Source organism: Eubalaena glacialis, chromosome 2 (genome assembly GCF_028564815.1).
Source record: "Eubalaena glacialis isolate mEubGla1 chromosome 2, mEubGla1.1.hap2.+ XY, whole genome shotgun sequence".
In the NCBI taxonomy this organism is placed as follows: Eukaryota; Metazoa; Chordata; class Mammalia; order Artiodactyla; family Balaenidae; genus Eubalaena; species Eubalaena glacialis.
In genome coordinates, this window is record NC_083717.1 from 86,638,764 (window position 1) to 86,710,852 (window position 72,089).

Here is a 72,089-nt window from a genome sequence, read left to right on the forward strand (position 1 = left end):
CTTTCCGATTCTGGTGGTCTTAGGTTATAGGCCCAAAAGGTGCCCTGCCGCATCATATGGTAGCTCAATTTTTACCTTTTAAAGCAGCTCCATTCAGTTTTCATTAGTGCTGTTACCCATTACATCCCACCAGCAGCTAGAAGGTACAGAGTTCTCTAAAACCACTTCAGCATTTATAGTTTGTAGACTTTTTGCTGATGGTCATTTCACTGGTGTGAGCTGAAATCTTTTTGGAGGTTGGATTTGCATGTGGCTAATAATTCCTTATACTGAGCTTTAGGCATGCCCTTTTTTGTTCTTCTCCTTTTTTTTAAAGATTGAGTACAACTTCCCTCTTCATATTGCCGTCTTCAAAAATTTGTCATGTGTTGAATTTCCTTGCCTATTCCCTACCCCAGGGCATTTTTTGTGGGCAGCTGTCATTTACAGCCCTGCAGTCCTTGTGACTATTAAGCAACCATTAGCACTGGGTTTAAAGCTGCTGTTGTGGGAAACAGCCACAAGGCGGCAGCATTATTACATTCTCACCTCTTGTTACTAGGGTAACAAAATCTTCCTGGAAGTAGTGTTCCGAGGCTGTAAATTAGAGGGGAATGTGCTGGGACAAGCCCCCAGAAGTTTATGTCTCCTTAGTAATGTTTGTTTTTTTAAATTTAATTTATATTTCTTATCAGAGTAATTTTGATTAGAGTGTTGTGATTGTCTGGCTGTACAGAATGTGCTCAATCATTCATATATATGTCTGTTCATCTTCGGATCCTGTTACCATGTATGATATTCAGAATGTTGAGTAGACCTCCCTCGGTATTTGGTAGGTGTTTTCTCATTATATACTTTATATGTATTGGTGATTATATAATTCATAGAGTTTATATATTATATGTTTATATACATTTAACATACATTAGTATATGTATGTTAGCCCCCTAATCCTAATTTATCCATCCTCCCACCTTTCATTTTGGTTAACCATTAGTTTGTTGTATAAGTGTGTGTTGTCTTTTTTTGTGGAAATGTGTTCATTGGTAGCAGTCTTAGGATAACATGTATAAATGATATCATAGGATATTTGTCATTCCCTTTTGACTTACTTAACCTAATATGTCATTTCTAGGCTCATCTGTATTCCTCAAAATGGCATTGTTCATTTTTTTACCGAGGTTACTATTCCATTCTGTCCGTATACCACTTTTCCTTTGTCCATTCATTTGTTTTTGGACCGTTTTTTGCTTCCATATCTTGGCTATTTCAATATTGCTGCAGTGCACATTTGCCTGCCTCTGTCTTTCCGATTCTGGTGGTCTTAGGTTATAGGCCCAAAAGGTGCCCTGCCGCATCATATGGTGACTCAATTTTTACCTTTAAACGCACTGCCATTCTGTTCCTATTATTGGCTGTTACCAGTTTACATCCCACTTAGACCGAGAGGTTACGCTATTCTCCACAACTTCTTCAACATCTATTGTTTGTTGACTTTTTGCTAATGGTCATTCTGACTGGTGTGAGGTGATACCTTTGTGTAGATTGGATTTGCCTGCGTCTAGTAATTCCTGATGTTTTGCGTTTATCAATGTCCTTTTCATGTTTTTTTAAGATTGAGCTAAACTCACAACTTCAAATTGGCTTCTTGAAAAATTTGCCCCGTTTGGATTTTTATGGCCATTCCCTACCCCAGGATATTTTTTGAGGGCATGATTCATTTACAGCCCTGCAGTCCTTGTGAATATTATTGACCATGAGCAGTAGATTTAAAGCTGTCGTTTGAGGAAACGGCCTTAGGGTGGCAGCATTTCTACATTGCCAACTCTGCTTGCTAGGGAAACAGAACCTTGCTGCAAGTTGTGCTTTGAGGTTGCAGATTAGAGTGGAATGTGCCAGGACAAACCCCCATAAGTTTTAGCCTCCTTAATTCTTGTTTGTGTCTTCAAGTTGTAGTTTTTGTCAAGCAAATTTGATTGAAAAATGTCTTTTGTTCTAGGTGTACAGAACCTTGTGCATTTACACATATACATACATCTATTGCTCTTTGGGTCCTTTTCCATGTCAGTTATTACAGAGTGTTGAGTAGACCACACTTGCTATTCCATAGGTCTTTGGGGATTATATATTTTATATGTAGTAGTATATGTGTGTTAACCCCAGTATCCTAATTTATCCATTCCTCACACCTTTTCTTTGGCTTAACCATAAGTTTGTCTTCTCAATCTGAGATTGTCTTTCTCTATGGAAATATGTTCATTTTTATGAATTTTCAGATAACATAAGTGATATCATAGGACATTTGTCTTTTGCATTCTGACTTAGTTCACGTTGTGTGATTATCTCTAGGCTCATCTGTGGTGCTGCATATGCCATTCTTTTATTTTTTTCGTGACTGATATTCCATTCTGTCCATATACCACTTCTTCTTTGTCCATTCATCTGTTTATGGACCTTATTTTTGCTTCCATGTCTTGGCTATTTCAATATTGCTGCAGTGCACATTTGCCTGCCTCTGTCTTTCCGATTCTGGTGGTCTTAGGTTATAGGCCCAAAAGGTGCCCTGCCGCATCATATGGTAGCTCAATTTTTACCTTTTAAAGCAGCTCCATTCAGTTTTCATTAGTGCTGTTACCCATTACATCCCACCAGCAGCTAGAAGGTACAGAGTTCTCTAAAACCACTTCAGCATTTATAGTTTGTAGACTTTTTGCTGATGGTCATTTCACTGGTGTGAGCTGAAATCTTTTTGGAGGTTGGATTTGCATGTGGCTAATAATTCCTTATACTGAGCTTTAGGCATGCCCTTTTTTGTTCTTCTCCTTTTTTTTAAAGGTTGAGTACAACTTCCCTCTTCATATTGCCGTCTTCAAAAATTTGTCATGTGTTGAATTTCCTTGCCTATTCCCTACCCCAGGGCATTTTTTGTGGGCAGCTGTCATTTACAGCCCTGCAGTCCTTGTGACTATTAAGCAACCATTAGCACTGGGTTTAAAGCTGCTGTTGTGGGAAACAGCCACAAGGCGGCAGCATTATTACATTCTCACCTCTTGTTACTAGGGTAACAAAATCTTCCTGGAAGTAGTGTTCCGAGGCTGTAAATTAGAGGGGAATGTGCTGGGACAAGCCCCCAGAAGTTTATGTCTCCTTAGTAATGTTTGTTTTTTTAAATTTAATTTATATTTCTTATCAGAGTAATTTTGATTAGAGTGTTGTGATTGTCTGGCTGTACAGAATGTGCTCAATCATTCATATATATGTCTGTTCATCTTCGGATCCTGTTACCATGTATGATATTCAGAATGTTGAGTAGACCTCCCTCGGTATTTGGTAGGTGTTTTCTCATTATATACTTTATATGTATTGGTGATTATATAATTCATAGAGTTTATATATTATATGTTTATATACATTTAACATACATTAGTATATGTATGTTAGCCCCGTAATCCTAATTTATCCATCCTCCCACCTTTCATTTTGGTTAACCATTAGTTTGTTGTATAAGTGTGTGTTGTCTTTTTTTGTGGAAATGTGTTCATTGGTAGCAGTCTTAGGATAACATGTATAAATGATATCATAGGATATTTGTCATTCCCTTTTGACTTACTTAACCTAATATGTCATTTCTAGGCTCATCTGTATTCCTCAAAATGGCATTGTTCATTTTTTTACCGAGGTTACTATTCCATTCTGTCCGTATACCACTTTTCCTTTGTCCATTCATTTGTTTTTGGACCGTTTTTTGCTTCCATATCTTGGCTATTTCAATATTGCTGCAGTGCACATTTGCCTGCCTCTGTCTTTCCGATTCTGGTGGTCTTAGGTTATAGGCCCAAAAGGTGCCCTGCCGCATCATATGGTAGCTCAATTTTTACCTTTTAAAGTAGCTCCATTCAGTTTTCGTTAGTGCTGTTACCCATTACATCCCACCAGCAGCTAGATGGTACACAGTTCTCTAAATCCCCTTCAGCATGTATAGTCTGTAGACTTTCTGCTGATGGTCATTTGACTGGTGTGAGCTGAAACCTTTTTGGAGGTTGGCTTTGCATGTGGCTAATAATTCCTTATACTGAGCTTTAGGCGTGTCCATTTTTTTCTTTTCCTTTTTTTTAAAGAGTGAGTACAACTTCCCTCTTCATATTGACTTCTTGAAAAATTTGTCATGTGTTGAATTTTCTTGCCTATTCCCTCCACCAGGGCATTTTTTGAGGGCAGGTGTCATTTTCAGCCCTGCAATCCTTGTGACTATTAAGCAACCACTAGCACTGGGTTTAAAGCTGCTGTTGTGGGAAACAGCCACAAGGCGGCAGCATTATTACGTTCTCAACTTTTGGTTTTAGGGCAACAGAGTCTTCCTGGACGTAGTGTTCCGAGGTTGTAAATTAGAGGGGAATGTGCTGGGACAAGCCCCCAAAAGTTTATGTCTCCTTACTTTTGTTTGTTTTTTAAATTTAATTTCTATTTCTTATTGGAGTAAATTTGATTAGAGTGTTGTGATTGTGTGGCTGTACAGAATCTGCTCAATAATTCCTACATATGTCTGTTCATCTTTGGATCCTGTTACCATGTATGTTTTACAGAATGTTGAGTAGACCTCCCTTGGTATTTGGTAGGTGTTTTGTCATTATATATTTTATATGTATTGGTGATTCTATAATTCATATAGTTTATATGGTTTATGTTTATATACGTTTAACATACATTAGTATATGTATGTTAGCCCCATAGTCCTAATTTATCCATCCTCCCAACTTTCATTTTGGCTAACCATTCGTTTGTTTTATAAGTCTGTGAGTGTCTTTTTCTGTGGAAATATGTTCATTGGTAGCAATCTTAGGATAACATGTATAAATGATATCATAGGATATTTGTCATTCCCTTTTGACTTACTTAACCTAATATGATTATTTCTAGGCTCATCTGTAGTCCTGAAAACGGCACTGTTCATTTTTTTTTCCTGAGTCTAGTATTCCATTCGGTACGTATACCACTTCTTCTTTGTCCATTTATCTGTTGATGGACATTTTGTTTGCTTCCATGTTTTGGCTGTTGTAAATACTGCTGCAGTACACGATTCTCCATCCCGTGTCTTTTTGATTCTGGCTTTTACAGGTGACAGGACCAATAGTGGGCCTTGCGGATCATATGGTGACTCAATTTTTACCTTTAAAGGCACTGCCATTCTGTTCCTATTATTGGCTGTTACCAGTTTACATCCCACTTAGACCGAGAGGTTACGCTATTCTCCACAACTTCTTCAACATCTATTGTTTGTTGACTTTTTGCTGATGGTCATTCTGACTGGTGTGAGGTGATACCTTTGTGTAGATTGGATTTGCCTGCGTCTAGTAATTCCTGATGTTTTGCGTTTATCAATGTCCTTTTCATGTTTTTTTAAGATTGAGCTAAACTCAAAACTTCAAATTGGCTTCTTGAAAAATTTGCCCCGTTTGGATTTTTATGGCCATTCCCTACCCCAGGATATTTTTTGAGGGCATGATTCCTTGTAAATATTATTGACCATTAGCAGTAGATTTAAAGCTGTCGTTTGAGGAAACGGCCTTAGGGTGGCAGCATTTCTACATTGCCAACTCTGCTTGCTAGGGAAACAGAACCTTGCTGCAAGTTGTGCTTTGAGGTTGCAGATTAGAGTGGAATGTGCCAGGACAAACCCCCATAAGTTTTAGCCTCCTTAATTCTTGTTTGTGTCTTCAAGTTGTAGTTTTTGTCAAGCAAATTTGATTGAAAAATGTCTTTTGTTCTAGGTGTACAGAACCTTGTGCATTTACACATATACATACATCTATTGCTCTTTGGGTCCTTTTCCATGTCAGTTATTACAGAGTGTTGAGTAGACCACACTTGCTATTCCATAGGTCTTTGGGGATTATATATTTTATATGTAGTAGTATATGTGTGTTAACCCCAGTATCCTAATTTATCCATTCCTCACACCTTTTCTTTGGCTTAACCATAAGTTTGTCTTCTCAATCTGAGATTGTCTTTCTCTATGGAAATATGTTCATTTTTATGAATTTTCAGATAACATAAGTGATATCATAGGACATTTGTCTTTTGCATTCTGACTTAGTTCACGTTGTGTGATTATCTCTAGGCTCATCTGTGGTGCTGCATATGCCATTCTTTTATTTTTTTCGTGACTGATATTCCATTCTGTCCATATACCACTTCTTCTTTGTCCATTCATCTGTTTATGGACCTTATTTTTGCTTCCATGTCTTGGCTATTTCAATATTGCTGCAGTGCACATTTGCCTGCCTCTGTCTTTCCGATTCTGGTGGTCTTAGGTTATAGGCCCAAAAGGTGCCCTGCCGCATCATATGGTAGCTCAATTTTTACCTTTTAAAGCAGCTCCATTCAGTTTTCATTAGTGCTGTTACCCATTACATCCCACCAGCAGCTAGAAGGTACAGAGTTCTCTAAAACCACTTCAGCATTTATAGTTTGTAGACTTTTTGCTGATGGTCATTTCACTGGTGTGAGCTGAAATCTTTTTGGAGGTTGGATTTGCATGTGGCTAATAATTCCTTATACTGAGCTTTAGGCATGCCCTTTTTTGTTCTTCTCCTTTTTTTTAAAGGTTGAGTACAACTTCCCTCTTCATATTGCCGTCTTCAAAAATTTGTCATGTGTTGAATTTCCTTGCCTATTCCCTACCCCAGGGCATTTTTTGTGGGCAGCTGTCATTTACAGCCCTGCAGTCCTTGTGACTATTAAGCAACCATTAGCACTGGGTTTAAAGCTGCTGTTGTGGGAAACAGCCACAAGGCGGCAGCATTATTACATTCTCACCTCTTGTTACTAGGGTAACAAAATCTTCCTGGAAGTAGTGTTCCGAGGCTGTAAATTAGAGGGGAATGTGCTGGGACAAGCCCCCAGAAGTTTATGTCTCCTTAGTAATGTTTGTTTTTTTAAATTTAATTTATATTTCTTATCAGAGTAATTTTGATTAGAGTGTTGTGATTGTCTGGCTGTACAGAATGTGCTCAATCATTCATATATATGTCTGTTCATCTTCGGATCCTGTTACCATGTATGATATTCAGAATGTTGAGTAGACCTCCCTCGGTATTTGGTAGGTGTTTTCTCATTATATACTTTATATGTATTGGTGATTATATAATTCATAGAGTTTATATATTATATGTTTATATACATTTAACATACATTAGTATATGTATGTTAGCCCCGTAATCCTAATTTATCCATCCTCCCACCTTTCATTTTGGTTAACCATTAGTTTGTTGTATAAGTGTGTGTTGTCTTTTTTTGTGGAAATGTGTTCATTGGTAGCAGTCTTAGGATAACATGTATAAATGATATCATAGGATATTTGTCATTCCCTTTTGACTTACTTAACCTAATATGTCATTTCTAGGCTCATCTGTATTCCTCAAAATGGCATTGTTCATTTTTTTACCGAGGTTACTATTCCATTCTGTCCGTATACCACTTTTCCTTTGTCCATTCATTTGTTTTTGGACCGTTTTTTGCTTCCATATCTTGGCTATTTCAATATTGCTGCAGTGCACATTTGCCTGCCTCTGTCTTTCCGATTCTGGTGGTCTTAGGTTATAGGCCCAAAAGGTGCCCTGCCGCATCATATGGTAGCTCAATTTTTACCTTTTAAAGTAGCTCCATTCAGTTTTCGTTAGTGCTGTTACCCATTACATCCCACCAGCAGCTAGATGGTACACAGTTCTCTAAATCCCCTTCAGCATGTATAGTCTGTAGACTTTCTGCTGATGGTCATTTGACTGGTGTGAGCTGAAACCTTTTTGGAGGTTGGCTTTGCATGTGGCTAATAATTCCTTATACTGAGCTTTAGGCGTGTCCATTTTTTTCTTTTCCTTTTTTTTAAAGAGTGAGTACAACTTCCCTCTTCATATTGACTTCTTGAAAAATTTGTCATGTGTTGAATTTTCTTGCCTATTCCCTCCACCAGGGCATTTTTTGAGGGCAGGTGTCATTTTCAGCCCTGCAATCCTTGTGACTATTAAGCAACCACTAGCACTGGGTTTAAAGCTGCTGTTGTGGGAAACAGCCACAAGGCGGCAGCATTATTACGTTCTCAACTTTTGGTTTTAGGGCAACAGAGTCTTCCTGGACGTAGTGTTCCGAGGTTGTAAATTAGAGGGGAATGTGCTGGGACAAGCCCCCAAAAGTTTATGTCTCCTTACTTTTGTTTGTTTTTTAAATTTAATTTCTATTTCTTATTGGAGTAAATTTGATTAGAGTGTTGTGATTGTGTGGCTGTACAGAATCTGCTCAATAATTCCTACATATGTCTGTTCATCTTTGGATCCTGTTACCATGTATGTTTTACAGAATGTTGAGTAGACCTCCCTTGGTATTTGGTAGGTGTTTTGTCATTATATATTTTATATGTATTGGTGATTCTATAATTCATATAGTTTATATGGTTTATGTTTATATACGTTTAACATACATTAGTATATGTATGTTAGCCCCATAGTCCTAATTTATCCATCCTCCCAACTTTCATTTTGGCTAACCATTCGTTTGTTTTATAAGTCTGTGAGTGTCTTTTTTTGTGGAAATGTGTTCATTGGTAGCAATCTTAGGATAACATGTATAAATGATATCATAGGATATTTGTCATTCCCTTTTGACTTACTTAACCTAATATGATTATTTCTAGGCTCATCTGTAGTCCTGAAAACGGCACTGTTCATTTTTTTTTCCTGAGTCTAGTATTCCATTCGGTACGTATACCACTTCTTCTTTGTCCATTTATCTGTTGATGGACATTTTGTTTGCTTCCATGTTTTGGCTGTTGTAAATACTGCTGCAGTACACGATTCTCCATCCCGTGTCTTTTTGATTCTGGCTTTTACAGGTGACAGGACCAATAGTGGGCCTTGCGGATCATATGGTGACTCAATTTTTACCTTTAAACGCACTGCCATTCTGTTCCTATTATTGGCTGTTACCAGTTTACATCCCACTTAGACCGAGAGGTTACGCTATTCTCCACAACTTCTTCAACATCTATTGTTTGTTGACTTTTTGCTGATGGTCATTCTGACTGGTGTGAGGTGATACCTTTGTGTAGATTGGATTTGCCTGCGTCTAGTAATTCCTGATGTTTTGTGTTTATCAATGTCCTTTTCATGTTTTTTTAAGATTGAGCTAAACTCACAACTTCAAATTGGCTTCTTGAAAAATTTGCCCCGTTTGGATTTTTATGGCCATTCCCTACCCCAGGATATTTTTTGAGGGCATGATTCATTTACAGCCCTGCAGTCCTTGTGAATATTATTGACCATGAGCAGTAGATTTAAAGCTGTTGTTTGAGGAAACGGCCTTAGGGTGGCAGCATTTCTACATTGCCAACTCTGCTTGCTAGGGAAACAGAACCTTGCTGCAAGTTGTGCTTTGAGGTTGCAGATTAGAGTGGAATGTGCCAGGACAAACCCCCATAAGTTTTAGCCTCCTTAATTCTTGTTTGTGTCTTCAAGTTGTAGTTTTTGTCAAGCAAATTTGATTGAAAAATGTCTTTTGTTCTAGGTGTACAGAACCTTGTTCATTTACACATATACATACATCTATTGATCTTTGGGTCCTTTTCCATGTCAGTTATTACAGAGTGTTGAGTAGACCACACTTGCTATTCCATAGGTCTTTGGGGATTATATATTTTATATGTAGTAGTATATGTGTGTTAACCCCAGTATCCTAATTTATCCATTCCTCACACCTTTTCTTTGGCTTAACCATAAGTTTGTCTTCTCAATCTGAGATTGTCTTTCTCTATGGAAATATGTTCATTTTTATGAATTTTCAGATAACATAAGTGATATCATAGGACATTTGTCTTTTGCATTCTGACTTAGTTCACGTTGTGTGATTATCTCTAGGCTCATCTGTGGTGCTGCATATGCCATTCTTTTATTTTTTTCGTGACTGATATTCCATTCTGTCCATATACCACTTCTTCTTTGTCCATTCATCTGTTTATGGACCTTATTTTTGCTTCCATGTCTTGGCTATTTCAATATTGCTGCAGTGCACATTTGCCTGCCTCTGTCTTTCCGATTCTGGTGGTCTTAGGTTATAGGCCCAAAAGGTGCCCTGCCGCATCATATGGTAGCTCAATTTTTACCTTTTAAAGCAGCTCCATTCAGTTTTCATTAGTGCTGTTACCCATTACATCCCACCAGCAGCTAGAAGGTACAGAGTTCTCTAAAACCACTTCAGCATTTATAGTTTGTAGACTTTTTGCTGATGGTCATTTCACTGGTGTGAGCTGAAATCTTTTTGGAGGTTGGATTTGCATGTGGCTAATAATTCCTTATACTGAGCTTTAGGCATGCCCTTTTTTGTTCTTCTCCTTTTTTTTAAAGATTGAGTACAACTTCCCTCTTCATATTGCCGTCTTCAAAAATTTGTCATGTGTTGAATTTCCTTGCCTATTCCCTACCCCAGGGCATTTTTTGTGGGCAGCTGTCATTTACAGCCCTGCAGTCCTTGTGACTATTAAGCAACCATTAGCACTGGGTTTAAAGCTGCTGTTGTGGGAAACAGCCACAAGGCGGCAGCATTATTACATTCTCACCTCTTGTTACTAGGGTAACAAAATCTTCCTGGAAGTAGTGTTCCGAGGCTGTAAATTAGAGGGGAATGTGCTGGGACAAGCCCCCAGAGGTTTATGTCTCCTTAGTAATGTTTGTTTTTTTAAATTTAATTTATATTTCTTATCAGAGTAATTTTGATTAGAGTGTTGTGATTGTCTGGCTGTACAGAATGTGCTCAATCATTCATATATATGTCTGTTCATCTTCGGATCCTGTTACCATGTATGATATTCAGAATGTTGAGTAGACCTCCCTCGGTATTTGGTAGGTGTTTTCTCATTATATACTTTATATGTATTGGTGATTATATAATTCATAGAGTTTATATATTATATGTTTATATACATTTAACATACATTAGTATATGTATGTTAGCCCCCTAATCCTAATTTATCCATCCTCCCACCTTTCATTTTGGTTAACCATTAGTTTGTTGTATAAGTGTGTGTTGTCTTTTTTTGTGGAAATGTGTTCATTGGTAGCAGTCTTAGGATAACATGTATAAATGATATCATAGGATATTTGTCATTCCCTTTTGACTTACTTAACCTAATATGTCATTTCTAGGCTCATCTGTATTCCTCAAAATGGCATTGTTCATTTTTTTACCGAGGTTACTATTCCATTCTGTCCGTATACCACTTTTCCTTTGTCCATTCATTTGTTTTTGGACCGTTTTTTGCTTCCATATCTTGGCTATTTCAATATTGCTGCAGTGCACATTTGCCTGCCTCTGTCTTTCCGATTCTGGTGGTCTTAGGTTATAGGCCCAAAAGGTGCCCTGCCGCATCATATGGTAGCTCAATTTTTACCTTTTAAAGTAGCTCCATTCAGTTTTCGTTAGTGCTGTTACCCATTACATCCCACCAGCAGCTAGATGGTACACAGTTCTCTAAATCCCCTTCAGCATGTATAGTCTGTAGACTTTCTGCTGATTGTCATTTGACTGGTGTGAGCTGAAACCTTTTTGGAGGTTGGCTTTGCATGTGGCTAATAATTCCTTATACTGAGCTTTAGGCGTGTCCATTTTTTTCTTTTCCTTTTTTTTAAAGAGTGAGTACAACTTCCCTCTTCATATTGACTTCTTGAAAAATTTGTCATGTGTTGAATTTTCTTGCCTATTCCCTCCACCAGGGCATTTTTTGAGGGCAGGTGTCATTTTCAGCCCTGCAATCCTTGTGACTATTAAGCAACCACTAGCACTGGGTTTAAAGCTGCTGTTGTGGGAAACAGCCACAAGGCGGCAGCATTATTACGTTCTCAACTTTTGGTTTTAGGGCAACAGAGTCTTCCTGGACGTAGTGTTCCGAGGTTGTAAATTAGAGGGGAATGTGCTGGGACAAGCCCCCAAAAGTTTATGTCTCCTTACTTTTGTTTGTTTTTTAAATTTAATTTCTATTTCTTATTGGAGTAAATTTGATTAGAGTGTTGTGATTGTGTGGCTGTACAGAATCTGCTCAATAATTCCTACATATGTCTGTTCATCTTTGGATCCTGTTACCATGTATGTTTTACAGAATGTTGAGTAGACCTCCCTTGGTATTTGGTAGGTGTTTTGTCATTATATATTTTATATGTATTGGTGATTCTATAATTCATATATTTTATATGTTTTATGTTTATATACGTTTAACATACATTAGTATATGTATGTTAGCCCCATAGTCCTAATTTATCCATCCTCCCAACTTTCATTTTGGCTAACCATTCGTTTGTTTTATAAGTCTGTGAGTGTCTTTTTCTGTGGAAATATGTTCATTGGTAGCAATCTTAGGATAACATGTATAAATGATATCATAGGATATTTGTCATTCCCTTTTGACTTACTTAACCTAATATGATTATTTCTAGGCTCATCTGTAGTCCTGAAAACGGCACTGTTCATTTTTTTTTCCTGAGTCTAGTATTCCATTCGGTACGTATACCACTTCTTCTTTGTCCATTTATCTGTTGATGGACATTTTGTTTGCTTCCATGTTTTGGCTGTTGTAAATACTGCTGCAGTACACGATTCTCCATCCCGTGTCTTTTTGATTCTGGCTTTTACAGGTGACAGGACCAATAGTGGGCCTTGCGGATCATATGGTGACTCAATTTTTACCTTTAAACGCACTGCCATTCTGTTCCTATTATTGGCTGTTACCAGTTTACATCCCACTTAGACCGAGAGGTTACGCTATTCTCCACAACTTCTTCAACATCTATTGTTTGTTGACTTTTTGCTGATGGTCATTCTGACTGGTGTGAGGTGATACCTTTGTGTAGATTGGATTTGCCTGCGTCTAGTAATTCCTGATGTTTTGTGTTTATCAATGTCCTTTTCATGTTTTTTTAAGATTGAGCTAAACTCACAACTTCAAATTGGCTTCTTGAAAAATTTGCCCCGTTTGGATTTTTATGGCCATTCCCTACCCCAGGATATTTTTTGAGGGCATGATTCATTTACAGCCCTGCAGTCCTTGTGAATATTATTGACCATGAGCAGTAGATTTAAAGCTGTTGTTTGAGGAAACGGCCTTAGGGTGGCAGCATTTCTACATTGCCAACTCTGCTTGCTAGGGAAACAGAACCTTGCTGCAAGTTGTGCTTTGAGGTTGCAGATTAGAGTGGAATGTGCCAGGACAAACCCCCATAAGTTTTAGCCTCCTTAATTCTTGTTTGTGTCTTCAAGTTGTAGTTTTTGTCAAGCAAATTTGATTGAAAAATGTCTTTTGTTCTAGGTGTACAGAACCTTGTTCATTTACACATATACATACATCTATTGATCTTTGGGTCCTTTTCCATGTCAGTTATTACAGAGTGTTGAGTAGACCACACTTGCTATTCCATAGGTCTTTGGGGATTATATATTTTATATGTAGTAGTATATGTGTGTTAACCCCAGTATCCTAATTTATCCATTCCTCACACCTTTTCTTTGGCTTAACCATAAGTTTGTCTTCTCAATCTGAGATTGTCTTTCTCTATGGAAATATGTTCATTTTTATGAATTTTCAGATAACATAAGTGATATCATAGGACATTTGTCTTTTGCATTCTGACTTAGTTCACGTTGTGTGATTATCTCTAGGCTCATCTGTGGTGCTGCATATGCCATTCTTTTATTTTTTTCGTGACTGATATTCCATTCTGTCCATATACCACTTCTTCTTTGTCCATTCATCTGTTTATGGACCTTATTTTTGCTTCCATGTCTTGGCTATTTCAATATTGCTGCAGTGCACATTTGCCTGCCTCTGTCTTTCCGATTCTGGTGGTCTTAGGTTATAGGCCCAAAAGGTGCCCTGCCGCATCATATGGTAGCTCAATTTTTACCTTTTAAAGCAGCTCCATTCAGTTTTCATTAGTGCTGTTACCCATTACATCCCACCAGCAGCTAGAAGGTACAGAGTTCTCTAAAACCACTTCAGCATTTATAGTTTGTAGACTTTTTGCTGATGGTCATTTCACTGGTGTGAGCTGAAATCTTTTTGGAGGTTGGATTTGCATGTGGCTAATAATTCCTTATACTGAGCTTTAGGCATGCCCTTTTTTGTTCTTCTCCTTTTTTTTAAAGATTGAGTACAACTTCCCTCTTCATATTGCCGTCTTCAAAAATTTGTCATGTGTTGAATTTCCTTGCCTATTCCCTACCCCAGGGCATTTTTTGTGGGCAGCTGTCATTTACAGCCCTGCAGTCCTTGTGACTATTAAGCAACCATTAGCACTGGGTTTAAAGCTGCTGTTGTGGGAAACAGCCACAAGGCGGCAGCATTATTACATTCTCACCTCTTGTTACTAGGGTAACAAAATCTTCCTGGAAGTAGTGTTCCGAGGCTGTAAATTAGAGGGGAATGTGCTGGGACAAGCCCCCAGAGGTTTATGTCTCCTTAGTAATGTTTGTTTTTTTAAATTTAATTTATATTTCTTATCAGAGTAATTTTGATTAGAGTGTTGTGATTGTCTGGCTGTACAGAATGTGCTCAATCATTCATATATATGTCTGTTCATCTTCGGATCCTGTTACCATGTATGATATTCAGAATGTTGAGTAGACCTCCCTCGGTATTTGGTAGGTGTTTTCTCATTATATACTTTATATGTATTGGTGATTATATAATTCATAGAGTTTATATATTATATGTTTATATACATTTAACATACATTAGTATATGTATGTTAGCCCCCTAATCCTAATTTATCCATCCTCCCACCTTTCATTTTGGTTAACCATTAGTTTGTTGTATAAGTGTGTGTTGTCTTTTTTTGTGGAAATGTGTTCATTGGTAGCAGTCTTAGGATAACATGTATAAATGATATCATAGGATATTTGTCATTCCCTTTTGACTTACTTAACCTAATATGTCATTTCTAGGCTCATCTGTATTCCTCAAAATGGCATTGTTCATTTTTTTACCGAGGTTACTATTCCATTCTGTCCGTATACCACTTTTCCTTTGTCCATTCATTTGTTTTTGGACCGTTTTTTGCTTCCATATCTTGGCTATTTCAATATTGCTGCAGTGCACATTTGCCTGCCTCTGTCTTTCCGATTCTGGTGGTCTTAGGTTATAGGCCCAAAAGGTGCCCTGCCGCATCATATGGTAGCTCAATTTTTACCTTTTAAAGTAGCTCCATTCAGTTTTCGTTAGTGCTGTTACCCATTACATCCCACCAGCAGCTAGATGGTACACAGTTCTCTAAATCCCCTTCAGCATGTATAGTCTGTAGACTTTCTGCTGATTGTCATTTGACTGGTGTGAGCTGAAACCTTTTTGGAGGTTGGCTTTGCATGTGGCTAATAATTCCTTATACTGAGCTTTAGGCGTGTCCATTTTTTTCTTTTCCTTTTTTTTAAAGAGTGAGTACAACTTCCCTCTTCATATTGACTTCTTGAAAAATTTGTCATGTGTTGAATTTTCTTGCCTATTCCCTCCACCAGGGCATTTTTTGAGGGCAGGTGTCATTTTCAGCCCTGCAATCCTTGTGACTATTAAGCAACCACTAGCACTGGGTTTAAAGCTGCTGTTGTGGGAAACAGCCACAAGGCGGCAGCATTATTACGTTCTCAACTTTTGGTTTTAGGGCAACAGAGTCTTCCTGGACGTAGTGTTCCGAGGTTGTAAATTAGAGGGGAATGTGCTGGGACAAGCCCCCAAAAGTTTATGTCTCCTTACTTTTGTTTGTTTTTTAAATTTAATTTCTATTTCTTATTGGAGTAAATTTGATTAGAGTGTTGTGATTGTGTGGCTGTACAGAATCTGCTCAATAATTCCTACATATGTCTGTTCATCTTTGGATCCTGTTACCATGTATGTTTTACAGAATGTTGAGTAGACCTCCCTTGGTATTTGGTAGGTGTTTTGTCATTATATATTTTATATGTATTGGTGATTCTATAATTCATATAGTTTATATGTTTTATGTTTATATACGTTTAACATACATTAGTATATGTATGTTAGCCCCATAGTCCTAATTTATCCATCCTCCCAACTTTCATTTTGGCTAACCATTCGTTTGTTTTATAAGTCTGTGAGTGTCTTTTTCTGTGGAAATATGTTCATTGGTAGCAATCTTAGGATAACATGTATAAATGATATCATAGGATATTTGTCATTCCCTTTTGACTTACTTAACCTAATATGATTATTTCTAGGCTCATCTGTAGTCCTGAAAACGGCACTGTTCATTTTTTTTTCCTGAGTCTAGTATTCCATTCTGTACGTATACCACTTCTTCTTTGTCCATTTATCTGTTGATGGACATTTTGTTTGCTTCCATGTTTTGGCTGTTGTAAATACTGCTGCAGTACACGATTCTCCATCCCGTGTCTTTTTGATTCTGGCTTTTACAGGTGACAGGACCAATAGTGGGCCTTGCGGATCATATGGTGACTCAATTTTTACCTTTAAACGCACTGCCATTCTGTTCCTATTATTGGCTGTTACCAGTTTACATCCCACTTAGACCGAGAGGTTACGCTATTCTCCACAACTTCTTCAACATCTATTGTTTGTTGACTTTTTGCTGATGGTCATTCTGACTGGTGTGAGGTGATACCTTTGTGTAGATTGGATTTGCCTGCGTCTAGTAATTCCTGATGTTTTGTGTTTATCAATGTCCTTTTCATGTTTTTTTAAGATTGAGCTAAACTCACAACTTCAAATTGGCTTCTTGAAAAATTTGCCCCGTTTGGATTTTTATGGCCATTCCCTACCCCAGGATATTTTTTGAGGGCATGATTCATTTACAGCCCTGCAGTCCTTGTGAATATTATTGACCATGAGCAGTAGATTTAAAGCTGTTGTTTGAGGAAACGGCCTTAGGGTGGCAGCATTTCTACATTGCCAACTCTGCTTGCTAGGGAAACAGAACCTTGCTGCAAGTTGTGCTTTGAGGTTGCAGATTAGAGTGGAATGTGCCAGGACAAACCCCCATAAGTTTTAGCCTCCTTAATTCTTGTTTGTGTCTTCAAGTTGTAGTTTTTGTCAAGCAAATTTGATTGAAAAATGTCTTTTGTTCTAGGTGTACAGAACCTTGTTCATTTACACATATACATACATCTATTGATCTTTGGGTCCTTTTCCATGTCAGTTATTACAGAGTGTTGAGTAGACCACACTTGCTATTCCATAGGTCTTTGGGGATTATATATTTTATATGTAGTAGTATATGTGTGTTAACCCCAGTATCCTAATTTATCCATTCCTCACACCTTTTCTTTGGCTTAACCATAAGTTTGTCTTCTCAATCTGAGATTGTCTTTCTCTATGGAAATATGTTCATTTTTATGAATTTTCAGATAACATAAGTGATATCATAGGACATTTGTCTTTTGCATTCTGACTTAGTTCACGTTGTGTGATTATCTCTAGGCTCATCTGTGGTGCTGCATATGCCATTCTTTTATTTTTTTCGTGACTGATATTCCATTCTGTCCATATACCACTTCTTCTTTGTCCATTCATCTGTTTATGGACCTTATTTTTGCTTCCATGTCTTGGCTATTTCAATATTGCTGCAGTGCACATTTGCCTGCCTCTGTCTTTCCGATTCTGGTGGTCTTAGGTTATAGGCCCAAAAGGTGCCCTGCCGCATCATATGGTAGCTCAATTTTTACCTTTTAAAGCAGCTCCATTCAGTTTTCATTAGTGCTGTTACCCATTACATCCCACCAGCAGCTAGAAGGTACAGAGTTCTCTAAAACCACTTCAGCATTTATAGTTTGTAGACTTTTTGCTGATGGTCATTTCACTGGTGTGAGCTGAAATCTTTTTGGAGGTTGGATTTGCATGTGGCTAATAATTCCTTATACTGAGCTTTAGGCATGCCCTTTTTTGTTCTTCTCCTTTTTTTTAAAGATTGAGTACAACTTCCCTCTTCATATTGCCGTCTTCAAAAATTTGTCATGTGTTGAATTTCCTTGCCTATTCCCTACCCCAGGGCATTTTTTGTGGGCAGCTGTCATTTACAGCCCTGCAGTCCTTGTGACTATTAAGCAACCATTAGCACTGGGTTTAAAGCTGCTGTTGTGGGAAACAGCCACAAGGCGGCAGCATTATTACATTCTCACCTCTTGTTACTAGGGTAACAAAATCTTCCTGGAAGTAGTGTTCCGAGGCTGTAAATTAGAGGGGAATGTGCTGGGACAAGCCCCCAGAAGTTTATGTCTCCTTAGTAATGTTTGTTTTTTTAAATTTAATTTATATTTCTTATCAGAGTAATTTTGATTAGAGTGTTGTGATTGTCTGGCTGTACAGAATGTGCTCAATCATTCATATATATGTCTGTTCATCTTCGGATCCTGTTACCATGTATGATATTCAGAATGTTGAGTAGACCTCCCTCGGTATTTGGTAGGTGTTTTCTCATTATATACTTTATATGTATTGGTGATTATATAATTCATAGAGTTTATATATTATATGTTTATATACATTTAACATACATTAGTATATGTATGTTAGCCCCCTAATCCTAATTTATCCATCCTCCCACCTTTCATTTTGGTTAACCATTAGTTTGTTGTATAAGTGTGTGTTGTCTTTTTTTGTGGAAATGTGTTCATTGGTAGCAGTCTTAGGATAACATGTATAAATGATATCATAGGATATTTGTCATTCCCTTTTGACTTACTTAACCTAATATGTCATTTCTAGGCTCATCTGTATTCCTCAAAATGGCATTGTTCATTTTTTTACCGAGGTTACTATTCCATTCTGTCCGTATACCACTTTTCCTTTGTCCATTCATTTGTTTTTGGACCGTTTTTTGCTTCCATATCTTGGCTATTTCAATATTGCTGCAGTGCACATTTGCCTGCCTCTGTCTTTCCGATTCTGGTGGTCTTAGGTTATAGGCCCAAAAGGTGCCCTGCCGCATCATATGGTAGCTCAATTTTTACCTTTTAAAGTAGCTCCATTCAGTTTTCGTTAGTGCTGTTACCCATTACATCCCACCAGCAGCTAGATGGTACACAGTTCTCTAAATCCCCTTCAGCATGTATAGTCTGTAGACTTTCTGCTGATTGTCATTTGACTGGTGTGAGCTGAAACCTTTTTGGAGGTTGGCTTTGCATGTGGCTAATAATTCCTTATACTGAGCTTTAGGCGTGTCCATTTTTTTCTTTTCCTTTTTTTTAAAGAGTGAGTACAACTTCCCTCTTCATATTGACTTCTTGAAAAATTTGTCATGTGTTGAATTTTCTTGCCTATTCCCTCCACCAGGGCATTTTTTGAGGGCAGGTGTCATTTTCAGCCCTGCAATCCTTGTGACTATTAAGCAACCACTAGCACTGGGTTTAAAGCTGCTGTTGTGGGAAACAGCCACAAGGCGGCAGCATTATTACGTTCTCAACTTTTGGTTTTAGGGCAACAGAGTCTTCCTGGACGTAGTGTTCCGAGGTTGTAAATTAGAGGGGAATGTGCTGGGACAAGCCCCCAAAAGTTTATGTCTCCTTACTTTTGTTTGTTTTTTAAATTTAATTTCTATTTCTTATTGGAGTAAATTTGATTAGAGTGTTGTGATTGTGTGGCTGTACAGAATCTGCTCAATAATTCCTACATATGTCTGTTCATCTTTGGATCCTGTTACCATGTATGTTTTACAGAATGTTGAGTAGACCTCCCTTGGTATTTGGTAGGTGTTTTGTCATTATATATTTTATATGTATTGGTGATTCTATAATTCATATAGTTTATATGTTTTATGTTTATATACGTTTAACATACATTAGTATATGTATGTTAGCCCCATAGTCCTAATTTATCCATCCTCCCAACTTTCATTTTGGCTAACCATTCGTTTGTTTTATAAGTCTGTGAGTGTCTTTTTCTGTGGAAATATGTTCATTGGTAGCAATCTTAGGATAACATGTATAAATGATATCATAGGATATTTGTCATTCCCTTTTGACTTACTTAACCTAATATGATTATTTCTAGGCTCATCTGTAGTCCTGAAAACGGCACTGTTCATTTTTTTTTCCTGAGTCTAGTATTCCATTCGGTACGTATACCACTTCTTCTTTGTCCATTTATCTGTTGATGGACATTTTGTTTGCTTCCATGTTTTGGCTGTTGTAAATACTGCTGCAGTACACGATTCTCCATCCCGTGTCTTTTTGATTCTGGCTTTTACAGGTGACAGGACCAATAGTGGGCCTTGCGGATCATATGGTGACTCAATTTTTACCTTTAAACGCACTGCCATTCTGTTCCTATTATTGGCTGTTACCAGTTTACATCCCACTTAGACCGAGAGGTTACGCTATTCTCCACAACTTCTTCAACATCTATTGTTTGTTGACTTTTTGCTGATGGTCATTCTGACTGGTGTGAGGTGATACCTTTGTGTAGATTGGATTTGCCTGCGTCTAGTAATTCCTGATGTTTTGTGTTTATCAATGTCCTTTTCATGTTTTTTTAAGATTGAGCTAAACTCACAACTTCAAATTGGCTTCTTGAAAAATTTGCCCCGTTTGGATTTTTATGGCCATTCCCTACCCCAGGATATTTTTTGAGGGCATGATTCATTTACAGCCCTGCAGTCCTTGTGAATATTATTGACCATGAGCAGTAGATTTAAAGCTGTTGTTTGAGGAAACGGCCTTAGGGTGGCAGCATTTCTACATTGCCAACTCTGCTTGCTAGGGAAACAGAACCTTGCTGCAAGTTGTGCTTTGAGGTTGCAGATTAGAGTGGAATGTGCCAGGACAAACCCCCATAAGTTTTAGCCTCCTTAATTCTTGTTTGTGTCTTCAAGTTGTAGTTTTTGTCAAGCAAATTTGATTGAAAAATGTCTTTTGTTCTAGGTGTACAGAACCTTGTTCATTTACACATATACATACATCTATTGATCTTTGGGTCCTTTTCCATGTCAGTTATTACAGAGTGTTGAGTAGACCACACTTGCTATTCCATAGGTCTTTGGGGATTATATATTTTATATGTAGTAGTATATGTGTGTTAACCCCAGTATCCTAATTTATCCATTCCTCACACCTTTTCTTTGGCTTAACCATAAGTTTGTCTTCTCAATCTGAGATTGTCTTTCTCTATGGAAATATGTTCATTTTTATGAATTTTCAGATAACATAAGTGATATCATAGGACATTTGTCTTTTGCATTCTGACTTAGTTCACGTTGTGTGATTATCTCTAGGCTCATCTGTGGTGCTGCATATGCCATTCTTTTATTTTTTTCGTGACTGATATTCCATTCTGTCCATATACCACTTCTTCTTTGTCCATTCATCTGTTTATGGACCTTATTTTTGCTTCCATGTCTTGGCTATTTCAATATTGCTGCAGTGCACATTTGCCTGCCTCTGTCTTTCCGATTCTGGTGGTCTTAGGTTATAGGCCCAAAAGGTGCCCTGCCGCATCATATGGTAGCTCAATTTTTACCTTTTAAAGCAGCTCCATTCAGTTTTCATTAGTGCTGTTACCCATTACATCCCACCAGCAGCTAGAAGGTACAGAGTTCTCTAAAACCACTTCAGCATTTATAGTTTGTAGACTTTTTGCTGATGGTCATTTCACTGGTGTGAGCTGAAATCTTTTTGGAGGTTGGATTTGCATGTGGCTAATAATTCCTTATACTGAGCTTTAGGCATGCCCTTTTTTGTTCTTCTCCTTTTTTTTAAAGATTGAGTACAACTTCCCTCTTCATATTGCCGTCTTCAAAAATTTGTCATGTGTTGAATTTCCTTGCCTATTCCCTACCCCAGGGCATTTTTTGTGGGCAGCTGTCATTTACAGCCCTGCAGTCCTTGTGACTATTAAGCAACCATTAGCACTGGGTTTAAAGCTGCTGTTGTGGGAAACAGCCACAAGGCGGCAGCATTATTACATTCTCACCTCTTGTTACTAGGGTAACAAAATCTTCCTGGAAGTAGTGTTCCGAGGCTGTAAATTAGAGGGGAATGTGCTGGGACAAGCCCCCAGAAGTTTATGTCTCCTTAGTAATGTTTGTTTTTTTAAATTTAATTTATATTTCTTATCAGAGTAATTTTGATTAGAGTGTTGTGATTGTCTGGCTGTACAGAATGTGCTCAATCATTCATATATATGTCTGTTCATCTTCGGATCCTGTTACCATGTATGATATTCAGAATGTTGAGTAGACCTCCCTCGGTATTTGGTAGGTGTTTTCTCATTATATACTTTATATGTATTGGTGATTATATAATTCATAGAGTTTATATATTATATGTTTATATACATTTAACATACATTAGTATATGTATGTTAGCCCCCTAATCCTAATTTATCCATCCTCCCACCTTTCATTTTGGTTAACCATTAGTTTGTTGTATAAGTGTGTGTTGTCTTTTTTTGTGGAAATGTGTTCATTGGTAGCAGTCTTAGGATAACATGTATAAATGATATCATAGGATATTTGTCATTCCCTTTTGACTTACTTAACCTAATATGTCATTTCTAGGCTCATCTGTATTCCTCAAAATGGCATTGTTCATTTTTTTACCGAGGTTACTATTCCATTCTGTCCGTATACCACTTTTCCTTTGTCCATTCATTTGTTTTTGGACCGTTTTTTGCTTCCATATCTTGGCTATTTCAATATTGCTGCAGTGCACATTTGCCTGCCTCTGTCTTTCCGATTCTGGTGGTCTTAGGTTATAGGCCCAAAAGGTGCCCTGCCGCATCATATGGTAGCTCAATTTTTACCTTTTAAAGTAGCTCCATTCAGTTTTCGTTAGTGCTGTTACCCATTACATCCCACCAGCAGCTAGATGGTACACAGTTCTCTAAATCCCCTTCAGCATGTATAGTCTGTAGACTTTCTGCTGATGGTCATTTGACTGGTGTGAGCTGAAACCTTTTTGGAGGTTGGCTTTGCATGTGGCTAATAATTCCTTATACTGAGCTTTAGGCGTGTCCATTTTTTTCTTTTCCTTTTTTTTAAAGAGTGAGTACAACTTCCCTCTTCATATTGACTTCTTGAAAAATGTGTCATGTGTTGAATTTTCTTGCCTATTCCCTCCACCAGGGCATTTTTTGAGGGCAGGTGTCATTTTCAGCCCTGCAATCCTTGTGACTATTAAGCAACCACTAGCACTGGGTTTAAAGCTGCTGTTGTGGGAAACAGCCACAAGGCGGCAGCATTATTACGTTCTCAACTTTTGGTTTTAGGGCAACAGAGTCTTCCTGGACGTAGTGTTCCGAGGTTGTAAATTAGAGGGGAATGTGCTGGGACAAGCCCCCAAAAGTTTATGTCTCCTTACTTTTGTTTGTTTTTTAAATTTAATTTCTATTTCTTATTGGAGTAAATTTGATTAGAGTGTTGTGATTGTGTGGCTGTACAGAATCTGCTCAATAATTCCTACATATGTCTGTTCATCTTTGGATCCTGTTACCATGTATGTTTTACAGAATGTTGAGTAGACCTCCCTTGGTATTTGGTAGGTGTTTTGTCATTATATATTTTATATGTATTGGTGATTCTATAATTCATATAGTTTATATGGTTTATGTTTATATACGTTTAACATACATTAGTATATGTATGTTAGCCCCATAGTCCTAATTTATCCATCCTCCCAACTTTCCTTTTGGCTAACCATTCGTTTGTTTTATAAGTCTGTGAGTGTCTTTTTCTGTGGAAATATGTTCATTGGTAGCAATCTTAGGATAACATGTATAAATGATATCATAGGATATTTGTCATTCCCTTTTGACTTACTTAACCTAATATGATTATTTCTAGGCTCATCTGTAGTCCTGAAAACGGCACTGTTCATTTTTTTTTCTGAGTCTAGTATTCCATTCGGTACGTATACCACTTCTTCTTTGTCCATTTATCTGTTGATGGACATTTTGTTTGCTTCCATGTTTTGGCTGTTGTAAATACTGCTGCAGTACACGCTTCTCCATCCCGTGTCTTTTTGATTCTGGCTTTTACAGGTGACAGGCCCAATAGTGGGCCTTCCGGATCATATGGTGACTCAATTTTTACCTTTAAACGCACTGCCATTCTGTTCCTATTATTGGCTGTTACCAGTTTACATCCCACTTAGACCGAGAGGTTACGCTATTCTCCACAACTTCTTCAACATCTATTGTTTGTTGACTTTTTGCTGATGGTCATTCTGACTGGTGTGAGGTGATACCTTTGTGTAGATTGGATTTGCCTGCGTGTAGTAATTCCTGATGTTTTGCGTTTATCAATGTCCTTTTCATGTTTTTTTAAGATTGAGCTAAACTCACAACTTCAAATTGGCTTCTTGAAAAATTTGCCCCGTTTGGATTTTTATGGCCTTTCCCTACCCCAGGATATTTTTTGAGGGCATGATTCATTTACAGCCCTGCAGTCCTTGTGAATATTATTGACCATGAGCAGTAGATTTAAAGCTGTCGTTTGAGGAAACGGCCTTAGGGTGGCAGCATTTCTACATTGCCAACTCTGCTTGCTAGGGAAACAGAACCTTGCTGCAAGTTGTGCTTTGAGGTTGCAGATTAGAGTGGAATGTGCCAGGACAAACCCCCATAAGTTTTAGCCTCCTTAATTCTTGTTTGTGTCTTCAAGTTGTAGTTTTTGTCAAGCAAATTTGATTGAAAAATGTCTTTTGTTCTAGGTGTACAGAACCTTGTGCATTTACACATATACATACATCTATTGCTCTTTGGGTCCTTTTCCATGTCAGTTATTACAGAGTGTTGAGTAGACCACACTTGCTATTCCATAGGTCTTTGGGGATTATATATTTTATATGTAGTAGTATATGTGTGTTAACCCCAGTATCCTAATTTATCCATTCCTCACACCTTTTCTTTGGCTTAACCATAAGTTTGTCTTCTCAATCTGAGATTGTCTTTCTCTATGGAAATATGTTCATTTTTATGAATTTTCAGATAACATAAGTGATATCATAGGACATTTGTCTTTTGCATTCTGACTTAGTTCACGTTGTGTGATTATCTCTAGGCTCATCTGTGGTGCTGCATATGCCATTCTTTTATTTTTTTCGTGACTGATATTCCATTCTGTCCATATACCACTTCTTCTTTGTCCATTCATCTGTTTATGGACCTTATTTTTGCTTCCATGTCTTGGCTATTTCAATATTGCTGCAGTGCACATTTGCCTGCCTCTGTCTTTCCGATTCTGGTGGTCTTAGGTTATAGGCCCAAAAGGTGCCCTGCCGCATCATATGGTAGCTCAATTTTTACCTTTTAAAGCAGCTCCATTCAGTTTTCATTAGTGCTGTTACCCATTACATCCCACCAGCAGCTAGAAGGTACAGAGTTCTCTAAAACCACTTCAGCATTTATAGTTTGTAGACTTTTTGCTGATGGTCATTTCACTGGTGTGAGCTGAAATCTTTTTGGAGGTTGGATTTGCATGTGGCTAATAATTCCTTATACTGAGCTTTAGGCATGCCCTTTTTTGTTCTTCTCCTTTTTTTTAAAGATTGAGTACAACTTCCCTCTTCATATTGCCGTCTTCAAAAATTTGTCATGTGTTGAATTTCCTTGCCTATTCCCTACCCCAGGGCATTTTTTGTGGGCAGCTGTCATTTACAGCCCTGCAGTCCTTGTGACTATTAAGCAACCATTAGCACTGGGTTTAAAGCTGCTGTTGTGGGAAACAGCCACAAGGCGGCAGCATTATTACATTCTCACCTCTTGTTACTAGGGTAACAAAATCTTCCTGGAAGTAGTGTTCCGAGGCTGTAAATTAGAGGGGAATGTGCTGGGACAAGCCCCCAGAAGTTTATGTCTCCTTAGTAATGTTTGTTTTTTTAAATTTAATTTATATTTCTTATCAGAGTAATTTTGATTAGAGTGTTGTGATTGTCTGGCTGTACAGAATGTGCTCAATCATTCATATATATGTCTGTTCATCTTCGGATCCTGTTACCATGTATGATATTCAGAATGTTGAGTAGACCTCCCTCGGTATTTGGTAGGTGTTTTCTCATTATATACTTTATATGTATTGGTGATTATATAATTCATAGAGTTTATATATTATATGTTTATATACATTTAACATACATTAGTATATGTATGTTAGCCCCCTAATCCTAATTTATCCATCCTCCCACCTTTCATTTTGGTTAACCATTAGTTTGTTGTATAAGTGTGTGTTGTCTTTTTTTGTGGAAATGTGTTCATTGGTAGCAGTCTTAGGATAACATGTATAAATGATATCATAGGATATTTGTCATTCCCTTTTGACTTACTTAACCTAATATGTCATTTCTAGGCTCATCTGTATTCCTCAAAATGGCATTGTTCATTTTTTTACCGAGGTTACTATTCCATTCTGTCCGTATACCACTTTTCCTTTGTCCATTCATTTGTTTTTGGACCGTTTTTTGCTTCCATATCTTGGCTATTTCAATATTGCTGCAGTGCACATTTGCCTGCCTCTGTCTTTCCGATTCTGGTGGTCTTAGGTTATAGGCCCAAAAGGTGCCCTGCCGCATCATATGGTAGCTCAATTTTTACCTTTTAAAGTAGCTCCATTCAGTTTTCGTTAGTGCTGTTACCCATTACATCCCACCAGCAGCTAGATGGTACACAGTTCTCTAAATCCCCTTCAGCATGTATAGTCTGTAGACTTTCTGCTGATGGTCATTTGACTGGTGTGAGCTGAAACCTTTTTGGAGGTTGGCTTTGCATGTGGCTAATAATTCCTTATACTGAGCTTTAGGCGTGTCCATTTTTTTCTTTTCCTTTTTTTTAAAGAGTGAGTACAACTTCCCTCTTCATATTGACTTCTTGAAAAATTTGTCATGTGTTGAATTTTCTTGCCTATTCCCTCCACCAGGGCATTTTTTGAGGGCAGGTGTCATTTTCAGCCCTGCAATCCTTGTGACTATTAAGCAACCACTAGCACTGGGTTTAAAGCTGCTGTTGTGGGAAACAGCCACAAGGCGGCAGCATTATTACGTTCTCAACTTTTGGTTTTAGGGCAACAGAGTCTTCCTGGACGTAGTGTTCCGAGGTTGTAAATTAGAGGGGAATGTGCTGGGACAAGCCCCCAAAAGTTTATGTCTCCTTACTTTTGTTTGTTTTTTAAATTTAATTTCTATTTCTTATTGGAGTAAATTTGATTAGAGTGTTGTGATTGTGTGGCTGTCCAGAATCTGCTCAATAATTCCTACATATGTCTGTTCATCTTTGGATCCTGTTACCATGTATGTTTTACAGAATGTTGAGTAGACCTCCCTTGGTATTTGGTAGGTGTTTTGTCATTATATATTTTATATGTATTGGTGATTCTATAATTCATATAGTTTATATGGTTTATGTTTATGTACGTTTAACATACATTAGTATATGTATGTTAGCCCCATAGTCCTAATTTATCCATCCTCCCAACTTTCATTTTGGCTAACCATTCGTTTGTTTTATAAGTCTGTGAGTGTCTTTTTCTGTGGAAATATGTTCATTGGTAGCAATCTTAGGATAACATGTATAAATGATATCATAGGATATTTGTCATTCCCTTTTGACTTACTTAACCTAATATGATTATTTCTAGGCTCATCTGTAGTCCTGAAAACGGCACTGTTCATTTTTTTTTCCTGAGTCTAGTATTCCATTCGGTACGTATACCACTTCTTCTTTGTCCATTTATCTGTTGATGGACATTTTGTTTGCTTCCATGTTTTGGCTGTTGTAAATACTGCTGCAGTACACGATTCTCCATCCCGTGTCTTTTTGATTCTGGCTTTTACAGGTGACAGGCCCAATAGTGGGCCTTCCGGATCATATGGTGACTCAATTTTTACCTTTAAACGCACTGCCATTCTGTTCCTATTATTGGCTGTTACCAGTTTACATCCCACTTAGACCGAGAGGTTACGCTATTCTCCACAACTTCTTCAACATCTATTGTTTGTTGACTTTTTGCTGATGGTCATTCTGACTGGTGTGAGGTGATACCTTTGTGTAGATTGGATTTGCCTGCGTCTAGTAATTCCTGATGTTTTGCGTTTATCAATGTCCTTTTCATGTTTTTTTAAGATTGAGCTAAACTCACAACTTCAAATTGGCTTCTTGAAAAATTTGCCCCGTTTGGATTTTTATGGCCATTCCCTACCCCAGGATATTTTTTGAGGGCATGATTCCTTGTAAATATTATTGACCATTAGCAGTAGATTTAAAGCTGTCGTTTGAGGAAACGGCCTTAGGGTGGCAGCATTTCTACATTGCCAACTCTGCTTGCTAGGGAAACAGAACCTTGCTGCAAGTTGTGCTTTGAGGTTGCAGATTAGAGTGGAATGTGCCAGGACAAACCCCCATAAGTTTTAGCCTCCTTAATTCTTGTTTGTGTCTTCAAGTTGTAGTTTTTGTCAAGCAAATTTGATTGAAAAATGTCTTTTGTTCTAGGTGTACAGAACCTTGTGCATTTACACATATACATACATCTATTGCTCTTTGGGTCCTTTTCCATGTCAGTTATTACAGAGTGTTGAGTAGACCACACTTGCTATTCCATAGGTCTTTGGGGATTATATATTTTATATGTAGTAGTATATGTGTGTTAACCCCAGTATCCTAATTTATCCATTCCTCACACCTTTTCTTTGGCTTAACCATAAGTTTGTCTTCTCAATCTGAGATTGTCTTTCTCTATGGAAATATGTTCATTTTTATGAATTTTCAGATAACATAAGTGATATCATAGGACATTTGTCTTTTGCATTCTGACTTAGTTCACGTTGTGTGATTATCTCTAGGCTCATCTGTGGTGCTGCATATGCCATTCTTTTATTTTTTTCGTGACTGATATTCCATTCTGTCCATATACCACTTCTTCTTTGTCCATTCATCTGTTTATGGACCTTATTTTTGCTTCCATGTCTTGGCTATTTCAATATTGCTGCAGTGCACATTTGCCTGCCTCTGTCTTTCCGATTCTGGTGGTCTTAGGTTATAGGCCCAAAAGGTGCCCTGCCGCATCATATGGTAGCTCAATTTTTACCTTTTAAAGCAGCTCCATTCAGTTTTCATTAGTGCTGTTACCCATTACATCCCACCAGCAGCTAGAAGGTACAGAGTTCTCTAAAACCACTTCAGCATTTATAGTTTGTAGACTTTTTGCTGATGGTCATTTCACTGGTGTGAGCTGAAATCTTTTTGGAGGTTGGATTTGCATGTGGCTAATAATTCCTTATACTGAGCTTTAGGCATGCCCTTTTTTGTTCTTCTCCTTTTTTTTAAAGATTGAGTACAACTTCCCTCTTCATATTGCCGTCTTCAAAAATTTGTCATGTGTTGAATTTCCTTGCCTATTCCCTACCCCAGGGCATTTTTTGTGGGCAGCTGTCATTTACAGCCCTGCAGTCCTTGTGACTATTAAGCAACCATTAGCACTGGGTTTAAAGCTGCTGTTGTGGGAAACAGCCACAAGGCGGCAGCATTATTACATTCTCACCTCTTGTTACTAGGGTAACAAAATCTTCCTGGAAGTAGTGTTCCGAGGCTGTAAATTAGAGGGGAATGTGCTGGGACAAGCCCCCAGAAGTTTATGTCTCCTTAGTAATGTTTGTTTTTTTAAATTTAATTTATATTTCTTATCAGAGTAATTTTGATTAGAGTGTTGTGATTGTCTGGCTGTACAGAATGTGCTCAATCATTCATATATATGTCTGTTCATCTTCGGATCCTGTTACCATGTATGATATTCAGAATGTTGAGTAGACCTCCCTCGGTATTTGGTAGGTGTTTTCTCATTATATACTTTATATGTATTGGTGATTATATAATTCATAGAGTTTATATATTATATGTTTATATACATTTAACATACATTAGTATATGTATGTTAGCCCCCTAATCCTAATTTATCCATCCTCCCACCTTTCATTTTGGTTAACCATTAGTTTGTTGTATAAGTGTGTGTTGTCTTTTTTTGTGGAAATGTGTTCATTGGTAGCAGTCTTAGGATAACATGTATAAATGATATCATAGGATATTTGTCATTCCCTTTTGACTTACTTAACCTAATATGTCATTTCTAGGCTCATCTGTATTCCTCAAAATGGCATTGTTCATTTTTTTACCGAGGTTACTATTCCATTCTGTCCGTATACCACTTTTCCTTTGTCCATTCATTTGTTTTTGGACCGTTTTTTGCTTCCATATCTTGGCTATTTCAATATTGCTGCAGTGCACATTTGCCTGCCTCTGTCTTTCCGATTCTGGTGGTCTTAGGTTATAGGCCCAAAAGGTGCCCTGCCGCATCATATGGTAGCTCAATTTTTACCTTTTAAAGTAGCTCCATTCAGTTTTCGTTAGTGCTGTTACCCATTACATCCCACCAGCAGCTAGATGGTACACAGTTCTCTAAATCCCCTTCAGCATGTATAGTCTGTAGACTTTCTGCTGATGGTCATTTGACTGGTGTGAGCTGAAACCTTTTTGGAGGTTGGCTTTGCATGTGGCTAATAATTCCTTATACTGAGCTTTAGGCGTGTCCATTTTTTTCTTTTCCTTTTTTTTAAAGAGTGAGTACAACTTCCCTCTTCATATTGACTTCTTGAAAAATTTGTCATGTGTTGAATTTTCTTGCCTATTCCCTCCACCAGGGCATTTTTTGAGGGCAGGTGTCATTTTCAGCCCTGCAATCCTTGTGACTATTAAGCAACCACTAGCACTGGGTTTAAAGCTGCTGTTGTGGGAAACAGCCACAAGGCGGCAGCATTATTACGTTCTCAACTTTTGGTTTTAGGGCAACAGAGTCTTCCTGGACGTAGTGTTCCGAGGTTGTAAATTAGAGGGGAATGTGCTGGGACAAGCCCCCAAAAGTTTATGTCTCCTTACTTTTGTTTGTTTTTTAAATTTAATTTCTATTTCTTATTGGAGTAAATTTGATTAGAGTGTTGTGATTGTGTGGCTGTCCAGAATCTGCTCAATAATTCCTACATATGTCTGTTCATCTTTGGATCCTGTTACCATGTATGTTTTACAGAATGTTGAGTAGACCTCCCTTGGTATTTGGTAGGTGTTTTGTCATTATATATTTTATATGTATTGGTGATTCTATAATTCATATAGTTTATATGGTTTATGTTTATGTACGTTTAACATACATTAGTATATGTATGTTAGCCCCATAGTCCTAATTTATCCATCCTCCCAACTTTCATTTTGGCTAACCATTCGTTTGTTTTATAAGTCTGTGAGTGTCTTTTTCTGTGGAAATATGTTCATTGGTAGCAATCTTAGGATAACATGTATAAATGATATCATAGGATATTTGTCATTCCCTTTTGACTTACTTAACCTAATATGATTATTTCTAGGCTCATCTGTAGTCCTGAAAACGGCACTGTTCATTTTTTTTTCCTGAGTCTAGTATTCCATTCGGTACGTATACCACTTCTTCTTTGTCCATTTATCTGTTGATGGACATTTTGTTTGCTTCCATGTTTTGGCTGTTGTAAATACTGCTGCAGTACACGATTCTCCATCCCGTGTCTTTTTGATTCTGGCTTTTACAGGTGACAGGCCCAATAGTGGGCCTTCCGGATCATATGGTGACTCAATTTTTACCTTTAAACGCACTGCCATTCTGTTCCTATTATTGGCTGTTACCAGTTTACATCCCACTTAGACCGAGAGGTTACGCTATTCTCCACAACTTCTTCAACATCTATTGTTTGTTGACTTTTTGCTGATGGTCATTCTGACTGGTGTGAGGTGATACCTTTGTGTAGATTGGATTTGCCTGCGTCTAGTAATTCCTGATGTTTTGCGTTTATCAATGTCCTTTTCATGTTTTTTTAAGATTGAGCTAAACTCACAACTTCAAATTGGCTTCTTGAAAAATTTGCCCCGTTTGGATTTTTATGGCCATTCCCTACCCCAGGATATTTTTTGAGGGCATGATTCCTTGTAAATATTATTGACCATTAGCAGTAGATTTAAAGCTGTCGTTTGAGGAAACGGCCTTAGGGTGGCAGCATTTCTACATTGCCAACTCTGCTTGCTAGGGAAACAGAACCTTGCTGCAAGTTGTGCTTTGAGGTTGCAGATTAGAGTGGAATGTGCCAGGACAAACCCCCATAAGTTTTAGCCTCCTTAATTCTTGTTTGTGTCTTCAAGTTGTAGTTTTTGTCAAGCAAATTTGATTGAAAAATGTCTTTTGTTCTAGGTGTACAGAACCTTGTGCATTTACACATATACATACATCTATTGCTCTTTGGGTCCTTTTCCATGTCAGTTATTACAGAGTGTTGAGTAGACCACACTTGCTATTCCATAGGTCTTTGGGGATTATATATTTTATATGTAGTAGTATATGTGTGTTAACCCCAGTATCCTAATTTATCCATTCCTCACACCTTTTCTTTGGCTTAACCATAAGTTTGTCTTCTCAATCTGAGATTGTCTTTCTCTATGGAAATATGTTCATTTTTATGAATTTTCAGATAACATAAGTGATATCATAGGACATTTGTCTTTTGCATTCTGACTTAGTTCACGTTGTGTGATTATCTCTAGGCTCATCTGTGGTGCTGCATATGCCATTCTTTTATTTTTTTCGTGACTGATATTCCATTCTGTCCATATACCACTTCTTCTTTGTCCATTCATCTGTTTATGGACCTTATTTTTGCTTCCATGTCTTGGCTATTTCAATATTGCTGCAGTGCACATTTGCCTGCCTCTGTCTTTCCGATTCTGGTGGTCTTAGGTTATAGGCCCAAAAGGTGCCCTGCCGCATCATATGGTAGCTCAATTTTTACCTTTTAAAGCAGCTCCATTCAGTTTTCATTAGTGCTGTTACCCATTACATCCCACCAGCAGCTAGAAGGTACAGAGTTCTCTAAAACCACTTCAGCATTTATAGTTTGTAGACTTTTTGCTGATGGTCATTTCACTGGTGTGAGCTGAAATCTTTTTGGAGGTTGGATTTGCATGTGGCTAATAATTCCTTATACTGAGCTTTAGGCATGCCCTTTTTTGTTCTTCTCCTTTTTTTTAAAGATTGAGTACAACTTCCCTCTTCATATTGCCGTCTTCAAAAATTTGTCATGTGTTGAATTTCCTTGCCTATTCCCTACCCCAGGGCATTTTTTGTGGGCAGCTGTCATTTACAGCCCTGCAGTCCTTGTGACTATTAAGCAACCATTAGCACTGGGTTTAAAGCTGCTGTTGTGGGAAACAGCCACAAGGCGGCAGCATTATTACATTCTCACCTCTTGTTACTAGGGTAACAAAATCTTCCTGGAAGTAGTGTTCCGAGGCTGTAAATTAGAGGGGAATGTGCTGGGACAAGCCCCCAGAAGTTTATGTCTCCTTAGTAATGTTTGTTTTTTTAAATTTAATTTATATTTCTTATCAGAGTAATTTTGATTAGAGTGTTGTGATTGTCTGGCTGTACAGAATGTGCTCAATCATTCATATATATGTCTGTTCATCTTCGGATCCTGTTACCATGTATGATATTCAGAATGTTGAGTAGACCTCCCTCGGTATTTGGTAGGTGTTTTCTCATTATATACTTTATATGTATTGGTGATTATATAATTCATAGAGTTTATATATTATATGTTTATATACATTTAACATACATTAGTATATGTATGTTAGCCCCCTAATCCTAATTTATCCATCCTCCCACCTTTCATTTTGGTTAACCATTAGTTTGTTGTATAAGTGTGTGTTGTCTTTTTTTGTGGAAATGTGTTCATTGGTAGCAGTCTTAGGATAACATGTATAAATGATATCATAGGATATTTGTCATTCCCTTTTGACTTACTTAACCTAATATGTCATTTCTAGGCTCATCTGTATTCCTCAAAATGGCATTGTTCATTTTTTTACCGAGGTTACTATTCCATTCTGTCCGTATACCACTTTTCCTTTGTCCATTCATTTGTTTTTGGACCGTTTTTTGCTTCCATATCTTGGCTATTTCAATATTGCTGCAGTGCACATTTGCCTGCCTCTGTCTTTCCGATTCTGGTGGTCTTAGGTTATAGGCCCAAAAGGTGCCCTGCCGCATCATATGGTAGCTCAATTTTTACCTTTTAAAGTAGCTCCATTCAGTTTTCGTTAGTGCTGTTACCCATTACATCCCACCAGCAGCTAGATGGTACACAGTTCTCTAAATCCCCTTCAGCATGTATAGTCTGTAGACTTTCTGCTGATTGTCATTTGACTGGTGTGAGCTGAAACCTTTTTGGAGGTTGGCTTTGCATGTGGCTAATAATTCCTTATACTGAGCTTTAGGCGTGTCCATTTTTTTCTTTTCCTTTTTTTTAAAGAGTGAGTACAACTTCCCTCTTCATATTGACTTCTTGAAAAATTTGTCATGTGTTGAATTTTCTTGCCTATTCCCTCCACCAGGGCATTTTTTGAGGGCAGGTGTCATTTTCAGCCCTGCAATCCTTGTGACTATTAAGCAACCACTAGCACTGGGTTTAAAGCTGCTGTTGTGGGAAACAGCCACAAGGCGGCAGCATTATTACGTTCTCAACTTTTGGTTTTAGGGCAACAGAGTCTTCCTGGACGTAGTGTTCCGAGGTTGTAAATTAGAGGGGAATGTGCTGGGACAAGCCCCCAAAAGTTTATGTCTCCTTACTTTTGTTTGTTTTTTAAATTTAATTTCTATTTCTTATTGGAGTAAATTTGATTAGAGTGTTGTGATTGTGTGGCTGTACAGAATCTGCTCAATAATTCCTACATATGTCTGTTCATCTTTGGATCCTGTTACCATGTATGTTTTACAGAATGTTGAGTAGACCTCCCTTGGTATTTGGTAGGTGTTTTGTCATTATATATTTTATATGTATTGGTGATTCTATAATTCATATAGTTTATATGTTTTATGTTTATATACGTTTAACATACATTAGTATATGTATGTTAGCCCCATAGTCCTAATTTATCCATCCTCCCAACTTTCATTTTGGCTAACCATTCGTTTGTTTTATAAGTCTGTGAGTGTCTTTTTCTGTGGAAATATGTTCATTGGTAGCAATCTTAGGATAACATGTATAAATGATATCATAGGATATTTGTCATTCCCTTTTGACTTACTTAACCTAATATGATTATTTCTAGGCTCATCTGTAGTCCTGAAAACGGCACTGTTCATTTTTTTTTCCTGAGTCTAGTATTCCATTCGGTACGTATACCACTTCTTCTTTGTCCATTTATCTGTTGATGGACATTTTGTTTGCTTCCATGTTTTGGCTGTTGTAAATACTGCTGCAGTACACGATTCTCCATCCCGTGTCTTTTTGATTCTGGCTTTTACAGGTGACAGGACCAATAGTGGGCCTTGCGGATCATATGGTGACTCAATTTTTACCTTTAAACGCACTGCCATTCTGTTCCTATTATTGGCTGTTACCAGTTTACATCCCACTTAGACCGAGAGGTTACGCTATTCTCCACAACTTCTTCAACATCTATTGTTTGTTGACTTTTTGCTGATGGTCATTCTGACTGGTGTGAGGTGATACCTTTGTGTAGATTGGATTTGCCTGCGTCTAGTAATTCCTGATGTTTTGTGTTTATCAATGTCCTTTTCATGTTTTTTTAAGATTGAGCTAAACTCACAACTTCAAATTGGCTTCTTGAAAAATTTGCCCCGTTTGGATTTTTATGGCCATTCCCTACCCCAGGATATTTTTTGAGGGCATGATTCATTTACAGCCCTGCAGTCCTTGTGAATATTATTGACCATGAGCAGTAGATTTAAAGCTGTTGTTTGAGGAAACGGCCTTAGGGTGGCAGCATTTCTACATTGCCAACTCTGCTTGCTAGGGAAACAGAACCTTGCTGCAAGTTGTGCTTTGAGGTTGCAGATTAGAGTGGAATGTGCCAGGACAAACCCCCATAAGTTTTAGCCTCCTTAATTCTTGTTTGTGTCTTCAAGTTGTAGTTTTTGTCAAGCAAATTTGATTGAAAAATGTCTTTTGTTCTAGGTGTACAGAACCTTGTTCATTTACACATATACATACATCTATTGATCTTTGGGTCCTTTTCCATGTCAGTTATTACAGAGTGTTGAGTAGACCACACTTGCTATTCCATAGGTCTTTGGGGATTATATATTTTATATGTAGTAGTATATGTGTGTTAACCCCAGTATCCTAATTTATCCATTCCTCACACCTTTTCTTTGGCTTAACCATAAGTTTGTCTTCTCAATCTGAGATTGTCTTTCTCTATGGAAATATGTTCATTTTTATGAATTTTCAGATAACATAAGTGATATCATAGGACATTTGTCTTTTGCATTCTGACTTAGTTCACGTTGTGTGATTATCTCTAGGCTCATCTGTGGTGCTGCATATGCCATTCTTTTATTTTTTTCGTGACTGATATTCCATTCTGTCCATATACCACTTCTTCTTTGTCCATTCATCTGTTTATGGACCTTATTTTTGCTTCCATGTCTTGGCTATTTCAATATTGCTGCAGTGCACATTTGCCTGCCTCTGTCTTTCCGATTCTGGTGGTCTTAGGTTATAGGCCCAAAAGGTGCCCTGCCGCATCATATGGTAGCTCAATTTTTACCTTTTAAAGCAGCTCCATTCAGTTTTCATTAGTGCTGTTACCCATTACATCCCACCAGCAGCTAGAAGGTACAGAGTTCTCTAAAACCACTTCAGCATTTATAGTTTGTAGACTTTTTGCTGATGGTCATTTCACTGGTGTGAGCTGAAATCTTTTTGGAGGTTGGATTTGCATGTGGCTAATAATTCCTTATACTGAGCTTTAGGCATGCCCTTTTTTGTTCTTCTCCTTTTTTTTAAAGATTGAGTACAACTTCCCTCTTCATATTGCCGTCTTCAAAAATTTGTCATGTGTTGAATTTCCTTGCCTATTCCCTACCCCAGGGCATTTTTTGTGGGCAGCTGTCATTTACAGCCCTGCAGTCCTTGTGACTATTAAGCAACCATTAGCACTGGGTTTAAAGCTGCTGTTGTGGGAAACAGCCACAAGGCGGCAGCATTATTACATTCTCACCTCTTGTTACTAGGGTAACAAAATCTTCCTGGAAGTAGTGTTCCGAGGCTGTAAATTAGAGGGGAATGTGCTGGGACAAGCCCCCAGAAGTTTATGTCTCCTTAGTAATGTTTGTTTTTTTAAATTTAATTTATATTTCTTATCAGAGTAATTTTGATTAGAGTGTTGTGATTGTCTGGCTGTACAGAATGTGCTCAATCATTCATATATATGTCTGTTCATCTTCGGATCCTGTTACCATGTATGATATTCAGAATGTTGAGTAGACCTCCCTCGGTATTTGGTAGGTGTTTTCTCATTATATACTTTATATGTATTGGTGATTATATAATTCATAGAGTTTATATATTATATGTTTATATACATTTAACATACATTAGTATATGTATGTTAGCCCCCTAATCCTAATTTATCCATCCTCCCACCTTTCATTTTGGTTAACCATTAGTTTGTTGTATAAGTGTGTGTTGTCTTTTTTTGTGGAAATGTGTTCATTGGTAGCAGTCTTAGGATAACATGTATAAATGATATCATAGGATATTTGTCATTCCCTTTTGACTTACTTAACCTAATATGTCATTTCTAGGCTCATCTGTATTCCTCAAAATGGCATTGTTCATTTTTTTACCGAGGTTACTATTCCATTCTGTCCGTATACCACTTTTCCTTTGTCCATTCATTTGTTTTTGGACCGTTTTTTGCTTCCATATCTTGGCTATTTCAATATTGCTGCAGTGCACATTTGCCTGCCTCTGTCTTTCCGATTCTGGTGGTCTTAGGTTATAGGCCCAAAAGGTGCCCTGCCGCATCATATGGTAGCTCAATTTTTACCTTTTAAAGTAGCTCCATTCAGTTTTCGTTAGTGCTGTTACCCATTACATCCCACCAGCAGCTAGATGGTACACAGTTCTCTAAATCCCCTTCAGCATGTATAGTCTGTAGACTTTCTGCTGATGGTCATTTGACTGGTGTGAGCTGAAACCTTTTTGGAGGTTGGCTTTGCATGTGGCTAATAATTCCTTATACTGAGCTTTAGGCGTGTCCATTTTTTTCTTTTCCTTTTTTTTAAAGAGTGAGTACAACTTCCCTCTTCATATTGACTTCTTGAAAAATGTGTCATGTGTTGAATTTTCTTGCCTATTCCCTCCACCAGGGCATTTTTTGAGGGCAGGTGTCATTTTCAGCCCTGCAATCCTTGTGACTATTAAGCAACCACTAGCACTGGGTTTAAAGCTGCTGTTGTGGGAAACAGCCACAAGGCGGCAGCATTATTACGTTCTCAACTTTTGGTTTTAGGGCAACAGAGTCTTCCTGGACGTAGTGTTCCGAGGTTGTAAATTAGAGGGGAATGTGCTGGGACAAGCCCCCAAAAGTTTATGTCTCCTTACTTTTGTTTGTTTTTTAAATTTAATTTCTATTTCTTATTGGAGTAAATTTGATTAGAGTGTTGTGATTGTGTGGCTGTACAGAATCTGCTCAATAATTCCTACATATGTCTGTTCATCTTTGGATCCTGTTACCATGTATGTTTTACAGAATGTTGAGTAGACCTCCCTTGGTATTTGGTAGGTGTTTTGTCATTATATATTTTATATGTATTGGTGATTCTATAATTCATATAGTTTATATGGTTTATGTTTATATACGTTTAACATACATTAGTATATGTATGTTAGCCCCATAGTCCTAATTTATCCATCCTCCCAACTTTCCTTTTGGCTAACCATTCGTTTGTTTTATAAGTCTGTGAGTGTCTTTTTCTGTGGAAATATGTTCATTGGTAGCAATCTTAGGATAACATGTATAAATGATATCATAGGATATTTGTCATTCCCTTTTGACTTACTTAACCTAATATGATTATTTCTAGGCTCATCTGTAGTCCTGAAAACGGCACTGTTCATTTTTTTTTCTGAGTCTAGTATTCCATTCGGTACGTATACCACTTCTTCTTTGTCCATTTATCTGTTGATGGACATTTTGTTTGCTTCCATGTTTTGGCTGTTGTAAATACTGCTGCAGTACACGCTTCTCCATCCCGTGTCTTTTTGATTCTGGCTTTTACAGGTGACAGGCCCAATAGTGGGCCTTCCGGATCATATGGTGACTCAATTTTTACCTTTAAACGCACTGCCATTCTGTTCCTATTATTGGCTGTTACCAGTTTACATCCCACTTAGACCGAGAGGTTACGCTATTCTCCACAACTTCTTCAACATCTATTGTTTGTTGACTTTTTGCTGATGGTCATTCTGACTGGTGTGAGGTGATACCTTTGTGTAGATTGGATTTGCCTGCGTGTAGTAATTCCTGATGTTTTGCGTTTATCAATGTCCTTTTCATGTTTTTTTAAGATTGAGCTAAACTCACAACTTCAAATTGGCTTCTTGAAAAATTTGCCCCGTTTGGATTTTTATGGCCTTTCCCTACCCCAGGATATTTTTTGAGGGCATGATTCATTTACAGCCCTGCAGTCCTTGTGAATATTATTGACCATGAGCAGTAGATTTAAAGCTGTCGTTTGAGGAAACGGCCTTAGGGTGGCAGCATTTCTACATTGCCAACTCTGCTTGCTAGGGAAACAGAACCTTGCTGCAAGTTGTGCTTTGAGGTTGCAGATTAGAGTGGAATGTGCCAGGACAAACCCCCATAAGTTTTAGCCTCCTTAATTCTTGTTTGTGTCTTCAAGTTGTAGTTTTTGTCAAGCAAATTTGATTGAAAAATGTCTTTTGTTCTAGGTGTACAGAACCTTGTGCATTTACACATATACATACATCTATTGCTCTTTGGGTCCTTTTCCATGTCAGTTATTACAGAGTGTTGAGTAGACCACACTTGCTATTCCATAGGTCTTTGGGGATTATATATTTTATATGTAGTAGTATATGTGTGTTAACCCCAGTATCCTAATTTATCCATTCCTCACACCTTTTCTTTGGCTTAACCATAAGTTTGTCTTCTCAATCTGAGATTGTCTTTCTCTATGGAAATATGTTCATTTTTATGAATTTTCAGATAACATAAGTGATATCATAGGACATTTGTCTTTTGCATTCTGACTTAGTTCACGTTGTGTGATTATCTCTAGGCTCATCTGTGGTGCTGCATATGCCATTCTTTTATTTTTTTCGTGACTGATATTCCATTCTGTCCATATACCACTTCTTCTTTGTCCATTCATCTGTTTATGGACCTTATTTTTGCTTCCATGTCTTGGCTATTTCAATATTGCTGCAGTGCACATTTGCCTGCCTCTGTCTTTCCGATTCTGGTGGTCTTAGGTTATAGGCCCAAAAGGTGCCCTGCCGCATCATATGGTAGCTCAATTTTTACCTTTTAAAGCAGCTCCATTCAGTTTTCATTAGTGCTGTTACCCATTACATCCCACCAGCAGCTAGAAGGTACAGAGTTCTCTAAAACCACTTCAGCATTTATAGTTTGTAGACTTTTTGCTGATGGTCATTTCACTGGTGTGAGCTGAAATCTTTTTGGAGGTTGGATTTGCATGTGGCTAATAATTCCTTATACTGAGCTTTAGGCATGCCCTTTTTTGTTCTTCTCCTTTTTTTTAAAGATTGAGTACAACTTCCCTCTTCATATTGCCGTCTTCAAAAATTTGTCATGTGTTGAATTTCCTTGCCTATTCCCTACCCCAGGGCATTTTTTGTGGGCAGCTGTCATTTACAGCCCTGCAGTCCTTGTGACTATTAAGCAACCATTAGCACTGGGTTTAAAGCTGCTGTTGTGGGAAACAGCCACAAGGCGGCAGCATTATTACATTCTCACCTCTTGTTACTAGGGTAACAAAATCTTCCTGGAAGTAGTGTTCCGAGGCTGTAAATTAGAGGGGAATGTGCTGGGACAAGCCCCCAGAAGTTTATGTCTCCTTAGTAATGTTTGTTTTTTTAAATTTAATTTATATTTCTTATCAGAGTAATTTTGATTAGAGTGTTGTGATTGTCTGGCTGTACAGAATGTGCTCAATCATTCATATATATGTCTGTTCATCTTCGGATCCTGTTACCATGTATGATATTCAGAATGTTGAGTAGACCTCCCTCGGTATTTGGTAGGTGTTTTCTCATTATATACTTTATATGTATTGGTGATTATATAATTCATAGAGTTTATATATTATATGTTTATATACATTTAACATACATTAGTATATGTATGTTAGCCCCCTAATCCTAATTTATCCATCCTCCCACCTTTCATTTTGGTTAACCATTAGTTTGTTGTATAAGTGTGTGTTGTCTTTTTTTGTGGAAATGTGTTCATTGGTAGCAGTCTTAGGATAACATGTATAAATGATATCATAGGATATTTGTCATTCCCTTTTGACTTACTTAACCTAATATGTCATTTCTAGGCTCATCTGTATTCCTCAAAATGGCATTGTTCATTTTTTTACCGAGGTTACTATTCCATTCTGTCCGTATACCACTTTTCCTTTGTCCATTCATTTGTTTTTGGACCGTTTTTTGCTTCCATATCTTGGCTATTTCAATATTGCTGCAGTGCACATTTGCCTGCCTCTGTCTTTCCGATTCTGGTGGTCTTAGGTTATAGGCCCAAAAGGTGCCCTGCCGCATCATATGGTAGCTCAATTTTTACCTTTTAAAGTAGCTCCATTCAGTTTTCGTTAGTGCTGTTACCCATTACATCCCACCAGCAGCTAGATGGTACACAGTTCTCTAAATCCCCTTCAGCATGTATAGTCTGTAGACTTTCTGCTGATGGTCATTTGACTGGTGTGAGCTGAAACCTTTTTGGAGGTTGGCTTTGCATGTGGCTAATAATTCCTTATACTGAGCTTTAGGCGTGTCCATTTTTTTCTTTTCCTTTTTTTTAAAGAGTGAGTACAACTTCCCTCTTCATATTGACTTCTTGAAAAATTTGTCATGTGTTGAATTTTCTTGCCTATTCCCTCCACCAGGGCATTTTTTGAGGGCAGGTGTCATTTTCAGCCCTGCAATCCTTGTGACTATTAAGCAACCACTAGCACTGGGTTTAAAGCTGCTGTTGTGGGAAACAGCCACAAGGCGGCAGCATTATTACGTTCTCAACTTTTGGTTTTAGGGCAACAGAGTCTTCCTGGACGTAGTGTTCCGAGGTTGTAAATTAGAGGGGAATGTGCTGGGACAAGCCCCCAAAAGTTTATGTCTCCTTACTTTTGTTTGTTTTTTAAATTTAATTTCTATTTCTTATTGGAGTAAATTTGATTAGAGTGTTGTGATTGTGTGGCTGTCCAGAATCTGCTCAATAATTCCTACATATGTCTGTTCATCTTTGGATCCTGTTACCATGTATGTTTTACAGAATGTTGAGTAGACCTCCCTTGGTATTTGGTAGGTGTTTTGTCATTATATATTTTATATGTATTGGTGATTCTATAATTCATATAGTTTATATGGTTTATGTTTATGTACGTTTAACATACATTAGTATATGTATGTTAGCCCCATAGTCCTAATTTATCCATCCTCCCAACTTTCATTTTGGCTAACCATTCGTTTGTTTTATAAGTCTGTGAGTGTCTTTTTCTGTGGAAATATGTTCATTGGTAGCAATCTTAGGATAACATGTATAAATGATATCATAGGATATTTGTCATTCCCTTTTGACTTACTTAACCTAATATGATTATTTCTAGGCTCATCTGTAGTCCTGAAAACGGCACTGTTCATTTTTTTTTCCTGAGTCTAGTATTCCATTCGGTACGTATACCACTTCTTCTTTGTCCATTTATCTGTTGATGGACATTTTGTTTGCTTCCATGTTTTGGCTGTTGTAAATACTGCTGCAGTACACGATTCTCCATCCCGTGTCTTTTTGATTCTGGCTTTTACAGGTGACAGGCCCAATAGTGGGCCTTCCGGATCATATGGTGACTCAATTTTTACCTTTAAACGCACTGCCATTCTGTTCCTATTATTGGCTGTTACCAGTTTACATCCCACTTAGACCGAGAGGTTACGCTATTCTCCACAACTTCTTCAACATCTATTGTTTGTTGACTTTTTGCTGATGGTCATTCTGACTGGTGTGAGGTGATACCTTTGTGTAGATTGGATTTGCCTGCGTCTAGTAATTCCTGATGTTTTGCGTTTATCAATGTCCTTTTCATGTTTTTTTAAGATTGAGCTAAACTCACAACTTCAAATTGGCTTCTTGAAAAATTTGCCCCGTTTGGATTTTTATGGCCATTCCCTACCCCAGGATATTTTTTGAGGGCATGATTCCTTGTAAATATTATTGACCATTAGCAGTAGATTTAAAGCTGTCGTTTGAGGAAACGGCCTTAGGGTGGCAGCATTTCTACATTGCCAACTCTGCTTGCTAGGGAAACAGAACCTTGCTGCAAGTTGTGCTTTGAGGTTGCAGATTAGAGTGGAATGTGCCAGGACAAACCCCCATAAGTTTTAGCCTCCTTAATTCTTGTTTGTGTCTTCAAGTTGTAGTTTTTGTCAAGCAAATTTGATTGAAAAATGTCTTTTGTTCTAGGTGTACAGAACCTTGTGCATTTACACATATACATACATCTATTGCTCTTTGGGTCCTTTTCCATGTCAGTTATTACAGAGTGTTGAGTAGACCACACTTGCTATTCCATAGGTCTTTGGGGATTATATATTTTATATGTAGTAGTATATGTGTGTTAACCCCAGTATCCTAATTTATCCATTCCTCACACCTTTTCTTTGGCTTAACCATAAGTTTGTCTTCTCAATCTGAGATTGTCTTTCTCTATGGAAATATGTTCATTTTTATGAATTTTCAGATAACATAAGTGATATCATAGGACATTTGTCTTTTGCATTCTGACTTAGTTCACGTTGTGTGATTATCTCTAGGCTCATCTGTGGTGCTGCATATGCCATTCTTTTATTTTTTTCGTGACTGATATTCCATTCTGTCCATATACCACTTCTTCTTTGTCCATTCATCTGTTTATGGACCTTATTTTTGCTTCCATGTCTTGGCTATTTCAATATTGCTGCAGTGCACATTTGCCTGCCTCTGTCTTTCCGATTCTGGTGGTCTTAGGTTATAGGCCCAAAAGGTGCCCTGCCGCATCATATGGTAGCTCAATTTTTACCTTTTAAAGCAGCTCCATTCAGTTTTCATTAGTGCTGTTACCCATTACATCCCACCAGCAGCTAGAAGGTACAGAGTTCTCTAAAACCACTTCAGCATTTATAGTTTGTAGACTTTTTGCTGATGGTCATTTCACTGGTGTGAGCTGAAATCTTTTTGGAGGTTGGATTTGCATGTGGCTAATAATTCCTTATACTGAGCTTTAGGCATGCCCTTTTTTGTTCTTCTCCTTTTTTTTAAAGATTGAGTACAACTTCCCTCTTCATATTGCCGTCTTCAAAAATTTGTCATGTGTTGAATTTCCTTGCCTATTCCCTACCCCAGGGCATTTTTTGTGGGCAGCTGTCATTTACAGCCCTGCAGTCCTTGTGACTATTAAGCAACCATTAGCACTGGGTTTAAAGCTGCTGTTGTGGGAAACAGCCACAAGGCGGCAGCATTATTACATTCTCACCTCTTGTTACTAGGGTAACAAAATCTTCCTGGAAGTAGTGTTCCGAGGCTGTAAATTAGAGGGGAATGTGCTGGGACAAGCCCCCAGAAGTTTATGCCTCCTTAGTAATGTTTGTTTTTTTAAATTTAATTTATATTTCTTATCAGAGTAATTTTGATTAGAGTGTTGTGATTGTCTGGCTGTACAGAATGTGCTCAATCATTCATATATATGTCTGTTCATCTTCGGATCCTGTTACCATGTATGATATTCAGAATGTTGAGTAGACCTCCCTCGGTATTTGGTAGGTGTTTTCTCATTATATACTTTATATGTATTGGTGATTATATAATTCATAGAGTTTATATATTATATGTTTATATACATTTAACATACATTAGTATATGTATGTTAGCCCCCTAATCCTAATTTATCCATCCTCCCACCTTTCATTTTGGTTAACCATTAGTTTGTTGTATAAGTGTGTGTTGTCTTTTTTTGTGGAAATGTGTTCATTGGTAGCAGTCTTAGGATAACATGTATAAATGATATCATAGGATATTTGTCATTCCCTTTTGACTTACTTAACCTAATATGTCATTTCTAGGCTCATCTGTATTCCTCAAAATGGCATTGTTCATTTTTTTACCGAGGTTACTATTCCATTCTGTCCGTATACCACTTTTCCTTTGTCCATTCATTTGTTTTTGGACCGTTTTTTGCTTCCATATCTTGGCTATTTCAATATTGCTGCAGTGCACATTTGCCTGCCTCTGTCTTTCCGATTCTGGTGGTCTTAGGTTATAGGCCCAAAAGGTGCCCTGCCGCATCATATGGTAGCTCAATTTTTACCTTTTAAAGTAGCTCCATTCAGTTTTCGTTAGTGCTGTTACCCATTACATCCCACCAGCAGCTAGATGGTACACAGTTCTCTAAATCCCCTTCAGCATGTATAGTCTGTAGACTTTCTGCTGATGGTCATTTGACTGGTGTGAGCTGAAACCTTTTTGGAGGTTGGCTTTGCATGTGGCTAATAATTCCTTATACTGAGCTTTAGGCGTGTCCATTTTTTTCTTTTCCTTTTTTTTAAAGAGTGAGTACAACTTCCCTCTTCATATTGACTTCTTGAAAAATTTGTCATGTGTTGAATTTTCTTGCCTATTCCCTCCACCAGGGCATTTTTTGAGGGCAGGTGTCATTTTCAGCCCTGCAATCCTTGTGACTATTAAGCAACCACTAGCACTGGGTTTAAAGCTGCTGTTGTGGGAAACAGCCACAAGGCGGCAGCATTATTACGTTCTCAACTTTTGGTTTTAGGGCAACAGAGTCTTCCTGGACGTAGTGTTCCGAGGTTGTAAATTAGAGGGGAATGTGCTGGGACAAGCCCCCAAAAGTTTATGTCTCCTTACTTTTGTTTGTTTTTTAAATTTAATTTCTATTTCTTATTGGAGTAAATTTGATTAGAGTGTTGTGATTGTGTGGCTGTCCAGAATCTGCTCAATAATTCCTACATATGTCTGTTCATCTTTGGATCCTGTTACCATGTATGTTTTACAGAATGTTGAGTAGACCTCCCTTGGTATTTGGTAGGTGTTTTGTCATTATATATTTTATATGTATTGGTGATTCTATAATTCATATAGTTTATATGGTTTATGTTTATATACGTTTAACATACATTAGTATATGTATGTTAGCCCCATAGTCCTAATTTATCCATCCTCCCAACTTTCATTTTGGCTAACCATTCGTTTGTTTTATAAGTCTGTGAGTGTCTTTTTCTGTGGAAATATGTTCATTGGTAGCAATCTTAGGATAACATGTATAAATGATATCATAGGATATTTGTCATTCCCTTTTGACTTACTTAACCTAATATGATTATTTCTAGGCTCATCTGTAGTCCTGAAAACGGCACTGTTCATTTTTTTTTCCTGAGTCTAGTATTCCATTCGGTACGTATACCACTTCTTCTTTGTCCATTTATCTGTTGATGGACATTTTGTTTGCTTCCATGTTTTGGCTGTTGTAAATACTGCTGCAGTACACGATTCTCCATCCCGTGTCTTTTTGATTCTGGCTTTTACAGGTGACAGGCCCAATAGTGGGCCTTCCGGATCATATGGTGACTCAATTTTTACCTTTAAACGCACTGCCATTCTGTTCCTATTATTGGCTGTTACCAGTTTACATCCCACTTAGACCGAGAGGTTACGCTATTCTCCACAACTTCTTCAACATCTATTGTTTGTTGACTTTTTGCTGATGGTCATTCTGACTGGTGTGAGGTGATACCTTTGTGTAGATTGGATTTGCCTGCGTCTAGTAATTCCTGATGTTTTGCGTTTATCAATGTCCTTTTCATGTTTTTTTAAGATTGAGCTAAACTCACAACTTCAAATTGGCTTCTTGAAAAATTTGCCCCGTTTGGATTTTTATGGCCATTCCCTACCCCAGGATATTTTTTGAGGGCATGATTCCTTGTAAATATTATTGACCATTAGCAGTAGATTTAAAGCTGTCGTTTGAGGAAACGGCCTTAGGGTGGCAGCATTTCTACATTGCCAACTCTGCTTGCTAGGGAAACAGAACCTTGCTGCAAGTTGTGCTTTGAGGTTGCAGATTAGAGTGGAATGTGCCAGGACAAACCCCCATAAGTTTTAGCCTCCTTAATTCTTGTTTGTGTCTTCAAGTTGTAGTTTTTGTCAAGCAAATTTGATTGAAAAATGTCTTTTGTTCTAGGTGTACAGAACCTTGTTCATTTACACATATACATACATCTATTGATCTTTGGGTCCTTTTCCATGTCAGTTATTACAGAGTGTTGAGTAGACCACACTTGCTATTCCATAGGTCTTTGGGGATTATATATTTTATATGTAGTAGTATATGTGTGTTAACCCCAGTATCCTAATTTATCCATTCCTCACACCTTTTCTTTGGCTTAACCATAAGTTTGTCTTCTCAATCTGAGATTGTCTTTCTCTATGGAAATATGTTCATTTTTATGAATTTTCAGATAACATAAGTGATATCATAGGACATTTGTCTTTTGCATTCTGACTTAGTTCACGTTGTGTGATTATCTCTAGGCTCATCTGTGGTGCTGCATATGCCATTCTTTTATTTTTTTCGTGACTGATATTCCATTCTGTCCATATACCACTTCTTCTTTGTCCATTCATCTGTTTATGGACCTTATTTTTGCTTCCATGTCTTGGCTATTTCAATATTGCTGCAGTGCACATTTGCCTGCCTCTGTCTTTCCGATTCTGGTGGTCTTAGGTTATAGGCCCAAAAGGTGCCCTGCCGCATCATATGGTAGCTCAATTTTTACCTTTTAAAGTAGCTCCATTCAGTTTTCGTTAGTGCTGTTACCCATTACATCCCACCAGCAGCTAGATGGTACACAGTTCTCTAAATCCCCTTCAGCATGTATAGTCTGTAGACTTTCTGCTGATGGTCATTTGACTGGTGTGAGCTGAAACCTTTTTGGAGGTTGGCTTTGCATGTGGCTAATAATTCCTTATACTGAGCTTTAGGCGTGTCCATTTTTTTCTTTTCCTTTTTTTTAAAGAGTGAGTACAACTTCCCTCTTCATATTGACTTCTTGAAAAATTTGTCATGTGTTGAATTTTCTTGCCTATTCCCTCCACCAGGGCATTTTTTGAGGGCAGGTGTCATTTTCAGCCCTGCAATCCTTGTGACTATTAAGCAACCACTAGCACTGGGTTTAAAGCTGCTGTTGTGGGAAACAGCCACAAGGCGGCAGCATTATTACGTTCTCAACTTTTGGTTTTAGGGCAACAGAGTCTTCCTGGACGTAGTGTTCCGAGGTTGTAAATTAGAGGGGAATGTGCTGGGACAAGCCCCCAAAAGTTTATGTCTCCTTACTTTTGTTTGTTTTTTAAATTTAATTTCTATTTCTTATTGGAGTAAATTTGATTAGAGTGTTGTGATTGTGTGGCTGTCCAGAATCTGCTCAATAATTCCTACATATGTCTGTTCATCTTTGGATCCTGTTACCATGTATGTTTTACAGAATGTTGAGTAGACCTCCCTTGGTATTTGGTAGGTGTTTTGTCATTATATATTTTATATGTATTGGTGATTCTATAATTCATATAGTTTATATGGTTTATGTTTATATACGTTTAACATACATTAGTATATGTATGTTAGCCCCATAGTCCTAATTTATCCATCCTCCCAACTTTCATTTTGGCTAACCATTCGTTTGTTTTATAAGTCTGTGAGTGTCTTTTTCTGTGGAAATATGTTCATTGGTAGCAATCTTAGGATAACATGTATAAATGATATCATAGGATATTTGTCATTCCCTTTTGACTTACTTAACCTAATATGATTATTTCTAGGCTCATCTGTAGTCCTGAAAACGGCACTGTTCATTTTTTTTTCCTGAGTCTAGTATTCCATTCGGTACGTATACCACTTCTTCTTTGTCCATTTATCTGTTGATGGACATTTTGTTTGCTTCCATGTTTTGGCTGTTGTAAATACTGCTGCAGTACACGATTCTCCATCCCGTGTCTTTTTGATTCTGGCTTTTACAGGTGACAGGCCCAATAGTGGGCCTTCCGGATCATATGGTGACTCAATTTTTACCTTTAAACGCACTGCCATTCTGTTCCTATTATTGGCTGTTACCAGTTTACATCCCACTTAGACCGAGAGGTTACGCTATTCTCCACAACTTCTTCAACATCTATTGTTTGTTGACTTTTTGCTGATGGTCATTCTGACTGGTGTGAGGTGATACCTTTGTGTAGATTGGATTTGCCTGCGTCTAGTAATTCCTGATGTTTTGCGTTTATCAATGTCCTTTTCATGTTTTTTTAAGATTGAGCTAAACTCACAACTTCAAATTGGCTTCTTGAAAAATTTGCCCCGTTTGGATTTTTATGGCCATTCCCTACCCCAGGATATTTTTTGAGGGCATGATTCCTTGTAAATATTATTGACCATTAGCAGTAGATTTAAAGCTGTCGTTTGAGGAAACGGCCTTAGGGTGGCAGCATTTCTACATTGCCAACTCTGCTTGCTAGGGAAACAGAACCTTGCTGCAAGTTGTGCTTTGAGGTTGCAGATTAGAGTGGAATGTGCCAGGACAAACCCCCATAAGTTTTAGCCTCCTTAATTCTTGTTTGTGTCTTCAAGTTGTAGTTTTTGTCAAGCAAATTTGATTGAAAAATGTCTTTTGTTCTAGGTGTACAGAACCTTGTTCATTTACACATATACATACATCTATTGATCTTTGGGTCCTTTTCCATGTCAGTTATTACAGAGTGTTGAGTAGACCACACTTGCTATTCCATAGGTCTTTGGGGATTATATATTTTATATGTAGTAGTATATGTGTGTTAACCCCAGTATCCTAATTTATCCATTCCTCACACCTTTTCTTTGGCTTAACCATAAGTTTGTCTTCTCAATCTGAGATTGTCTTTCTCTATGGAAATATGTTCATTTTTATGAATTTTCAGATAACATAAGTGATATCATAGGACATTTGTCTTTTGCATTCTGACTTAGTTCACGTTGTGTGATTATCTCTAGGCTCATCTGTGGTGCTGCATATGCCATTCTTTTATTTTTTTCGTGACTGATATTCCATTCTGTCCATATACCACTTCTTCTTTGTCCATTCATCTGTTTATGGACCTTATTTTTGCTTCCATATCTTGGCTATTTCAATATTGCTGCAGTGCACATTTGCCTGCCTCTGTCTTTCCGATTCTGGTGGTCTTAGGTTATAGGCCCAAAAGGTGCCCTGCCGCATCATATGGTAGCTCAATTTTTACCTTTTAAAGTAGCTCCATTCAGTTTTCGTTAGTGCTGTTACCCATTACATCCCACCAGCAGCTAGATGGTACACAGTTCTCTAAATCCCCTTCAGCATGTATAGTCTGTAGACTTTCTGCTGATGGTCATTTGACTGGTGTGAGCTGAAACCTTTTTGGAGGTTGGCTTTGCATGTGGCTAATAATTCCTTATACTGAGCTTTAAGCGTGTCCATTTTTTTCTTTTCCTTTTTTTTAAAGAGTGAGTACAACTTCCCTCTTCATATTGACTTCTTGAAAAATTTGTCATGTGTTGAATTTTCTTGCCTATTCCCTCCACCAGGGCATTTTTTGAGGGCAGGTGTCATTTTCAGCCCTGCAATCCTTGTGACTATTAAGCAACCACTAGCACTGGGTTTAAAGCTGCTGTTGTGGGAAACAGCCACAAGGCGGCAGCATTATTACGTTCTCAACTTTTGGTTTTAGGGCAACAGAGTCTTCCTGGACGTAGTGTTCCGAGGTTGTAAATTAGAGGGGAATGTGCTGGGACAAGCCCCCAAAAGTTTATGTCTCCTTACTTTTGTTTGTTTTTTAAATTTAATTTCTATTTCTTATTGGAGTAAATTTGATTAGAGTGTTGTGATTGTGTGGCTGTCCAGAATCTGCTCAATAATTCCTACATATGTCTGTTCATCTTTGGATCCTGTTACCATGTATGTTTTACAGAATGTTGAGTAGACCTCCCTTGGTATTTGGTAGGTGTTTTGTCATTATATATTTTATATGTATTGGTGATTCTATAATTCATATAGTTTATATGGTTTATGTTTATATACGTTTAACATACATTAGTATATGTATGTTAGCCCCATAGTCCTAATTTATCCATCCTCCCAACTTTCATTTTGGCTAACCATTCGTTTGTTTTATAAGTCTGTGAGTGTCTTTTTCTGTGGAAATATGTTCATTGGTAGCAATCTTAGGATAACATGTATAAATGATATCATAGGATATTTGTCATTCCCTTTTGACTTACTTAACCTAATATGATTATTTCTAGGCTCATCTGTAGTCCTGAAAACGGCACTGTTCATTTTTTTTTCCTGAGTCTAGTATTCCATTCGGTACGTATACCACTTCTTCTTTGTCCATTTATCTGTTGATGGACATTTTGTTTGCTTCCATGTTTTGGCTGTTGTAAATACTGCTGCAGTACACGATTCTCCATCCCGTGTCTTTTTGATTCTGGCTTTTACAGGTGACAGGCCCAATAGTGGGCCTTCCGGATCATATGGTGACTCAATTTTTACCTTTAAACGCACTGCCATTCTGTTCCTATTATTGGCTGTTACCAGTTTACATCCCACTTAGACCGAGAGGTTACGCTATTCTCCACAACTTCTTCAACATCTATTGTTTGTTGACTTTTTGCTGATGGTTATTCTGACTGGTGTGAGGTGATACCTTTGTGTAGATTGGATTTGCCTGCGTCTAGTAATTCCTGATGTTTTGCGTTTATCAATGTCCTTTTCATGTTTTTTTAAGATTGAGCTAAACTCACAACTTCAAATTGGCTTCTTGAAAAATTTGCCCCGTTTGGATTTTTATGGCCATTCCCTACCCCAGGATATTTTTTGAGGGCATGATTCATTTACAGCCCTGCAGTCCTTGTGAATATTATTGACCATTAGCAGTAGATTTAAAGCTGTCGTTTGAGGAAACGGCCTTAGGGTGGCAGCATTTCTACATTGCCAACTCTGCTTGCTAGGGAAACAGAACCTTGCTGCAAGTTGTGCTTTGAGGTTGCAGATTAGAGTGGAATGTGCCAGGACAAAGCCCCATAAGTTTTAGCCTCCTTAATTCGGAAAGACATAATCGGAAAGACAGAGGCAGGCAAATGTGCACTGCAGCAATATTGAAATAGGCAAGATATGGAAGCAAAAAAAGGGTCCAAAAACAAATGAATGGACAAAGAAAAAGTGGTTTACGGACAGAATGGAATAGTAACATCGGTAAAAAAAAGAACAGTGCCATTTTGAGGAATACAGATGAGCCTACCAATAATCATATTAGGTTAAGTAAGTCAAAAGGGAATGGCAAATATCCTATGATATCATTTATACATGTTATCCTAAGACTGCTACCAATGAACATATTTCCACCAAAAAAGACAACACACACTTATAAAACAAACTAATGGTTCACCAAAATGAAAGTTGGGAGGATGGATAAATTAGGATTATGAGGCTAACATACATATACTAATGTATGTTAAATGTATTTAAACATATAATATATAAACTATATAATCACCAATACATATAAAATATATAATAAGAAAACACCTACCAAATACCAAGGGAGGTCTACTCAACATTCTGTATAACATACATGGTAACAAGATCCGAAGATGAACAGACATATGTATGAATCATTGAGCAGATTCTTTACACCAGGCAGTCACAACACTCTAATCAAAATTACTCTGATAAGAAATATAAATTAAATTTAAAAAACAAACATTACTAAGGAGACATAAACTTCTGGGGGCTTGTCCCAGCACATTCTCCTCTAATTTACAAACTCGGAACACTACGTCCAGGGAGACTCTGGTGCCCTAATAACAAGAGTTGAGAACGTAATGATGCTGCCGCCTAGTGGGTGTTTCCCACACAGGAGCTTTAAACCCAGTGCTAATGGTTGCTTAATAGTCACAAGGACTCAGGGCTGTAAATGGCATCTGCCCTCAAAAAATGCCCTGGGGTAGGGAATAGGCAAGAAAATTCAACACATGACAAATCTTTCAAGAAGTCAACATGAAGAGGGAAGTTGTACTCACACTTTAAAAAAAAAAGGAAAAGAACAACATGGACATGCCTAAAGCTCAGTACAAGGAATTATTAGCCACATACAAATCCAACCTCCAAAAAGGTTTCAGCTCACACCAGTCAAATGACCATCAGCAAACAGTCTACAAACTAGAAATGCTGAAGGGGTTTTAGAGAACTGTGTACCTTCTAGCTGCTGGTGGGATGTAATTGGTAACAGCACTAACGAAAACTGAATGGAGCTGCTTTAAAAGGTAAAAATTGAGCTACCATATGATGCGGCAGGGCACCTTTTGGGCCTATAACCTAAGACCACCAGAATCGGAAAGACAGAGGCAGGCAAATGTGCACTGCAGCAATATTGAAATAGCCACGACATGGAAGCCAAAAGAAGGTCCATAAACAGATGAATGGACAGAGAAGAAGTGGTATATGGACAGAATGGAATATCAGTCACGAAAAAAATAAAAGAATGGCATATGCAGCACCACAGATGAGCCTAGAGATAATCACACAACGTGAACTAAGTCAGAATGCGAAAGACAAATGTCCTATGATATCCCTTACGTTATCTGAAAATTCATAAAAATGAACATATTTCCATAGAGAAAGACAATCTCAGAATGAGAAGACAACTTATGGTTAAGCCAAAGAAATGGTGTGAGGAATGGATAAATTAGGATATTGGGGTTAACACACATATACTAATACATATAAAAATATAATCCCTAAAGACCTAGGGAATACCAAGAGTGGTCTACTCAACACTCTGTAATAACCGACATGGAAAAGGACCCAAAGATCAATAGATATATGTATATGTGTAAATGAACAAGATTCTGTACACCTAGAACAAAAGACATTTTTCAATCAAATTTGCTCTGATAAAAACTACAACTTAAAGACACAAACAAGAATTAAGGAGGTTAAAACTTATGGGGGTTTGTCCTGGCACATTCCACTCTAATCTGCAACCTCAAAGCACAACTTGCAGCAAGGTTCTGTTTCCCTAGCAAGCAGAGTTGGCAACTTAGAAATGCTGCCACCCTAAGGCCGTTTCCTCAAAGAGCAGCTTTAAATCTACTGCTAATGGTCACTAATATTCACAAGGACGGCAGGGCTGTAAATGACTCATGCCCTTAAAAAATGTCCTGGGGTAGGGAATGGCAATAAAAATCCAAACGCGGTAAATTTTTCAAGAAGGCAATTTGAAGTTGTAAGTTTAGCTCAATCTTAAAAAAAATGAAAAGGACACTGAGAAATGCAAAACATCAGGAATTATTAGACGCATGCAAATCCAATCTACACAAAGGTATCACCTAACACCAGTCACAATGACCATCAGCAAAAAGTCAACAAACAATAGATGTTGAAGAAGTTGTGAAGCACAGTGTAACCTCTCGGTCTAAGTGGGATGTAAACTGGTAACAGCCAATAATAGGAACAGAATGGCAGTGCGTTTAAAGGTAAAAATTGAGTCACCATATGATCCGGAAGGCCCACTATTGGGCCTGTCACTTGTGAAAGCCAGAATCAAAAAGACACGGGATGGAAAATCGTGTATTGCAACAGTATTTACAATAGCTAAGACATGGATACAAACAAAATGTCCGTCATCAGATAAATGGACAAAGAAGAAGTGGTATACGTACCGAATGGAATAGTAGCCTCAGAAAAAAATGAACAGTGCTGTTTTCAGGACTACAGATGAGCCTAGAAATAATCATATTAGGTTAAGTTATTCAAAAGGGAATAACAAATATCCTATGATATCATTTATACATGTTATCCTAAGATTGCTACCAATGAACATATTTCCACAGAAAAAGACACTCACAGACTTATAAAACAAACGAATGGTTCGCCAAAATGAAAGGTGGGAGGATGGATAAATTAGGACTATGGGGATAACATACATATACTAATGTATGTTAAATGTATATAAACATATAACATATAAACTCTATGAATTATATAATCACCAATACATATAAAATATATAATCACGAAACACCTGCCAAATACCAAGGGAGGTCTACTCAACATTCTGTAAAAAATTACATGGTAACAGGATCCGAAGATGAACAGACATATGTATGAATCATTGAGCACATTCTGTACAGCCAGACAATCACAACACTCTAATCGAATTTACTCCGATAAGAAAGAGAAATTAAATTTAAAAAACAAACATAAGTAAGGAGACATAAACTTCTGGGGGCTTATCCCAGCACACTCCTCTCTAATTTACAACCTCGGAACACTACCTCCAGGAAGACTCTGTTGCCCTAGTAACAAGAGGTGAGAACGTAATAATGCTGCCGCCTTGTGGCTGTTTCCCACAACAGCAGCTTTAAACCCAGTGCTAATGGTTGCTTAAGAGTCACAAGGACTGCAGGGCTGTAAATGACACCTGCCCTCAAAAAATGCCCTGGGGTAGGGAATAGGCAAGAAAATTCAAGTTTTCGTTGACAAGTTTTTGAAGAAGTCAATATGAAGAGGGAAGTTGTACTCACTCTTTAAAAAAAAAAGGAAAAGAATAAAAAGCACATGCCTAAAGCTCAGTATAAGGAATTATTAGTCACATGCAAATCCAACCTCCAAAAAGGTTTCAGCTCACACCAGTCAAATGACCATCAGCAAACAGTCTACAAACTGTAAATGCTGAAGGGATTTTAGAGAACTGTGTACCTTGTAGCTGCTGGTGGGATGTAAAGTGGTAATAGCACTAACGAAAACTGAATGGAGCTGCTTTAAAAGGTAAAAATTGAGCTACCATATGACGCGGCAGGGCACCTTTTGGGCCTGTAACCTAAGACCACCAGAATCGGAAAGACAGAGGCAGGCAAATGTGCACTGCAGCATTACTGAAATAGCCAAGACGTGGAAGCCAAAAAAAGGTCCATAAACAGATGAATGGACAAAGAAGAAGTGGTATACGGACTAAATGGAATAGTAGCCTCGGGAAAAAAAATGAAAAATGCCGTTTTCAGGACTACAGATGAGCCTAGAAATAATCATATCAGGTTAAGTAAGTCAAAAGGGAATGACAAATATCCTATGATATCATTTATACCTGTTATCCTAAGATTGCTACAAATGGACATATTTCCACAGAAAAAGACACTCACAGACTTATAAAAGAAACTAATGGTTAACCAAAATGAAAGGTGGGAGGATGGATAAATTAGGATTATGGGGCTAACATACATATACTAATGTATGTTAAATGTATATAAACATATAACATATAAACTCTATGAATTATATAATCACCAATACATATAAAATATATAATGACAAAACACCTACCAAATACCATGCGAGGTCTACTCAACATTCTGTAATAAGACACATGGTAACAGAATCCGAACATGAACAGACATATGTATGAATCATTGAGCAGATTCTGTACAGCCAGACAATTACAACACTCTAATCCAATATTCTCCGATAAGAAATAGAAATTAAATTAAAAAACAAACAGAAGTAAGGAGACATAAACTTCTGGGGGCTTGTCCCAGCACATTCCCCTCTAATTTACAACCTCGGAACACTACGTCCAGGAAGACTCTGGTGCCCTAATAACAAGAGTTGAGAACGTAATGATGCTGCCGCCTAGTGGGTGTTTCCCACAACAGCAGCTTTAAACCCAGTGCTAATGGTTGCTTAATAGTCACAAGGACTCAGGGCTGTAAATGGCATCTGCCCTCAAAAAATGCCCTGGGGTAGGGAATAGGCAAGAAAATTCAACACATGACAAATCTTTCAAGAAGTCAACATGAAGAGGGAAGTTGTACTCACACTTTAAAAAAAAAAGGAAAAGAACAACATGGACATGCCTAAAGCTCAGTACAAGGAATTATTAGCCACATACAAATCCAACCTCCAAAAAGGTTTCAGCTCACACCAGTCAAATGACCATCAGCAAACAGTCTACAAACTAGAAATGCTGAAGGGGTTTTAGAGAACTGTGTACCTTCTAGCTGCTGGTGGGATGTAATTGGTAACAGCACTAACGAAAACTGAATGCAGCTGCTTTAAAAGGTAAAAATTGAGCTACCATATGATGCGGCAGGGCACCTTTTGGGCCTATAACCTAAGACCACCAGAATCGGAAAGACAGAGGCAGGCAAATGTGCACTGCAGCAATATTGAAATAGCCACGACATGGAAGCCAAAAGAAGGTCCATAAACAGATGAATGGACAGAGAAGAAGTGGTATATGGACAGAATGGAATATCAGTCACGAAAAAAATAAAAGAATGGCATATGCAGCACCACAGATGAGCCTAGAGATAATCACACAACGTGAAGTAAGTCAGAATGCGAAAGACAAATGTCCTATGATATCCCTTATGTTATCTGAAAATTCATAAACATGAACATATTTCCATAGAGAAAGACAATCTCAGAATGAGAAGACAACTTATGGTTAAGCCAAAGAAATGGTGTGAGGAATGGATAAATTAGGATATTGGGGTTAACACACATATACTAATACATATAAAAAATATAATCCCCAAAGACCTATGGAATACCAAGAGTGGTCTACTCAACACTCTGTAATAACCGACATGGAAAAGGACCCAAAGATCAATAGATATATGTATATGTGTAAATGAACAAGATTCTGTACACCTAGAACAAAAGACATTTTTCAATCAAATTTGCTCTGATAAAAACTACAACTTAAAGACACAAACAAGAATTAAGGAGGCTAAAACTTATCGGGGTTTGTCCTGGCACATTCCACTCTAATCTGCAACCTCAAAGCACAACTTGCAGCAAGGTTCTGTTTCCCTAGCAAGCAGAGTTGGCAACTTAGAAATGCTGCCACCCTAAGGCCGTTTCCTCAAAGAGCAGCTTTAAATCTACTGCTCATGGTCACTAATATTCACAAGGACGGCAGGGCTGTAAATGACTCATGCCCTCAAAAAATGTCCTGGGGTAGGGAATGGCCATAAAAATCCAAACGCGGTAAATTTTTCAAGAAGGCAATTTGAAGTTGTAAGTTTAGCTCAATCTTAAAAAAAATGAAAAGGACACTGAGAAATGCAAAACATCAGGAATTATTAGACGCATGCAAATCCAATCTACACAAAGGTATCACCTAACACCAGTCACAATGACCATCAGCAAAAAGTCAACAAACAATAGATGTTGAAGAAGTTGTGGAGAATAGTGTAACCTCTCGGTCTAAGTGGGATGTAAACTGGTAACAGCCAATAATAGGAACAGAATGGCAGTGCGTTTAAAGGTAAAAATTGAGTCACCATATGATCCGGAAGGCCCACTATTGGGCCTGTCACTTGTGAAAGCCAGAATCAAAAAGACACGGGATGGAAAATCGTGTGTTGCAGCAGTATTTACAATAGCTAAGACATGGATACAAACAAAATGTCCATCATCAGATAAATGGACAAAGAAGAAGTGGTATACGTACCGAATGGAATAGTAGCCTCAGAAAAAAATGAACAGTGCCGTTTTCAGGACTACAGATGAGCCTAGAAATAATCATATTAGGTTAAGTTATTCAAAAGGGAATGACAAATATCCTATGATATCATTTATACCTGTTATCCTAAGATTGCTACAAATGGACATATTTCCACAGAAAAAGACACTCACAGACTTATAAAAGAAACTAATGGTTAACCAAAATGAAAGGTGGGAGGATGGATAAATTAGGATTATGGGGCTAACATACATATACTAATGTATGTTAAATGTATATAAACATATAACATATAAACTCTATGAATTATATAATCACCAATACATATAAAATATATAATGACTAAACACCTACCAAATACCATGCGAGGTCTACTCAACATTCTGTAATAAGACACATGGTAACAGAATCCGAACATGAACAGACATATGTATGAATCATTGAGCAGATTCTGTACAGCCAGACAATCACAACACTCTAATCCAATATTCTCCGATAAGAAATAGAAATTAAATTAAAAAACAAACAGAAGTAAGGAGACATAAACTTCTGGGGGCTTGTCCCAGCACATTCCCCTCTAATTTACAACCTCGGAACACTACGTCCAGGAAGACTCTGGTGCCCTAATAACAAGAGTTGAGAACGTAATGATGCTGCCGCCTAGTGGGTGTTTCCCACAACAGCAGCTTTAAACCCAGTGCTAATGGTTGCTTAATAGTCACAAGGACTCAGGGCTGTAAATGGCATCTGCCCTCAAAAAATGCCCTGGGGTAGGGAATATGCAAGAAAATTCAACACATGACAAATCTTTCAAGAAGTCAACATGAAGAGGGAAGTTGTACTCACACTTTAAAAAAAAAAGGAAAAGAACAACATGGACATGCCTAAAGCTCAGTACAAGGAATTATTAGCCACATACAAATCCAACCTCCAAAAAGGTTTCAGCTCACACCAGTCAAATGACCATCAGCAAACAGTCTACAAACTAGAAATGCTGAAGGGGTTTTAGAGAACTGTGTACCTTCTAGCTGCTGGTGGGATGTAATTGGTAACAGCACTAACGAAAACTGAATGCAGCTGCTTTAAAAGGTAAAAATTGAGCTACCATATGATGCGGCAGGGCACCTTTTGGGCCTATAACCTAAGACCACCAGAATCGGAAAGACAGAGGCAGGCAAATGTGCACTGCAGCAATATTGAAATAGCCACGACATGGAAGCCAAAAGAAGGTCCATAAACAGATGAATGGACAGAGAAGAAGTGGTATATGGACAGAATGGAATATCAGTCACGAAAAAAATAAAAGAATGGCATATGCAGCACCACAGATGAGCCTAGAGATAATCACACAACGTGAAGTAAGTCAGAATGCGAAAGACAAATGTCCTATGATATCCCTTATGTTATCTGAAAATTCATAAACATGAACATATTTCCATAGAGAAAGACAATCTCAGAATGAGAAGACAACTTATGGTTAAGCCAAAGAAATGGTGTGAGGAATGGATAAATTAGGATATTGGGGTTAACACACATATACTAATACATATAAAAAATATAATCCCCAAAGACCTATGGAATACCAAGAGTGGTCTACTCAACACTCTGTAATAACCGACATGGAAAAGGACCCAAAGATCAATAGATATATGTATATGTGTAAATGAACAAGATTCTGTACACCTAGAACAAAAGACATTTTTCAATCAAATTTGCTCTGATAAAAACTACAACTTAAAGACACAAACAAGAATTAAGGAGGCTAAAACTTATCGGGGTTTGTCCTGGCACATTCCACTCTAATCTGCAATCTCAAAGCACAACTTGCAGCAAGGTTCTGTTTCCCTAGCAAGCAGAGTTGGCAACTTAGAAATGCTGCCACCCTAAGGCCGTTTCCTCAAAGAGCAGCTTTAAATCTACTGCTCATGGTCACTAATATTCACAAGGACGGCAGGGCTGTAAATGACTCATGCCCTCAAAAAATGTCCTGGGGTAGGGAATGGCCATAAAAATCCAAACGCGGTAAATTTTTCAAGAAGGCAATTTGAAGTTGTAAGTTTAGCTCAATCTTAAAAAAAATGAAAAGGACACTGAGAAATGCAAAACATCAGGAATTATTAGACGCATGCAAATCCAATCTACACAAAGGTATCACCTAACACCAGTCACAATGACCATCAGCAAAAAGTCAACAAACAATAGATGTTGAAGAAGTTGTGGAGAATAGTGTAACCTCTCGGTCTAAGTGGGATGTAAACTGGTAACAGCCAATAATAGGAACAGAATGGCAGTGCGTTTAAAGGTAAAAATTGAGTCACCATATGATCCGGAAGGCCCACTATTGGGCCTGTCACTTGTGAAAGCCAGAATCAAAAAGACACGGGATGGAAAATCGTGTATTGCAGCAGTATTTACAATAGCTAAGACATGGATACAAACAAAATGTCCATCATCAGATAAATGGACAAAGAAGAAGTGGTATACGTACCGAATGGAATAGTAGCCTCAGAAAAAAATGAACAGTGCCGTTTTCAGGACTACAGATGAGCCTAGAAATAATCATATTAGGTTAAGTTATTCAAAAGGGAATGACAAATATCCTATGATATCATTTATACCTGTTATCCTAAGATTGCTACAAATGGACATATTTCCACAGAAAAAGACACTCACAGACTTATAAAACGAACGAATGGTTCGCCAAAATGAAAGGTGGGAGGATGGATAAATTAGGACTATGGGGATAACATACATATACTAATGTATGTTAAATGTATATAAACATATAACATATAAACTCTATGAATTATATAATCACCAATACATATAAAATATATAATCACGAAACACCTGCCAAATACCAAGGGAGGTCTACTCAACATTCTGTAAAAAATTACATGGTAACAGGATCCGAAGATGAACAGACATATGTATGAATCATTGAGCACATTCTGTACAGCCAGACAATCACAACACTCTAATCGAATTTACTCCGATAAGAAAGAGAAATTAAATTTAAAAAACAAACATAAGTAGGGAGACATAAACTTCTGGGGGCTTATCCCAGCACACTCCTCTCTAATTTACAACCTCGGAACACTACCTCCAGGAAGACTCTGTTGCCCTAGTAACAAGAGGTGAGAACGTAATAATGCTGCCGCCTTGTGGCTGTTTCCCACAACAGCAGCTTTAAACCCAGTGCTAATGGTTGCTTAATAGTCACAAGGACTGCAGGGCTGTAAATGACACCTGCCCTCAAAAAATGCCCTGGGGTAGGGAATAGGCAAGAAAATTCAAGTTTTCTTTGACAAGTTTTTGAAGAAGTCAATATGAAGAGGGAAGTTGTACTCACTCTTTAAAAAAAAAAAGGAAAAGAATAAAAAGCACATGCCTAAAGCTCAGTATAAGGAATTATTAGTCACATGCAAATCCAACCTCCAAAAAGGTTTCAGCTCACACCAGTCAAATGACCATCAGCAAACAGTCTACAAACTGTAAATGCTGAAGGGATTTTAGAGAACTGTGTACCTTGTAGCTGCTGGTGGGATGTAAAGTGGTAAGAGCACTAACGAAAACTGAATGGAGCTGCTTTAAAAGGTAAAAATTGAGCTACCATATGACGCGGCAGGGCACCTTTTGGGCCTGTAACCTAAGACCACCAGAATCGGAAAGACAGAGGCAGGCAAATGTGCACTGCAGCATTACTGAAATAGCCAAGACGTGGAAGCCAAAAAAAGGTCCATAAACAGATGAATGGACAAAGAAGAAGTGGTATACGGACTAAATGGAATAGTAGCCTCGGGAAAAAAAATGAAAAATGCCGTTTTCAGGACTACAGATGAGCCTAGAAATAATCATATCAGGTTAATTAAGTCAAAAGGGAATGACAAATATCCTATGATATCATTTATACCTGTTATCCTAAGATTGCTACAAATGGACATATTTCCACAGAAAAAGACACTCACAGACTTATAAAAGAAACTAATGGTTAACCAAAATGAAAGGTGGGAGGATGGATAAATTAGGATTATGGGGCTAACATACATATACTAATGTATGTTAAATGTATATAAACATATAACATATAAACTCTATGAATTATATAATCACCAATACATATAAAATATATAATGACAAAACACCTACCAAATACCATGCGAGGTCTACTCAACATTCTGTAATAAGACACATGGTAACAGAATCCGAACATGAACAGACATATGTATGAATCATTGAGCAGATTCTGTACAGCCAGACAATCACAACACTCTAATCCAATATTCTCCGATAAGAAATAGAAATTAAATTAAAAAACAAACAGAAGTAAGGAGACATAAACTTCTGGGGGCTTGTCCCAGCACATTCCCCTCTAATTTACAACCTCGGAACACTACGTCCAGGAAGACTCTGGTGCCCTAATAACAAGAGTTGAGAACGTAATGATGCTGCCGCCTAGTGGGTGTTTCCCACAACAGCAGCTTTAAACCCAGTGCTAATGGTTGCTTAATAGTCACAAGGACTCAGGGCTGTAAATGGCATCTGCCCTCAAAAAATGCCCTGGGGTAGGGAATAGGCAAGAAAATTCAACACATGACAAATCTTTCAAGAAGTCAACATGAAGAGGGAAGTTGTACTCACACTTTAAAAAAAAAAGGAAAACAAAAAAATGGACATGCCTAAAGCTCAGTACAAGGAATTATTAGCCACATACAAATCCAACCTCCAAAAAGGTTTCAGCTCACACCAGTCAAATGACCATCAGCAAACAGTCTACAAACTAGAAATGCTGAAGGGGTTTTAGAGAACTGGGTACCTTCTAGCTGCTGGTGGGATGTAATTGGTAACAGCACTAACGAAAACTGAATGCAGCTGCTTTAAAAGGTAAAAATTGAGCTACCATATGATGCGGCAGGGCACCTTTTGGGCCTATAACCTAAGACCACCAGAATCGGAAAGACAGAGGCAGGCAAATGTGCACTGCAGCAATATTGAAATAGCCACGACATGGAAGCCAAAAGAAGGTCCATAAACAGATGAATGGACAGAGAAGAAGTGGTATATGGACAGAATGGAATATCAGTCACGAAAAAAATAAAAGAATGGCATATGCAGCACCACAGATGAGCCTAGAGATAATCACACAACGTGAAGTAAGTCAGAATGCGAAAGACAAATGTCCTATGATATCCCTTATGTTATCTGAAAATTCATAAACATGAACATATTTCCATAGAGAAAGACAATCTCAGAATGAGAAGACAACTTATGGTTAAGCCAAAGAAATGGTGTGAGGAATGGATAAATTAGGATATTGGGGTTAACACACATATACTAATACATATAAAAAATATAATCCCCAAAGACCTATGGAATACCAAGAGTGGTCTACTCAACACTCTGTAATAACCGACATGGAAAAGGACCCAAAGATCAATAGATATATGTATATGTGTAAATGAACAAGATTCTGTACACCTAGAACAAAAGACATTTTTCAATCAAATTTGCTCTGATAAAAACTACAACTTAAAGACACAAACAAGAATTAAGGAGGCTAAAACTTATCGGGGTTTGTCCTGGCACATTCCACTCTAATCTGCAACCTCAAAGCACAACTTGCAGCAAGGTTCTGTTTCCCTAGCAAGCAGAGTTGGCAACTTAGAAATGCTGCCACCCTAAGGCCGTTTCCTCAAAGAGCAGCTTTAAATCTACTGCTCATGGTCACTAATATTCACAAGGACGGCAGGGCTGTAAATGACTCATGCCCTCAAAAAATGTCCTGGGGTAGGGAATGGCCATAAAAATCCAAACGCGGTAAATTTTTCAAGAAGGCAATTTGAAGTTGTAAGTTTAGCTCAATCTTAAAAAAAATGAAAAGGACACTGAGAAATGCAAAACATCAGGAATTATTAGACGCATGCAAATCCAATCTACACAAAGGTATCACCTAACACCAGTCACAATGACCATCAGCAAAAAGTCAACAAACAATAGATGTTGAAGAAGTTGTGGAGAATAGTGTAACCTCTCGGTCTAAGTGGGATGTAAACTGGTAACAGCCAATAATAGGAACAGAATGGCAGTGCGTTTAAAGGTAAAAATTGAGTCACCATATGATCCGGAAGGCCCACTATTGGGCCTGTCACTTGTGAAAGCCAGAATCAAAAAGACACGGGATGGAAAATCGTGTATTGCAGCAGTATTTACAATAGCTAAGACATGGATACAAACAAAATGTCCATCATCAGATAAATGGACAAAGAAGAAGTGGTATACGTACCGAATGGAATAGTAGCCTCAGAAAAAAATGAACAGTGCCGTTTTCAGGACTACAGATGAGCCTAGAAATAATCATATTAGGTTAAGTTATTCAAAAGGGAATGACAAATATCCTATGATATCATTTATACCTGTTATCCTAAGATTGCTACAAATGGACATATTTCCACAGAAAAAGACACTCACAGACTTATAAAACGAACGAATGGTTCGCCAAAATGAAAGGTGGGAGGATGGATAAATTAGGACTATGGGGATAACATACATATACTAATGTATGTTAAATGTATATAAACATATAACATATAAACTCTATGAATTATATAATCACCAATACATATAAAATATATAATCACGAAACACCTGCCAAATACCAAGGGAGGTCTACTCAACATTCTGTAAAAAATTACATGGTAACAGGATCCGAAGATGAACAGACATATGTATGAATCATTGAGCACATTCTGTACAGCCAGACAATCACAACACTCTAATCGAATTTACTCCGATAAGAAAGAGAAATTAAATTTAAAAAACAAACATAAGTAAGGAGACATAAACTTCTGGGGGCTTATCCCAGCACACTCCTCTCTAATTTACAACCTCGGAACACTACCTCCAGGAAGACTCTGTTGCCCTAGTAACAAGAGGTGAGAACGTAATAATGCTGCCGCCTTGTGGCTGTTTCCCACAACAGCAGCTTTAAACCCAGTGCTAATGGTTGCTTAATAGTCACAAGGACTGCAGGGCTGTAAATGACACCTGCCCTCAAAAAATGCCCTGGGGTAGGGAATAGGCAAGAAAATTCAAGTTTTCTTTGACAAGTTTTTGAAGAAGTCAATATGAAGAGGGAAGTTGTACTCACTCTTTAAAAAAAAAAAGGAAAAGAATAAAAAGCACATGCCTAAAGCTCAGTATAAGGAATTATTAGTCACATGCAAATCCAACCTCCAAAAAGGTTTCAGCTCACACCAGTCAAATGACCATCAGCAAACAGTCTACAAACTGTAAATGCTGAAGGGATTTTAGAGAACTGTGTACCTTGTAGCTGCTGGTGGGATGTAAAGTGGTAAGAGCACTAACGAAAACTGAATGGAGCTGCTTTAAAAGGTAAAAATTGAGCTACCATATGACGCGGCAGGGCACCTTTTGGGCCTGTAACCTAAGACCACCAGAATCGGAAAGACAGAGGCAGGCAAATGTGCACTGCAGCATTACTGAAATAGCCAAGACGTGGAAGCCAAAAAAAGGTCCATAAACAGATGAATGGACAAAGAAGAAGTGGTATACGGACTAAATGGAATAGTAGCCTCGGGAAAAAAAATGAAAAATGCCGTTTTCAGGACTACAGATGAGCCTAGAAATAATCATATCAGGTTAAGTAAGTCAAAAGGGAATGACAAATATCCTATGATATCATTTATACCTGTTATCCTAAGATTGCTACAAATGGACATATTTCCACAGAAAAAGACACTCACAGACTTATAAAAGAAACTAATGGTTAACCAAAATGAAAGGTGGGAGGATGGATAAATTAGGATTATGGGGCTAACATACATATACTAATGTATGTTAAATGTATATAAACATATAACATATAAACTCTATGAATTATATAATCACCAATACATATAAAATATATAATGACAAAACACCTACCAAATACCATGCGAGGTCTACTCAACATTCTGTAATAAGACACATGGTAACAGAATCCGAACATGAACAGACATATGTATGAATCATTGAGCAGATTCTGTACAGCCAGACAATCACAACACTCTAATCCAATATTCTCCGATAAGAAATAGAAATTAAATTAAAAAACAAACAGAAGTAAGGAGACATAAACTTCTGGGGGCTTGTCCCAGCACATTCCCCTCTAATTTACAACCTCGGAACACTACGTCCAGGAAGACTCTGGTGCCCTAATAACAAGAGTTGAGAACGTAATGATGCTGCCGCCTAGTGGGTGTTTCCCACAACAGCAGCTTTAAACCCAGTGCTAATGGTTGCTTAATAGTCACAAGGACTCAGGGCTGTAAATGGCATCTGCCCTCAAAAAATGCCCTGGGGTAGGGAATAGGCAAGAAAATTCAACACATGACAAATCTTTCAAGAAGTCAACATGAAGAGGGAAGTTGTACTCACACTTTAAAAAAAAAAGGAAAACAAAAAAATGGACATGCCTAAAGCTCAGTACAAGGAATTATTAGCCACATACAAATCCAACCTCCAAAAAGGTTTCAGCTCACACCAGTCAAATGACCATCAGCAAACAGTCTACAAACTAGAAATGCTGAAGGGGTTTTAGAGAACTGGGTACCTTCTAGCTGCTGGTGGGATGTAATTGGTAACAGCACTAACGAAAACTGAATGCAGCTGCTTTAAAAGGTAAAAATTGAGCTACCATATGATGCGGCAGGGCACCTTTTGGGCCTATAACCTAAGACCACCAGAATCGGAAAGACAGAGGCAGGCAAATGTGCACTGCAGCAATATTGAAATAGCCACGACATGGAAGCCAAAAGAAGGTCCATAAACAGATGAATGGACAGAGAAGAAGTGGTATATGGACAGAATGGAATATCAGTCACGAAAAAAATAAAAGAATGGCATATGCAGCACCACAGATGAGCCTAGAGATAATCACACAACGTGAAGTAAGTCAGAATGCGAAAGACAAATGTCCTATGATATCCCTTATGTTATCTGAAAATTCATAAACATGAACATATTTCCATAGAGAAAGACAATCTCAGAATGAGAAGACAACTTATGGTTAAGCCAAAGAAATGGTGTGAGGAATGGATAAATTAGGATATTGGGGTTAACACACATATACTAATACATATAAAAAATATAATCCCCAAAGACCTATGGAATACCAAGAGTGGTCTACTCAACACTCTGTAATAACCGACATGGAAAAGGACCCAAAGATCAATAGATATATGTATATGTGTAAATGAACAAGATTCTGTACACCTAGAACAAAAGACATTTTTCAATCAAATTTGCTCTGATAAAAACTACAACTTAAAGACACAAACAAGAATTAAGGAGGCTAAAACTTATCGGGGTTTGTCCTGGCACATTCCACTCTAATCTGCAACCTCAAAGCACAACTTGCAGCAAGGTTCTGTTTCCCTAGCAAGCAGAGTTGGCAACTTAGAAATGCTGCCACCCTAAGGCCGTTTCCTCAAAGAGCAGCTTTAAATCTACTGCTCATGGTCACTAATATTCACAAGGACGGCAGGGCTGTAAATGACTCATGCCCTCAAAAAATGTCCTGGGGTAGGGAATGGCCATAAAAATCCAAACGCGGTAAATTTTTCAAGAAGGCAATTTGAAGTTGTAAGTTTAGCTCAATCTTAAAAAAAATGAAAAGGACACTGAGAAATGCAAAACATCAGGAATTATTAGACGCATGCAAATCCAATCTACACAAAGGTATCACCTAACACCAGTCACAATGACCATCAGCAAAAAGTCAACAAACAATAGATGTTGAAGAAGTTGTGGAGAATAGTGTAACCTCTCGGTCTAAGTGGGATGTAAACTGGTAACAGCCAATAATAGGAACAGAATGGCAGTGCGTTTAAAGGTAAAAATTGAGTCACCATATGATCCGGAAGGCCCACTATTGGGCCTGTCACTTGTGAAAGCCAGAATCAAAAAGACACGGGATGGAAAATCGTGTATTGCAGCAGTATTTACAATAGCTAAGACATGGATACAAACAAAATGTCCATCATCAGATAAATGGACAAAGAAGAAGTGGTATACGTACCGAATGGAATAGTAGCCTCAGAAAAAAATGAACAGTGCCGTTTTCAGGACTACAGATGAGCCTAGAAATAATCATATTAGGTTAAGTTATTCAAAAGGGAATGACAAATATCCTATGATATCATTTATACCTGTTATCCTAAGATTGCTACAAATGGACATATTTCCACAGAAAAAGACACTCACAGACTTATAAAACGAACGAATGGTTCGCCAAAATGAAAGGTGGGAGGATGGATAAATTAGGACTATGGGGATAACATACATATACTAATGTATGTTAAATGTATATAAACATATAACATATAAACTCTATGAATTATATAATCACCAATACATATAAAATATATAATCACGAAACACCTGCCAAATACCAAGGGAGGTCTACTCAACATTCTGTAAAAAATTACATGGTAACAGGATCCGAAGATGAACAGACATATGTATGAATCATTGAGCACATTCTGTACAGCCAGACAATCACAACACTCTAATCGAATTTACTCCGATAAGAAAGAGAAATTAAATTTAAAAAACAAACATAAGTAAGGAGACATAAACTTCTGGGGGCTTATCCCAGCACACTCCTCTCTAATTTACAACCTCGGAACACTACCTCCAGGAAGACTCTGTTGCCCTAGTAACAAGAGGTGAGAACGTAATAATGCTGCCGCCTTGTGGCTGTTTCCCACAACAGCAGCTTTAAACCCAGTGCTAATGGTTGCTTAATAGTCACAAGGACTGCAGGGCTGTAAATGACACCTGCCCTCAAAAAATGCCCTGGGGTAGGGAATAGGCAAGAAAATTCAAGTTTTCTTTGACAAGTTTTTGAAGAAGTCAATATGAAGAGGGAAGTTGTACTCACTCTTTAAAAAAAAAAAGGAAAAGAATAAAAAGCACATGCCTAAAGCTCAGTATAAGGAATTATTAGTCACATGCAAATCCAACCTCCAAAAAGGTTTCAGCTCACACCAGTCAAATGACCATCAGCAAACAGTCTACAAACTGTAAATGCTGAAGGGATTTTAGAGAACTGTGTACCTTGTAGCTGCTGGTGGGATGTAAAGTGGTAAGAGCACTAACGAAAACTGAATGGAGCTGCTTTAAAAGGTAAAAATTGAGCTACCATATGACGCGGCAGGGCACCTTTTGGGCCTGTAACCTAAGACCACCAGAATCGGAAAGACAGAGGCAGGCAAATGTGCACTGCAGCATTACTGAAATAGCCAAGACGTGGAAGCCAAAAAAAGGTCCATAAACAGATGAATGGACAAAGAAGAAGTGGTATACGGACTAAATGGAATAGTAGCCTCGGGAAAAAAAATGAAAAATGCCGTTTTCAGGACTACAGATGAGCCTAGAAATAATCATATCAGGTTAAGTAAGTCAAAAGGGAATGACAAATATCCTATGATATCATTTATACCTGTTATCCTAAGATTGCTACAAATGGACATATTTCCACAGAAAAAGACACTCACAGACTTATAAAAGAAACTAATGGTTAACCAAAATGAAAGGTGGGAGGATGGATAAATTAGGATTATGGGGCTAACATACATATACTAATGTATGTTAAATGTATATAAACATATAACATATAAACTCTATGAATTATATAATCACCAATACATATAAAATATATAATGACAAAACACCTACCAAATACCATGCGAGGTCTACTCAACATTCTGTAATAAGACACATGGTAACAGAATCCGAACATGAACAGACATATGTATGAATCATTGAGCAGATTCTGTACAGCCAGACAATCACAACACTCTAATCCAATATTCTCCGATAAGAAATAGAAATTAAATTAAAAAACAAACAGAAGTAAGGAGACATAAACTTCTGGGGGCTTGTCCCAGCACATTCCCCTCTAATTTACAACCTCGGAACACTACGTCCAGGAAGACTCTGGTGCCCTAATAACAAGAGTTGAGAACGTAATGATGCTGCCGCCTAGTGGGTGTTTCCCACAACAGCAGCTTTAAACCCAGTGCTAATGGTTGCTTAATAGTCACAAGGACTCAGGGCTGTAAATGGCATCTGCCCTCAAAAAATGCCCTGGGGTAGGGAATAGGCAAGAAAATTCAACACATGACAAATCTTTCAAGAAGTCAACATGAAGAGGGAAGTTGTACTCACACTTTAAAAAAAAAAGGAAAACAAAAAAATGGACATGCCTAAAGCTCAGTACAAGGAATTATTAGCCACATACAAATCCAACCTCCAAAAAGGTTTCAGCTCACACCAGTCAAATGACCATCAGCAAACAGTCTACAAACTAGAAATGCTGAAGGGGTTTTAGAGAACTGGGTACCTTCTAGCTGCTGGTGGGATGTAATTGGTAACAGCACTAACGAAAACTGAATGCAGCTGCTTTAAAAGGTAAAAATTGAGCTACCATATGATGCGGCAGGGCACCTTTTGGGCCTATAACCTAAGACCACCAGAATCGGAAAGACAGAGGCAGGCAAATGTGCACTGCAGCAATATTGAAATAGCCACGACATGGAAGCCAAAAGAAGGTCCATAAACAGATGAATGGACAGAGAAGAAGTGGTATATGGACAGAATGGAATATCAGTCACGAAAAAAATAAAAGAATGGCATATGCAGCACCACAGATGAGCCTAGAGATAATCACACAACGTGAAGTAAGTCAGAATGCGAAAGACAAATGTCCTATGATATCCCTTATGTTATCTGAAAATTCATAAACATGAACATATTTCCATAGAGAAAGACAATCTCAGAATGAGAAGACAACTTATGGTTAAGCCAAAGAAATGGTGTGAGGAATGGATAAATTAGGATATTGGGGTTAACACACATATACTAATACATATAAAAAATATAATCCCCAAAGACCTATGGAATACCAAGAGTGGTCTACTCAACACTCTGTAATAACCGACATGGAAAAGGACCCAAAGATCAATAGATATATGTATATGTGTAAATGAACAAGATTCTGTACACCTAGAACAAAAGACATTTTTCAATCAAATTTGCTCTGATAAAAACTACAACTTAAAGACACAAACAAGAATTAAGGAGGCTAAAACTTATCGGGGTTTGTCCTGGCACATTCCACTCTAATCTGCAACCTCAAAGCACAACTTGCAGCAAGGTTCTGTTTCCCTAGCAAGCAGAGTTGGCAACTTAGAAATGCTGCCACCCTAAGGCCGTTTCCTCAAAGAGCAGCTTTAAATCTACTGCTCATGGTCACTAATATTCACAAGGACGGCAGGGCTGTAAATGACTCATGCCCTCAAAAAATGTCCTGGGGTAGGGAATGGCCATAAAAATCCAAACGCGGTAAATT